The sequence below is a fragment of the Chenopodium album genome, chromosome 16 (genome assembly GCF_948465745.1).
Source record: "Chenopodium album chromosome 16, dcCheAlbu1.1, whole genome shotgun sequence".
Lineage (NCBI taxonomy): Eukaryota > Viridiplantae > Streptophyta > Magnoliopsida > Caryophyllales > Amaranthaceae > Chenopodium > Chenopodium album.
The window spans coordinates 34081772-34153860 of NC_137849.1; the positions used below are offsets into that span (position 1 = coordinate 34081772).

At 37.1% G+C, this 72089-nt stretch overlaps 2 protein-coding genes and 1 pseudogene across 2 annotated transcripts; 2 read left to right on the top strand and 1 right to left on the bottom strand.

Annotated features, from left to right (window-relative positions):
• The first annotated feature begins 24405 nt into the window (after positions 1 to 24405).
• Positions 24406 to 26249, top strand: LOC145585149 (3-ketoacyl-CoA synthase 4 pseudogene; annotated as a pseudogene).
• Positions 26250 to 49306: 23057 nt separating this feature from the next.
• On the bottom strand, positions 49307 to 51103 carry LOC145586400 (large ribosomal subunit protein P3-like). Its single transcript, XM_081643236.1, has 2 exons — positions 50815 to 51103; positions 49307 to 49679 (listed from the first exon to the last, which is right to left on the bottom strand). The coding sequence occupies exons 1-2, from the start codon at positions 51010 to 51012 to the stop codon at positions 49518 to 49520; spliced, it is 360 nt and encodes a 119-aa protein (XP_081499362.1). The 5' UTR covers positions 51013 to 51103; the 3' UTR covers positions 49307 to 49517.
• A 17217-nt stretch (positions 51104 to 68320) lies between these two features.
• Positions 68321 to 71937, top strand: LOC145585150 (uncharacterized). Its single transcript, XM_081641884.1, has 2 exons — positions 68321 to 71213; positions 71524 to 71937. Exons 1-2 carry the CDS (start codon positions 68348 to 68350, stop codon positions 71907 to 71909), a joined length of 3252 nt encoding a protein of 1083 aa, XP_081498010.1. The 5' UTR covers positions 68321 to 68347; the 3' UTR covers positions 71910 to 71937.
• The last annotated feature ends 152 nt before the right edge of the window (positions 71938 to 72089 follow it).

The window sequence follows — 72089 nt, forward strand, 5'->3', positions numbered from 1 at the left end:
TACGATTAGGGACAAGGAAAGTTGGGAGTCGCCAACAAGTTTTAAAGGAACTTGTAAACCGTTCACGGATCATTTAAGGCAACCACGATAAGGGACAACGAAAGCCAACAACGATTGACCCGTGAAGGTTACACCCCATTCATAATCCATGAGATTACTAACTCCATATGGTTCGGAACCACGAAAGGAGGATCGAGGATGATGGTACGAAGTGAGTCATGGAGTCACATTCGCCCGTATTGGCCTTTACTCGATTCTTATTGTGAAAAGTGATTCCTGCGATCTCAAAGGTATACAAACAAATATTCAATTTGCTCTAAACTATTATTATGTTAAATTGGTTGAATATTAATGCAACACATGATTATAAAATATTGTGATCACTTCAATTAACAACAAGATTAAAAAGGAACCTTAACCGGTTGTCCAAATCATCTTATTAGGTGTGATTTTCGATTACATATTCCCTTGAAACACTCAATATAGTGATAAAAAAATATAGTAAAAATTAACATTAATATTGGAAGCAATTCAACAATAAATTGTTAGTCAAATCAAATCATAATAAACCTAATCATGATACTAGCAACAAGAATAAAAATAAGAGTAATTAAGTGATTAATTACTCACTTTCCACGTTTCCTTGAATTGCTACATCATGAATAAAATGTTAGTAACTTCGATAAATATATAAATCAAATTGAAACCATTAAATTAAATAAAAAGTAGAGTTGATTTGGTCTAAACCCTCAGTTAATTCTACCTTTTCACACATTGGTTTGAGGACAGAACATCGGGTCAAGTATGGACTCCTTGGAGTGCTTAGGGAAGAAATGATGTAGTTAGGAATATAGGTTTAAGGCTTAGAGTATGGGAGAGAGATAAGAGAATGATTTTTGGTGTAGAAGAGAGGAAGAGAGAATGATTTTTGGTGCCCCGAACTGAGGAAATCAGGTTTGTATTTATGAGGAGAAGAGTAGGGGGATGCACGGAACCCTAGAAGAGATAAGAGATACTGAAAAAACTCTAATTGGGCACCATGACATGGTGTTGGGCACCGTGACACGATACGGGGCACCGTGTCATGGCATTGTCCACCATGGCGCGGCACAGAGCGTCGTGTCGCAGTGCACAATTCGGCCCAAAAAACGTCTAGATTCATAAAGCGCGTAAAGAAAACACGGAGAAGATAAGTGAAAGCACCGTATCATGATATGTGTAACGTGACACGACACTAGTCCACCGTGGCACGGTATAGCACATCGTGTCGCGGTGTACAGTTTGCCTAAAAATGCGTCCAGGTTCATAAGCGCGTAAGAAAAAACGCGGAATAGACACGAGAAAGCACCGTGTCGCGGTACGTATCGCGACACGGTGCAGAATACTATCTCACGGTACCAGGAACCGTGACACGTCAGCAATTGCCGCGACGTGGCAACTTAGTTGTTGCGTGGCAATTCCAGTTTTTTACGCGTTTTTAAAACTATAATAACTTTTGATTTGTAACTTGGAATAAAGGCATATAATATATCATTGAAAATTTTATCAAATCTACTTTCCAATTCATTTGTAATCAGATCAAAATCATTTGTAGATTTTAAGGTATGGCCGTTTCAGTGAAAGGGTGTTGGTTTTGGGCCAAGTTTAGTATTTTACTCATGTCTTCTTCTTTTTAAATCGGAATTGGGCTTATGATATATCTTTGAAAAGCTTATTTCAAGGCCTATCCAACCAAATAATAATTAGATCAAAATTGTAGGGCCACAAAATCAGTTTCTCTCGGTTTTGTGATGTGGACACGAAAAGTGGAAAGTAAGTTATGGTTTAGGGAAATGGGCTAAAAATTGGATTGGTTTATGAAATGTATTGGGAATGAATATGGATTTAAGCACTCCAAAGGTTAAATAATCTACCGACCAATAATGGCGGTGAAAGGTTGTTCATCATCAAGTTTGTTTTGGGGAGACATATTTAGGTGTCTACGGATTGGTATTCGATCCCCCGCTACAACAAATGGGACGGGATTGGAACCTATCCACCAAAAACTAAGCCCCGAATTCGGATAAGCTCAAAGGGCGAACTGGGTAGAACACAAAAATAAAAAGATAATAAAAAAATTAAAAAAAATCTATACTTTATAGTGTTCCTAAAAACATTTATGTGTCACGTAAATCAGTATTAACATTATGACATGTCATAATTTAGCTAGATTGCGTCAACGTCACCACTAGTATTACAACAATTATTACATGTCATTATTGATGAAGTTTTGAACACTGAATTTTGTGGATATAAAATCAAAATTCTTACCATCTTAGCAAATTTATTCTCCAAAATGTCCCCAAATTATCCCTAAATCAGTGTGATGTGGCATTAATTTAATTACTTTTACTAATATACGAAGTATATCTAATTTTTCTAAAATTTACTAATATACGAAGTATATCTATGGTCAAAGTAGTACGTTGACATGTGTCAAGTTAGATTGTGTCAATTATTCAGAAATAAAGAGAGTATCATATACCGAGTAAGATTTTAAGGTGTCTGATATGTGTTGTTGTACATAGACTAAGTATCAAAAGGCTTATTAAGAACAAGTTAACTTTCTCTCTCTAGGAATTTAGAAACCCCTGTTCTTAGCTTCCACCGCTTCCACCGCCCATTTTTATCTTATCCCCAGCTCGTCGGGGCTAGGAGTCGGGAGTGGAGCCCTCTTGGAGACTTGTTTACCCGAGGTAGTACATCGCCCGAGAAGATTCTTATTAGTTAGTAGAATGCCATTCCTTGGGAGTTCCACCAACGGCCTGCGACAGGTGCGGTTTTCTTAGCCGTCACCGGCGAGCCCATCCTTTCCATTAGTTTCCTTTCCTATTTTTGTTTCGTTTCTTGGTCTGCATTCATTTCAATTTGTTTAATAAAGAAGACAAGTAGATTGATTTCCCGTCAACTTCATCGGTTTTTTACAGTCGTCAATTGTGTTAGGTTCCAATTAACCAACGAAACAAGAAGCCAAGGCTATCCTTATTGCCCCGGTCGAAAGGAATTTCATTAGTTGTGCTCCCAGCGGAAAGGGTAAAGTTAAGGCTAGGGTTTCCCTCCCTTAATCCACAGTTTGATTTGGGTGAGGTGGTTCTTCTTGCGTTGGCCTTTGGCGGCTTTTCTCAGTGGTGGTTTAGAGCTCGACGGTGCGGTAATTTCTTGTAATCTTCTTTCAGTTTAGAGTAGCTTTGTGAGTTTTCATTTGTGTTTTTTTTAGGTGTTCTCTGTTTGCTTGGTTTGTTCTTGTTTAACTTAGGTAGCTTGCTCTTGTTGTTTGGGCTTTCTGCCTTTATTTAAGGAGTCTTTTGGTTTTGATGTTTTGGCTTGTGTTGGGGCTTCTTTTGGTAGTACCTCTTATGGAGGGTAAAGAAATGTTGTCTTTGGGGTCTTGTTGGGTAGTTTTTCTCTGGTTGTTAGAAGTTACAAGGTCAAGTTCAACCTTGCTTGTGGTGTTGGTGGTCCTGTTGAATGCTTTTGCGGGGTGTGAATATGGCTCTCTGGAAATTACAGGTGAGTGGGTCACTGAGTGTTTTAAAGAGGTTTCGTTTAATAGTAGTGTGGTCTTCCAGGGGGTAGGTTTATTTGTGCAGGGGTGCGCTTTCTGCATTTGGAGTTTGCCGGTGGTAGGTTTGTTGAGTGGAGAGGTTTGTTGGCTCGTCCTGTTGTTTCGTGGTTTTGGGATGATAAGAGTATTCAGTCAATTACTATCATCCCATTCACTAGTAGAAAATAGCAAATGAGCACCGGTTTAAAACCGGCTTTGTGCACCGGTTTTGAACCGATTTAGATTTGAGGGATGCCAAAAAGTAGGAGTTTTGGTACCGGTTCAGAACCGGTGGCAAAAAGGGGGTTTTAGCACCGGTTCTAGTTTAAAACCGGTGGCAAAAAAGGGGTTTTTGGCAACGGTTCTAGTCCAAAACTGGTGCCCTTTGTGGCCTAAAATAATAATGTTTCTTTTTTTTGGCTTTTTTCACTTGAATTTATCACCATACTGTTATATATATACATAATATACTTAAAACTCATAATTTTCATTAACAATCAGTAATTTTATACTTGCAATATATATATATATATATATATATATATATATATATATATACAATTGGATTTTTTTTTAAGGAAAGCACAACGTAAATTAATTAATCAAAATAGCATTCACTTGATACAAAAATGAGGGCTTCATGTGGCGCCTCCTCAATCCATACTCTAAGGCAATCAAAATTTTTACTAATCTGTGCTAGTTTATGAGCAGCCTGGTTACCCTTTCTACTAATGTGGGAAAACTTGATGCTGAGACAAGAGCTGGAAATTTCCAGAATAACAAGAGCACAATAGCAGAGCAACAGGAACATAGTAGCAGAATAGCAGAAGCAGCAGCAGGCATCAAAGACAATTCTACTTCAGAAATTCACCAAAACGATCATCACTATGGGTCTTCACCAATTATTCTCCCTGTTCAAAATAATAAACTATAAGCAATCATCAATAACTTTTGGTTCTCTATGAATAAAAAAATGACTAAAATTACCAATCCCCTAAAACAGAGGATTAATCACTTCCATATCTTCGTTAAAATCAAATAATCTATAAGCAAACAGTTTATTTCTAACTTTCATCTTTCGCTTTAGTTTTGTTTCACCTATTATTTCAAAGATAATTTTTTTTCCTGCTACAAACCAACAGTAACTAGCAATTCACAAAATTACTAAAACAATTGTACTTGTAAAAGTTTATTACATAAAAATAACCAAAAAGATGAATAAATAACAAGGTTTTAAGTTGATGATACACATCAAACACTTCATGAAGTGATTTTAAGCATAAAAAAAACATCAAAAGAGAATATAAAAATCATTACCCTGTCAGTCTATCACCCATAAGCTTGATTAATGTCGGGTTTGGGAAACAAATAAGCTGTCTGCGGAAAGTCAAATAGGCTAGAGATTTCACATGTAAGGTTAATAAACTTGGAGTAACAAAAACAGCTCTTTAAATGAAATTATGGTTAAGAGAGATTATTGCATAGCATTGCTTAAATGCTAATGTTCATACCCACTGGGAAAACAGAATCTCTGATGTTAAGAAGCCCTTTGGAAACTTGAATTTATATTCCTGCCATACTAGCTTGAGCTTCTTTACATACATTGTTGGTTCGAACATCTATGAGAACCTTAAATTAACAATGAAAAAAAAACCAAAATTGAAACTAAACCATATAAAGATAGATCATCAGCAAACGAGCAATCGAAACTCGAATCGCAATCAGAAATCACAATCAACATCAAAAGCATCATCCATCACTTCTCCAAGAACAAGTCCACCAATTTCTCCTCCTAACAGACCAGCTCCCAATCCCATTCCCATTCCACCACCCTCAATTAACACACTAAGAACAAAGAGCAACCAATTATCATACCAATCAATCCACCAACTCAATTCAAATTAATTTCACCCACTCTAAGAATTTAGAGTACCCACAAAAAAAAAAAAAAAAAAAAAAAAAAAAAAAAAAAAAAAAAAATCATCACATACATTAAATCATCACACCAAGTAAAACTCATCACATTAAATCATCACATAAATTTCCAATTTTGGCAACAAATTAAATAGAAAAATTAGATATAATAACCCTAACAAAGAGAAAAGAAACAAACCAGCGGGTTCATCAAATATAAAAAGCATGTCAGCAAAGTAACAATGTCATTAACACTCATGGCAACCTGAAGATATAGTGAGTAAGATGCTAATTGTAGACAGCAAAATGCATGACAAAAGATCAAAATTAAATGTTACCAAATCAATTCCTATAGTATCATGTATTCCAGTTTCAAATGCAAGCTTTAATTTGGTGCCAACACCATTTGTACCAGCAACAAGATATGATTTTCCTGCACAAGTATTAAAGTTTTAAAGAGGTTTAACACAGCTACAAACCAGTTACACAAGAAGAAAATACACATTGCAGATTTATTTTTATTTTTTTAGTAAAAAAGGTCTCTTTTTTAACATATTTTTCTACTTCGAAACACAACATAATTACGCACAATCCTTTAGAAAGATTACCAGCCTAGGTAGTAGAGGGGGGGATGTATGCAAGCAAGTATGCAACCTCATTGCTACAAAAGTAAAGAGGTTGTTTCAAATTAACTCTAAGTTCATATGCAATGACCCTCTACTAGTCATGTCAAACAAGAAGACAGGACATATCAATTTAGTAATACAATCCAAAATTCAAAGAATAGGGAATTTCATAATCCAGTTAGACAGTTATATTTTCCATCAAAATTCACATCTAAACCATTCATCCAGTTTCCTTACCCCGCAACAATTCTTTTGTTAGAGTAGTGGCAGGGCAAAATCAAGTTAACAGCCAAAAAACATATACTCCAATCAAATTGTAACTGAACTAGCCAAAATCGTCAAACTCCCTTTTACTCTTTTTCATATACAAAGAGACAAACTTGTGTAACAAAAGCAGCCTTGGACATCACACAGAATAAATGCACAAAGATTGTCTTTAAACTCAGACATCACAAGAATTACACAGCTGAAGCAGCTAAGTATGTACTCCGTACTACATACAAAAGCCTTAGATGTCTAAATAATCAGTAGCAGATAAAATGCGACAATTGGTTATTAACCAATGAAGTACTGAAGTCATATGTGGCTGGGTTTACTTTTCAGAACTTCAGTTATTTCAACAAATTGCTATACGAAACAACATTGGTTGTTGAAAATTTATACACACCTAATAAATTTATGCTTCCTAATTAAGGTATTGAAGATTTATCATCCTAATTGTAATAAAGTTGAATGCTTGCCAAATACAAAGAAATTGGCAAAACTAAAAGCTAATACTACTCCCCCTCTTCAATCAAGCATATTCAATCAAACTAGAAACAAAATATAATGAAATAATCAAGCATTATCCACTACCAAATGAGATTTAATTTGCATATTCAATCAATAGAAACCCAACACTAATCAAAAAATACCCGTACCACAATCAAGAAATCAATCATACTATACGCAAACAAATATATACCCAAAAAATCAAATTAAATGACAACCAATACAATATTCACAATACATCCACAAATCAAACTATTGAAATTTCAAGATTCAAGTATCAAATGAAATTAAACAGCAAATCTCGCAAATCATTGTTATGGAAAGAGAAAATCCTCCCACTTGAATACTAATATCATTCACCAATCACCATTGCTACTTGTTTCGGGGTTTTTTGGAATCCCTTGGGATACTGGTCACGCTTTGATCTGGCAACGAGACGCGGACACCTGCAAAACACGAATCTCCGGTTATCGGAGATTCGCCTCCAACGATCAAGTTAATGACCGGAAATGGAATAAATGTAGAGAGAGAAGTTGGAGCTCTTTGTGCTCTATTAAATGTTATGTCACAATCCCCCCTCCCATCAGCAATGATTGGGGTATTTATAGGGGTGAGGATTTGTGCTCTTTAGGGTAAGTGCCCTAGAATTTAGGGCCATTGATTGGCTACGCAATCAGCGAAGGACATGTGTCCTCTAGGGGCGTCGTTTTGCGGCATTCTAGTTGCTTTTGGGCCTCCTGATGTAAGGAGTCCTTTATGACATATTTGATTTCAAGTGCTCTCTTATTCAAAGTATGTGTCATCTTCCTACGGTGAAACGTGTCGCCCTTTTATTGGGCCACGTGTCATCACAGGATTAGACCACTTACTTGGGGTATTTTTTACCCTAAAAATTTTCCCCTCAGAGAGGGTGGCTCGTCCCAACTGGGCCGCCTCCTCTGACCTTCACTCGTTCGAGTACCTTGGGCGCATTGGAAGTATTTCATATTGTAACAAGAGCCGGACAGGAGCGTCCGTTCGCCTTATCGGGCTAAACGCCTGGTCGGAATGGCCTGTCGCTCTTTATGAGCTTGGCCGAATCGTTCGGATAGAGTGGGCCGAGCGGCCTGGAATTGGGTTGAATGCCTTGATTGCCTTGTCTTGGCTCTTTTAAGGAATATTGCCGAGTGATCGGTCGGTCATCAGCGGCCGAAGAGACTTTTTTCTGACATTTATCTGCATTGCACTTTCCAAGGAAGTGGTTCAACTTCCAAGGTACATGTAGAGAGTTATGGGTGTTTATGACGCTCGCTCACATTCCGTCATAAATAATAGGGCATTTACACGGGTTCCGTCAAACAGAAGAGTTTAACCATTTGACTTCTAGGTTAAATTCTTTGAATTTTAATCCTTTGGCATTCTTTAGGCGGGAACAATTTTAACCATTTTACCCCTCCAAATTTTGCCTATAAATAGCAAGGGTTTGACCTTCATTTTTTACTTTGGATTTTCTTGCCTTCTAGAGAGAAGTCAGAGCCTCTAGAGAGAGAAAGTTACTTCTTCCCGGATTCTTCGAGAGCTCCGCCACACATACGAGTTTTCCGTTTAAGACTTTGAGTTTTTCGGCCTTTCTTCATCCAAGAACTCCCAAGCACTCTTCAAGTTTTTCAACCTTCTACTCGGACGAAGGTAACTGAATACTCTTCCTTCTTTAATTTTCTTTTCATTTTTTGCTTAATTTTTTCAAACATCCTGGATCAACACTCGGCCTCGTCCGTTTCTCCTCATGAGGTCGTTTGTTCGCCTGGGACTAAGGAATCTAGAGTGGATGGGGACGAGTCCTCGTATTTATGGAGTGGGTCCATTTCTAGTGCGTACCAACTCATCCCCACCTATTCTTCTGTGTCCCTGTAGCCGAACATGGCGCGTACGAGGCAAACGCACGAACTTCATGCCGCCAGAAATCCTGACGGCACTCTTGTTCAACCTTTGGCCTCCTATGATCCGAACAACTCGGACGTGGGGACCAGCCCCTAAAACACAAACACAGACACCACCACTACTATTGATGGTCACCTCTTTTGAAGAGCGCTAGAATCAATTAGGCACCTCCACTTCTGGGAGGGGTCCGAGTGTATACCGCGCTTTATTTGCTAACTCGATCCTTGGAGCGGACGAGTTACCGACTTCTTTGCCTCGCTCTCCTCCTAGGACGGTCGCAGGTCGACCTGAACAAGATCAGCCCGAGCAGTCATTGCACCACCACCATATTGGCCGAAATCGGCCACAGACTTCGGTGGCTGCTCAGGCACAATACCAAAATCAGCCAGGCCCTTCTGCTGAGGCCGGGCGAACTCTTGCTCCCCCCTTCTCTCAAGCTCTCAGGTCAGCAAGACCTAGGGTTGGCATAGTAATTGCCGAACCCACCGACTTCCCCACCCCGTTCCATTTGGAAGTCACAGTTCTGGGGTTTGGGCAAAAGACAAGGGCAAGGCCCCTTTAGTGCCCGAGGAACCAGGAATGGCCGAGCTAAGGTAGGGCTCGGTCGAAGGAAGTTTCGCTGAGGCGGACGAGCTGGACAGGGTTTTATCTCAAGACTTTGGTTCAGCGAGGGACCCTTAACCTCAGCCGGCCGAACAACAGGCTAAAAATGTTGCCATCGAGGCAGAGGAAGAAGAGAATGACTTTAACAGCCCCTACAGCTGTATGATTGGGGACGTAGCCCTAGCGTACCTCAACGAACGGTATGAGGAATGGAGGGAATTCCTCATGCTAGGGGAAGACTTTTAGATAAGGCCTCCTCGAACCTCTAGGTCGGTTGCTGCCTCGGTCGACCCTAGGATCATCCGCCGAGGCTTCAATGTATATAGAGCAGCCCTTGAGGTTGGTCTCCGCTTCCCTCTTTACCCATTCTTCCAGGAGCTGCTGGATGAATATCAAATTGCCATGGTCCAGCTTGCCCCGAACACCTGGGCCAATATTTTTGGATACTTGGTGACCTGTCTAAGGATGGATTTCAGCCCTAACTTCCTAGTCTTTTATGTCATGCACAACATGGTGAAGTTGGACGCTTTCTCTCGACGGGTGGTTTGTCATGAGCACCCGACCAGAGTTCATGGTGTGCATGAACAAGCCGTCCAAGTGGCGCGACTGGAAGCAGAGGTTTTACCTCATAAAGACGGGGGACAAGGAGTTTAATAGAAAGATGAACAATTTCAACTCATCCCCCGTTCAGCTTGGACGAGGGGATCAGCGGCCGACTTGCCCCCCAATTCACCCGGACCATGTTGATCATCTTGACTATTTCAGGGTCAAGCAGGTATTTAGAGAGGGGCGCCGAGTGCCTGTTATTCCCAGGTGGATCCCTTGGTGAATTGGTTAAGGGATCCCCTGTTCATGTCCTCATTCGGCCTACTTCAAAACTTCCCTCCAGGTTGACTTTTGCATCATGCATCATTAACTATGCTTTTACTTAGAAAATTCTTCTAACTCTTTTTCTCTTGTTTGTAACAGAGCAAGCCATGTCTCAGCTTGATCCGGCTCAGAAGGGTGAAATGGACATGAACGAGTTCAACATGGAGCGCTACAAGCTCATGCGAGCTCAATATGAGGCGGCAAAGGGGATACGGTTGCTCTCTTTGCCTTGAGTTTTTACTTCTTTCTTTTTTTTTTTTTTTTGTGTCCGACTTGTTATACTTCAGTGGACTTCGTTTTTAACTTGAGTCGGTCGCTGCATGTTTTCCACTTCTGGCCGAGTGAATTTGGGTTGTAGGTCTCTTGCTACATTCCTACTCAAACGGCTAATATATTAGCTGAAACTTCACCCCTGGCCGAGTGAACTTGAATTGTATACTCTTTACAGCAATTCTGCTCGGCCAGGTTCTTTAAGTACTCATGCCGAGTAACTTTCTATTCATGCTTCTTTCCCTTGATGTTATTCGTGCGGTGGTTTCTAACTGAACCCTTTTTCTATCTTTTCAGTCAACTACCCCTAGACCTGCGAGGAAGCGGCCGGCGCCTGCTTCGAAGGATGATGAGTCGTCCAAGGCTCGCAAGGTTTCGGCATCCAGAACGCCGGCAGCCAGGGCAAGGTCGCGGGTTGCGTTGGCGCAACCTAAAGGAGAGCAACCCCAGCTGGTTCTTGGTGGGGACTCCAAGCCCTCGGAGCCACCTTCGTCCGAGGTGGCTCAAAATGAGCCCGTCCGCAAGGACGGAGGGGATGTGTCAACCCCGGACAACACGGCCGGCCAAGACTCAACTCCGCATGTTGAGTTTTTGGGAACTAAGCCTTCTGGTTCCCAAACTGAAGGGGAGCTGCCCTCTCTGCCTAAGGTGGCCGAGCAAACTTAGCTGACGCCTCCTCCTGAGGGGCGTCCGCGCTTTGCAAATCTCTCAGAAGGTACTTGTACCTCTTCGTCCTTTCCTTTCTAACTGTTTCTTTTCTTCAGAGTTCTAACTTGCTTTTATTTTGCAGAAACTTCTGAGGATTTGGAAGTTCGTCCCCCTGGATCCTCCTTAACTGGGGCCAAACGCAAGACTGTCCGGGATGCTATTCAAAAGGCCGTCCCGGCCGAGACTCAGGATAAATACCGGGGTATCCATGATGGGCACCTTGGTCCAATGATCAACAGCTACGTCGAGGTAGTCTTCTGGTTCTTTGGCCAATTTACTTAGCCAAATTTCTGTTATTTTATTTTCCTTTACTAATTTTTCCTGTTCGTCTGCAGCTTCTCCTTAGGCTCTTCGCCTTCCAAGACCGGCGTCCGAGGCAGAGACGCGAACTTGAGTCGGCCTAGGCGGATCTCCATAACTGCAGGATGAGAACACCGGTCTGCTGGCTATAGAGAGGGCTCGCCATCAGTCAGCGATGAATGCTCTGTCCGAGAAAACTGCAGGATGAGAACACCGGTCTGCTGGCTATAGAGAGGGCTCGCCATCAGTCGTCTAAAGAAGGAGGTAGAAGAGTTGAAAAATCAGCTAAGTGCTCCAAGGCCTATTCCTCCAGCTGACGTCGTCCGCATCGAACAGACGGCACTTACTCGCCTCAAAAACTGTTTTGAGGACGCCTTTGCCATGATGGTGGAACCAGACGAACTTGCTTATTATTATGAGGAGTTCACCAAAAGGCTAGACTTCCTCACCATGAAGGAAGAGTGCGAGGCTGTCGGTCTGCCCTTCTCTCCCTTTGTCGAAACTCCCGGCTACAGTGATAATGAAGCCGAGGGTGAGGATGAAGAGGCAGCTGAAGATGAGGCCCCCCCTTGATGATATTGCGGCCAATGCCAATAATGCGGCCAATGCTGATAATGGGGGTAATGATGCGGCCGAGTGAGGAGCCTCTTCTGCAGCTTGTTTTAAGCTTTTCATCTTTAATCTTTTTATTTTATTTCTGCTATTTCTGAATAATTTTTTATTTGCCACCTGTTTTGAGCGGTTGCTGTAAGGATTTTGCCGCCTTCTGAGCGGTTTTAATTTATGCCAATGTGCCGCCTTTTGAGCGGTGTTCTGCATTTTCGTACTTAGCAAAAAAAAAAATTTATATGCCTATTGCTTATTCGTACGAGTACTGAGGGTATGCCCCTTTATTCAGCGTTTGCCTAGTCCAAATTCCGAGTGGTTTGATTAACTTAGTAGATTTATACCTTGAAGGGTATGACTACTAGAAAGTTAATCAAATCATATATAATGATTGCCCTTGGACTAGGTGAACGCCGAATCAATTTTTAGAGTATACGGCCTTTGTTGGTATTTGGTTGAGTCGTCCGTTGAAGCTATCGCTCGAACAGACTCATGAAATTCCAAGTATGATCTCAACTTGTGAACTTCCATTCATTGGGCTCGGTTGCCTAGGGAAATCTTTGCCCTTAGCTGGGCAATTTATGCCTTAGGCAATTTTTATTTCCTTTTTGGTCTACTATTCGTCCTGATGGGGTCGAATGGTTAGACTGGCCCTTAGGCTTGTTGGCCGAGTGGCTAGTCAAATTGTGCCCATGCCACATTCAGCAGTCGGCATTTTATCAGAACGCAGCCGAGTGATTTAGTTAAGGATCCCCTTTCCTGACTTTTTAGTCGGCCAACACATGGTTGGTGGCCGAATATCTAGTGTTTGGATTTTCACTCGGTCGATGCTGATCATCGTTCATTTAGTGTGGCCGAGCCAGTTTGTTATGTTGGACTCTCATTAAAGTCCTACTAGGCCCACACTTCTTGCCCTTCTTTCGAAAGACCGAGTTGCCATGTTGAGGCAACATTGGTTTCTCTTTTCAGGCGGCCGACAGGCTTATTTTGTGGTGGCTGACCAGCATATCTATGAGCCACCATGTTTTCAATTTCATCCGGCATTTCCAGCTTACTATAATTATGATCATATAGACAATAAAATTAACAACAATGCTTGACTTTTCATTAATATTTGTCAAAATTTTACATTGTTGGTGGCCATTTGGCTTAATTACATCATTCGACCATGAAGGCTTAGTTAAACTACTTGGTCATAAAGACTGATGTAAAATTTGGCCGGTAAGCTTTAAACAAAATATTTTTTTCAGATTGTCCGTATTCCATGTTCGAGGAATAGGACGGCCATCCAAGGCTTCAAGACGATAGGTTCCATCTCTCACTTCTTTGGTAATCCGGTAGGGCCCTTCCCAATTTGGGGTCAATTTCCCATCTTCGTTAGCTCGGCCTACCGCTTCCATTTTCCTTAGAAATAGATCCCCCATCTTTAGCGGATGTTTAGACACTCGGCGGTTATATGCCCTTGTCATCCTCAAACAATAGATTTCGTGCCTGAGTGCCGCATTGCCCCTGGCTTCTGGAAGGAAGTCCAGAGCGGTCTTCATGGCCTCCCAATTGGTCGATTCATCATATAACATCACCCAAAGGGTAGGCTCGTACATTTCAATTAGGAGTACTGCTTCGGCACCATAGACCAAAAAGAATGGGGTCTCTCCTGTGGAACTTTTTGCTGTAGTTCGTATGGACCATAACACATTAACCAGCTCATCTGCCCACAGGCCGCCTGCTTTTTCAAGCTTGCGCTTGATGCCATTGGAGATTAACTTGTTATAGGCCTCAACTTGACCGTTGGCTTGTGGTCGGCCAACTAAGGCAAAGCAATGAGTGATGCTCTGGTCTCCCAACCATTCTTTGAGCTGGCACGTTTCGAATTGGGGTCCATTATCGAACACCATTGACTGGGGCACTCCATAGCGAGTAATTATATTTTTCCAAATGAAAGCTGACATGTCCGTCCTCAAACGGCCTCGGCTTCAACCCACTTTGTGAAGTAGTCGACTGTTACTAACACATACCGCCTTTGTCCTGACAGTGGCATATACAGACCCAAGATGTCCATGCCCCATTTTGAAAAGAGGAGCGGACTACTTATGGCCGACAGACTGTTGGCCGGGCGATGAATTAGGGTTGCAAACTTCTGGCATTTGTCACATTTCTTCACCATCAGCATGGCGTCTGCGTTTAAGCTCGGCCAGTAATATCCTAGGTGGGTGGCCTTCTCGGCTAAGGCTCATCCTCCAATATGCAAACCGCAATGTCCCTGTTGGAGGTCGTCTAGCACATCATGCCCCCTATCTGGGGTAATACATTTCAGGTAAGGTTTCACAAAGGCTTTTTTGAATAACTCCCCGTTCTTCATCTCGAACCAGGCCGCTCTCTTTTTCATCAACCAGCTCTCTTTCGGATCAGCCGGAAGCAATCCATGCCTCGGATAGGAAATAATTCCGTCCATCCAAGTTGAGCTTCTATCAATGGTCTGTACTGGCTCGGCATCAATACTCCTCTTTTCCTCCACTTCCCAAAACACCGATCTGGGAGTATCACATGATGCCGAGGATGCTAATTTGGAGAGGGCGTCCGCTTGATGATTGGACGAACGGGGTACTTACTGTAAAGTAAAATCCTCTAGGCTCTCGGCCTCTTCTTTAACCATTTTCAAATACTTCATCATAGCCGGCTCCCTAGCCTCATAGTCGCCATTCACTTGGCTGACAATTAGCTGGGAATCCGAGCTCATATCAATCTTTGTTGCTCCTGCCGCCTTACACATTCTAAGGACGGTCAGGAGAGCTTCATATTCAGCCTCGTTATTAGAGGCTTGGAATTGAAATCTCAGCGCATATTCAAACATCGCATTCGGTTGCTGTTGCACTTCCTTCCACATAGACCTTCCATATCTGATCCCCGGTTGGTTGTAAGTCCGACCTAGTCATTTCTGCCAAAAAATCAGCAAAGGCTTGCCCCTTGATCGCTTTTCTGGGTTCGAATGTGATGTCGAAACCCCTAAGATCCAAGGCCCACTTAAGCATTCGGCCACTGGCTTCCAAGGTTGCAAACGACTTCTTAAGCGGCTGATCAGTATAAACCACAATCAAGTAGGCTAAAAAATACGGTCGCAGCTTCTTGGATGCTATAAACAAGGCCAGACCAAACTTCTCGATGGGCGAGTACCTAAGCTCGACATTACGCAGCGCGTGGCTGATGAAATAGACTGGGATCTGATTGCCGTCCCTTTCAACAAGAAGGACGGCGCTTAAGGAGTGATCTGAAATAGCGAGATACATGTATAGCTTGTCATCTTTGAGTGGACTCACGAGCCAAGGCAATGTATGCAGATGGCTTTTCAGCTGTACGAAGGCTTCCTCGGCTTCTTCGGTCCACTCAAACATAGCTTTCTTGAGACCGAACGGCATAACTTTATAGCAGTACAGTCCCTGCTCGGTCACAAAAGCGGTTTTTTCTTGATCTTCCTCCCACAATGGGATCTGGTGGAATCTAGAGTATGCGTCCATAAAACTCATAAGGGCATTTCCGGCCGTAGAGTCGACCAGTCGATTAATTTTTAGCAAAGGGAAGCTATCCTTCGGACATGCCTTGTTGAGGTCGGTATAATCAACACACATTCTCCATGTTCCATTCGGCTTCTTAACAAGAACTACATTGGCTACCCAATCTAGGTAGTAACATTGCCGAATGAAGCCGGCGTCCAGCAGCTTTTGTACTTCAGCTGCGGCCGCCAGATTCCTCTTTTCCCCGTGATTTCGTTTCTTCTGACGGACGAGCTTAACAAGTGGATTAACAGATAACTTATGCACAGCCAGGTCTAGGCTAATACCCGGCATTTCACTTACTTCAAATGCAAACACATCTTTGAACTCTCTTAGCAGCTTAACTAGGTCGTCCCCAAGCAATCCTACAGCTGTAGTGCCTACCTTGACCGTCCGATTAGGCTGGTCAGGATCCAGCACTATATCCTAGTGATCCCCGGCCGGCTGGGGCCTTAACTCTTCTGGTCGGCCGACGGTCATTAATTGTTATGCTTGCTCTTTCTTGGCCGCCTTTCTCTCTTGGCTGACCTGGTACGCTTGGCGTGACCCTTCATTTGAGTTTGGTTCGGACGACTTTGCTCGACCACGGATAGTCGGCTTCACAGCCAATTGATTACACTCTTTTGCCATTTTCTGACTTCCCTGGATTGAGCCAATCTGCCCGTCCGATCTTTCAAACTTCATCAACAAAAGGTGAGGAACAATTACTGCCTTGGCTGCGGTTTGAGTAGGACGGCCGAGTATGACATTGTAGCCTGTTAGCTCTTTGACCACTAAGAAGCAGACCACCATGTCCCTTCCTGCCCCCTTCTGCCCCAACCGGACCGGCAAGTCAATCTGGCCGGCCAGGTGGATAACTGTCCCTCCAAATCCGACCAACAGGTGAGAGACGTCCTTCAGAGCATCTTCTGGGAATTTTAAATTTTTCAGACAGGAGAGGCTGATGATGTTAGACGAGTTGCCCGTATCAATCAGTATCCTCTTAACCTTCAAATTGGCTATCTTCAGAATAAATACCATTGGATCATTATGCAAGGCCTTGACCTCTCCTTGCTCAGCCTCACTCACTGTTACCTCTGGGAAAGGCTCGGCCTTAACTCCTACGGCGTGCATTACTTCTTTTCCCAAATTCCATGCAACCTACTTAATTCCCCTCATGGTTGGGCCGCTTGCAGCAAAGTTTCTTGATATGACAGCCACAAAACCAGAGTCCGTGCTGTTTCCATCTTTTCCTTCTCATTTTGCTTTTTCTTCTCAGACTTATTGTCTGTCCGAGTGTACGTGAACTTGGACTTCATCACGTACGAATTGAGCATGCCCTTCTCGGCCAACTTGTCTAGAAACCTCTTCAAATTGTTGCACTCGTGTGTATCATGCCCCACGTCCTTGTGGTAATGGCAATACTTGTTTTTGTTTCTGTACTGGACCGAGCCTCTCATCGGGGTGGGCTTCTCAAATTCAAAGTTATCTTTGATCTCCATCAAAATTGAATGAGAATCCTTGTTAAACTCATATTATGGTTCGTACGTCTTTGGCTTCTTTGACTTGGTTTCAAGGTCATCAGACACCCATACTTCCTTTCTCCTGTTCTTTCCCTCTTTCTTTTTCCCAACCGAGTCTTGCTGAGAAGATTGTTTCTTCTCAGCCCCATTGGCCGGTAATTCAGCTTTAGTGAGTGAACAGAAGTTTGCCGCCTCAATATAGGCTTCGGCTTCCCGCAGAACTCTTGCGTATGTCCGAACCTTTTTGCGTACCAAGTCAAATTTGAAACCATTATGCCTTAACCCCTCATAGAAATTCCGAATAGGCCATTTCATCCGGCAGATTATGAATTTGGGCTTTTTCTTGATTAAATCTCTGGACATACGAACGCAAACCTTCATTCTTGGCCTGAACAATTGTAGCCAAATTAAGGCTAGTCTTCCTTGGTGGGATGTTGTATGAAAAGTTTCCAACGAACAGCATGCTTAAAGTAAAACAGTTGATGCATCCGGCCGGCAGACTGTTGAACCAGTCTTGCGCCACACCCTTGAGGGTGGCCAGGAAGCATCTGCACCAGGTGGCATCATCCAAACATTGCAAGTACATAAGATTCCGATACAAAGTGACGTGCTCTTCCGGGTTGCCCATACCATCATAGGCACCCACAAGTACACTTTTCACCTTCGCAGGCTGAGGAGTGTTAAGGATCTCTTGAGAAAACGGAGGAAGCTTGTCTCCAAGGTTTAGCATGCGCATCTGCCATTCGATGGGCTGCAGCTGAGCAACTGGTCCGGCCAAGTATGCAGCTTGGTCGAACGGCTGACCAAACTGGCCATACTGTCCAAAGACAGCAGGGTTAATCGGCGAAAAGGTTTTAAAATTCTAGAGAGGTGGATATTGAAACGGTTGCACTGGAGCAATTGGGACTAGCGTTTGAGTTTGATAAGCTTGACTCCCACTGGTCCTGGTCGTGCTGGTACGCTTGGAGGAGGTATGGTTTGAGAGATCATCCGAAATTGAAGATGTAGAGGCTGTGTCCGAATAAGCTATTCGTTCACGTTGTTTGTGCCGAAGGTAATCCCTAGCATCCTTGTAACGCCGAGACGACTCAGTAATCTCTTTTTGAGGCTGTCTGGCCTGCCCCCCAGCCGACTACGTTTTGTCAAGGGGCTGAGTCATATCTGCCCTTGGCACCCTCGGCACACGCTCATGCTGGCGGTATGGGGTATTCCCAGCATCTTCAGCATTGGTCGCCTTGCTTTGGGTATTCTTTTGTTGGCCCTCTCCTGCTCTCCTGGGCGGCTGCCTAGAAGAAGATGGCCGCTTACCCTCCATTTCCTTTCGGAGCTTTTTCAAAGCAACTAAGAGCGAACCGGTAGTAACTGGACAGTCCTTTGCCTCTTGGAATGAAGCCGTCAAAGGGTCGCTAGAATGAAATGTTGTGACTATGTCCTCAACAAAGCCGTCCTCACCGGGGCGAGGGCCGACACCTAGTGTCTGGCCATCCATTGCCATAACGGACGAGTATCCCCACAGACGGGGCCAAATGTTTCGGGGTTTTTTGGATTACCTTGGGAGACTGGTCACGCTATGATCTGGCAACGGGACGTGGACACCTGCAAAACACAAATCTCCGGTTATCGGAGATTTGCCTCCGACGATCAAGTTAGTGACCGAAAACGGAATAAATGTAGAGAGAGAAAGTAAAGAAAAGTTGGAGCTCTTTGTGCTCTATTAAATGTTATGTCACAATCCCCCCTCCCATCAGCAATGATTGGGGTATTTATAGGGGTGGGGATTTGTGCCCTTTAGGGTAAGTGACCTAGAATTTAGGGCCATTGATTAGCTACGCAATCAGCGAAGGACATGTGTCCTCTGGGGGCGCCGTTTTGCGGCATTCTAGTTGCTTTAGGGCCTCCTAATGTAAGGAGGCCTTTATGACATATTTGATTTCAAGTGCTCACTTATTCAAAGTACGTGTCATCTTCCTACGGTGACACGTGTCGCCCTTTTAGTGGGCCACGTGTCATCACGGGATTGGACCACATACTTGGGGTATTTTTTACCCTAAACACTACTTAGAAGATACATACACCACATCAAAATCTAGCTAACTCAATGCAAAATGAAAAACAAAATCATAACTACACACCCATCAAAATAAAATCAAAGGGTCATAATTCTATATTACTAAGAAGTGGAATAACCTATAATTTGAGCAAAAACTAAATTATGTGATTCATAACACGATTTAGATATTCAAGGTCGCGGCAGAACAGGGCAAGGAATGAAGATTTTGATTCACAGAAAAAATAGATAAAAAATCAACCAAATGAACACATTAATCAATACCCACAGTCAATATAACACATTCAATTTAGCTTAATCAATCGATGTTTACGAAGCCAATTTCAACAATTAAATAACCTAATCGTCGAAACAAATTACAGTCAATATAAAGTTGACCATTGGCAGCCCCCACCGCCACCACGCCTAACCAGCTAACCCGCCTTAACCCACCACATGAACCACCTAAACCCACCACATCCACCACCTTAACCCACCACATCCACCACCTTAACCCACCTTAACCCAAACACACAACCTTAACCCACCCTAAACCGAACCCACACACCAGACTGACCACATTAACCCACCCTAAACCGAACCCACACACCAGACCGACCACCTTAACCCACCCTAACCCAAACCCACACACCAGACCGACCACCTTAACCCACCCAAACCCGAACCCACCTTAACCAACCTAACCCGAACCCACCTAAAACCACCCAACTAACCCAGATTATCACCTAAACCCACCTAATCCGTACCCAAACACCTTAAATCACCCAAATAACCCATATCTATCACCCATCTTATTAGAAACCCAGAAACCCTAGATCTTGATTGATAGAATCAAAACATATAACACCAATAAAATTAGGGGAAAACAAGAAAATTCAAAATTGATTAATCAAAAGTGCATGATTAAAAGGAAATAATAGAATATACTTGGTTTATGGGGTTCACCATCTTCAAATTTGGAGAATAGAATCATCGTCAAATTCGTCAAAGGAAGAGGAAGTGGAAGAGCAAGGAGAAGACGCCATTAATGAGCAGAAATGGAGGTTAGTGAAGGTAATAAAAATGGTGGAGAGAGAGAAGAGAGTAGTGGTCTGATCTGGGATTTTTTTTACGCCATTAAGGAGAGAGGAGAGAGAGAGGCCGAGATGGAAAGAGAAAGAAAGAAGAGGGGAAAGAGGGAGAAATAAGAGGGGCGGGGATTCTTTTTAACAGTTAATTCCCACCGGTTCAAACCGGTGCCATTTCCCTAATTTGGCACCGGTTTGGTTTGAACCGGTGTCATTTCTATTATAATAAAACCCGCCTAATTTTTTTCCCACCGGTTTTTAAGAACCGGTGCCAATAACTCGGTGCGCATTTGTGTTTTTCTACTAGTGATTGTTGATGTTGGTGGTGGCATCGTCAGCCATGGTTGTTAATCCAAATCTTGAAGGAGGCTCCCCGTCTTTAAAGTTTGGGGTAAGCAAAGTCCTCCAATGTCCTGCTCTCATTGTTGGAAGAGTTGCAAGCAGAGAACTTGCATTGTCGTGCAAGGTTTCTCAGGGTAGAGTCATAAGAAAAAATGACTCTTTTGGTAGTTTTCCCAGACTCCTAGGAGGTAGTTGCACTTTGTCATCCCTGGGAGTGGAATGGTGTCAATGTTCGGGTTTCCTACAACAGGGTGCAGTCTTTCGGTCGGTGTTGGTCTCAACAACTTTATTGCTCTTGTGTTACTGCAAGCTTCATGTCTCTCTTGGTCCATCTCTAATTTCTCGATTCAATTGGCAATTCCTGGTCCACGATGAAGTTTTGGTGGGTTTCTTTTGGTTTTCCTGACTCCGAAGTCAATGGTGTTATGCAATTGGTGGTCTTTATCACGACCCCATATCTTGGTCCTCAGCAAAGTTACACAGGGTTGCTAGTTTGCTGTTAGTGTGTTTAGTTTGGTGTGTTTGCTTGTTTTGCCTTTTACTTATGAAATTCTCACTGTAAAAAGAAATATATATATATATATATATATATATATATATATATATATATATATATATATATATATATATATATATATATATATATATATATATATATATATATTAAGATGTTAGTCAACGAGGGTCAACGATAAATCACCATAATTATTGAGGTGCGCATTTGAAATTAAGAACCGCCTCATTTGCAATATGAATGGTGGCAATTGGCAAATATATATGGGTGGATGTATTTGAATAGGGCCGAATGAATATATATTTGATTTTGAAATGGTAACTTCGTAGTTAGTGTCTTCCAGATTGGTATGGTGCATATATGGGTATTACTAGGGTTTGTATCCACCATTTGTACATTATATTATTGTTAGAAAATAATGGGCATATAGAGATCGAATTTAGTTGGAAATGGTCAAATGGGTATGGCAATGCCATAACAATCCCCACTTTTAATAAGTGCTTCAGCATATATACATGACAACATTACTTTTAACACATGGAATTCATGGTATGAAGCTTTTGTAGTTGCTCACTAAGGTATAGATTTGGTGCAACACAAAGACGTATAGTTTTCTGGTATATGAGACATTTAATTACTCCGTATATATTAGTTGTGGAGTATATACTTGTATCTCGTATTACTTAATAACTTGATTCATTACAATTTACTAGTTCATTTTTGGTATTTAGGTTTTCTAATTTACTTGTTTCATTTTCTCTTTAAGAAATTGTTTATCGTTGGTTTTTCTTAATCTAAGTTGCATTGGGTCTCGCACTCACCATTTGATCCATATTTTTCTTCGCTACTGTTTCTGTTTCACATGCATGAAATCTTGTGCAAAAAGAAACGGGTAATACGAGTATAAATTAGGATGAGGAAATCATTTAGTATGCTGAGCAAAAATGAATTGATTATTGATGATAAAGTACTGAAAATTATCAGCCTAACCTTTTAGATGAATTAGTCACACACATAACTTTTATCAGTGTGTTTCGTATTATATTGCATGCACTTTTTTTTTTTTTTGAAAACACACAATGGGTGCCTTATATTGATAACTTATCCATCAAAACATAAGGAGAAACCTCACAAGCTAGCTAGGGACAATCGTTCTCCCATACTTATTCAAAATCGTAAAGAGAGAAAGTAGTTGACCAATGATCCGGATAGGCGTGGGATCTCCTTGGACATTGCAACAATAAACGAGCTAAATTTTGGGCAACAACATTCCCATCTGGTTTCACATTATGGCATCATCATAATTAAAATAAACACAAGAAGACAATATATCATCTAAAATTACATCAAGATCGGTGAAGTAAACCGAGGCTTTTGATAACTAGGTGATGAGGACTTGGCAATCTGCTTTCAAAATAATGCTAGCAAGACAAAGCGTTTGGCTAGCCTGATCGCCATAGCATCATATTTGCTCTCTGCCACGATCAGGGGCCAATGAGCTCTAGCGCGACGAGTAGCAGCGAACAACACCTCACCCTGTCTTTCGCATTGACTCTGGTCCCACCCACCCATCTACATTCAACAAGCCATCACAATTAAGTTCTATAGTTTACTTAGATGGAGCAATCCATTTCTTCGAGCTTCTACAGGTACCTTTTTTTATTAATCTATAGATCCTGTGCGCATAGATACAATGTTAAATATAGGTCTGGGCCGCACTCGCAAACCAAGAGAGAGTCCACTTTACAAGTCTAAAGGAGGTTCCATCTCAAAACCATATGGCTATAGGCCATGGGGAGTAGCCCCTTAGCCTTATAAAGTGATTAACTCTCTCTTCTTCAACCAATGTGGGACACTTACATGAAGTGTTACTTGAGAGGTCTATTCTTCAACGTACAACAATCAGTAGCAAGTCGATACACGCGGTCTATGATCACTAGGTGGTAGGTATCTTTGCTATTGAACACCATGTCATTCATCTTAGTCCACAAATTCCATAACAAAATAGCGCCCCTACTAATTTTTTCTTATCCAGTTTGCCCTAGGATTCTATTAATTCCAAGGACATACCAGAAGGCCAAAGAGACATTTACTTTTCGTGCAATCATATTCCACCTATAAATCACGAACAAAAGAATAGTAAAAAAAAAAAAAGCATGTTGCAACGATTCTGGACAACCCGTGCACCAAGGCTAGTCTGAACACTTGGTCATGTGCCTGAATTTGAGATAGGCACACATAGGTAAAGTTCCAGTAAAGATGCACTACAAGAAGTGACAGACTTTCGGTGTAACTTCTAGATTCTAGATATCAACCCAGATATCAACCCATGCTTTATGGAGAAGATCAAGGTTACATGACTTCCCTAGCATATATGCGGTTTTTACAGAATAGTAGCCACCCATGGAGAAAGCCCACGCAGCAGAGTCAAGGCCGATTTTTGAGCTCAAGGGAATAACTAGGATGCTGCGAACATCAACTTCATTAAATACGTGTTTAATTCTTTGCACCTTCCAATCCCGTAACTCATGATCGATCAAATTGCTCACAAGTGACACTTCATCACTTATTTAAAAACAGATGGAATAAATATAATTACCTTATGTCCTTAAGCCCTAACCGGCTAATTTCGTCCACTATAGGGCTAATTATAGTAAGATTCTAGCTCTAGTTATCTACTAGAAAAGTAACCACAAGGTCCACAATCACTCACTCAACTTAATTCATACAAGTATTTCTTTTTATGTAAATTTCCAAAAAATGAGAACAACTTCATAAAACGACAAATAAGCATATATTTATGACAACAATTTATCTTTATCATCAATAAAATAATGGCGTAAATAAAATTTAAAATTAAGTAAACCCTTCTCTCAAAGCAAAATTAAATTACTTAAATGTTTCCAAATATACTGTTAAAAGGTTGAACCCATTTGATTTCATGTACATAGAAAATTAAAGATTTGCACCAAAAATAGCGAAAAGGTCGGCACATATAGATACGCACTGAAGCCAGCCATTAATCGCCGTACATATTTTTCCAACTGTAAAAAAACCGAATAATCAAGACATAGTTATTGCACGTCTACCCAACCTCTTTGCATGCTTCTCAATTTACACACTCAATTTATATAAATTCTCTACAAATTCTTCCATTTTTTTCACTCATACTATATTTTCTCATATCAAATAATATAGGAAACAAAAAAAAAAAATGAAGATACTATCCTTGACATACACTCAAATATTTCTTCAAGCCTCATTTTTAGCTCTAATGTTGTTATCCTACATTCCTCCATTCTCTATTTTTTCCGTGTTTTTTCCTTTAATTTTATTCTACGCTATTTACTACTTTTTTTTCAAGCCGTACCCCATCCTCCTCCTCGATTATTCTTGTTACAAACCTCCCGCGGAACGGAAGTGTACTTTTGATGTAGCCGAGTATTTTGTGAAAAAAACTAATTGTTTTTCTGATAAGAGTTTTGAGTTTATGCGTTCTATTTACATGAAGTCGGGTTTAGGAGAGGAGACTTATGGCCCTCCTTTTATGTTTCAAGGGCTTAATAAGGGGACCTTAGACTCTGCATTGTTAGAGGCTAAGGAGGGTATGTTCTCGACCGTCGATATACTTTTATCGACGACCGGGATTGATCCTTGTAAGGATATTGATATTGTTATTGTTACTTGTGGTAGTTTTTCACCCGACCCTTCTTTGGCCTCGTTATTGGTCAATCATTATAATATGGGCCCCACTGTAAAAGCATACAATCTTAGTGGGATGGGGTGCGGGAGTGGGATTCTCTCTATCGATATGGCTGCCCATATTTTAAGAGGCACGGGGCGAAATGTCAAAAATGCCCTTGTCGTAATCACGGAAAATATTGGTCTTAATTGGTATTATGGAGAGGATAGGTCAATGTTGGTGACTAATTGCATCTTTCGAGTTGGCTGCGCGGCGGCAATCGTGACAAACGACCCAAATCGCCGCCGCCACGCCAAGTTCCTACTCGATCACTCGCTTCGGACCCACCACGGGGCGGATGATAGCTCCTACAAGGCAGCATTCCAAGAGGAAGACTCAAAGGGCAATACGGGAGTTTCACTTACCAAAGACTTAATTCGAGTAGCGGGTCAAAACTTACGGGCCCACTTAACCACCCTTGCACCAAGAGTCCTCCCAGTAAGTCAACTCGTTCAGTACGTGAAATCGGTGGCACTCTCGGTGTTGACTCAAGGCGAGTCAAAACCGATAGTGCCCGACTTCACAACAGCATTTGATCACATTTGCATCCACACGGGTGGCAAGGCGGTAATTGAGCAAGTAGGGAAGGTATTAAAGCTACCCGACGTGGTGACCGAACCGGCGAGGATGACCCTCCACCGGTTCGGGAACACGTCGAGTAGCCTAGTGTTTTACGAGTTGGCTTACTTTGAGGCTAAGAAAAGGATCAAAAGAGGGGATAAAGTATGGATGATTGCATTTGGGACAGGATTTAAAGTTGGAAGTTTGGTATGGAAGGCGTTAAAAGATTCAAATTATGATCACAACAATCCTTGGTACGATTGTATCGATAGGTACCCACTTAAGTCATGGTAAATGGGGTAGTAATTATAATTATAAATATAATTATAATTATAATTAAACACGATCAAAGACATGACATTGTGTCAATTTGTTATTAGTTTAATTTTACAATTAAAGTCGGGGTTACATTATAGTGTAAGTTTGGGTTCATATATAGTAATATAATACGTAGGTTGTTTAATACCGTAAGCTGAAACATAGATACTTTTGTGCATGGGTCATGGTTCAATTTAATTATTAAGTGTAAATTTAAAATTTATATATTTACCCAATCTAGAGACATTTTTATTAAGGAAGCCTACCTACTAGCAACTATTCAACTAATGCTAGGAAAAACGGGTTCCTAATCTTTATTACAGATATTATTAAATCGTTGTAATAGTTGCTTCTTGTACTAATAATAACGTGAATTGAATTTTGATTTGTTATTATAAATGTAATTAAATTTTTATAATTTGAGATGCCAATGAATATTTTAATCAATGCATTTGAATGCTTGAAGTCAAAGTCCAAGCTAGCTCAACTTTCTAAAAAACACATAAAAAGTTCAAGTTAGATCAGCTCCTGGAAAGTAAAAGTTCTACTCGTACTAGTAAATTGGTAAGTTCTTTTTTCCAAAATCACTAGGTATGTCAAAGTTCAAGGCAATGAATGAGGCTAACCTACATGTTAGCTGAAAAATACTCTGTATATGGTTTAAGTTACAGAGTAATAAATTGTAATTCTTCCGTCTCCTAATATAGTTTTCGTTTGTGCAATACACAATAGTTCATGTCTATAAATATAATTTATGTTTAAAAAAAAATTTCCAATTATATATATTTTTTTTAATCAAATTACCCTATTTTTTTTTTCTTTATTATGTATGCCCTTGTGTATTTTTCATCCTTGAGACCTTGAAATCAATAATATGTCGGATCTGCCTATATTTACTTTTTATTCCTTAAAAAAAAGTTGCCAAGCAAATAACTACTGTACTCTCAGTACGAGTAAATACATGATACTCTGTAATTTATACGGAATATTTATTAATGTCTTGTTTTTAAACACTCGGTAATACGGAGTAATTTTTTTTTTTTTTTTTTTTTTTTTTTTTTTTTTTGTCCTAGAGTAGTAGTTTTGAAGTTAATGTTGATGGGAGTATTAAAAAAGCTTAATTTTAAATTAATGTTGTACTACGTCTACGGAGTACTACAATATATTATGAGATGACGAGAGTGACCTCTATAAATCAAATGGAGCTACTAACAAACTTGAATTAGATATAAAACTGCTTAAGCTGATGGTTATATTTTATACTCTATCACGCTCCCTTACACTATACCCTGCGCTTAATATTTCACTTTAAAATAATGATTGAATAAGATTCGACCCCGTGATCTTTGTGTTACGGTGACTCTTGGTATCATAACTCAACTAAAAATTTAATCTGGTGATTGAGGTCCACGAATATGTTTTATATTTTATCATTTAGAATAATAATATGTGGAGTATCATTTATTACATATGGCCTATTGCATGGAAAATAATTTCGTTCATTACGTATGGGCATATGGCCAATCACCTACATGAGTCACATCTATAATCTTGATCGAGTCACATCTATAATCTTCTCACGTGGGTGAAAATGTGGAGTTTATAGCTTAGAAGCAACTATTTAATGCGACTCGTTAAAAGAACTTTCCTTATCTCAGTTCACACCTTAAATGAGTCTTCTTATTCTTGTTCTTTGTAAAATATTATAATACGAGTTTGCAACTCATTAAAAGATCACAATTTTCCTTATCTTTACCTTAAATGAGTCTCCTCCTTTTTTTTTTTTCAAAACATGGTAATACAAACATGACACGGCCAACAAGTGGCGACCGGCCGGGGACGGTGGTGATGGGAATCTAGCAATCTACCAATAATTTAAGGAGCCTAGGGTCCTTCACTCTTTTAAGAAATCTGAGGGTGATTTGAATAACAGCTAGAAATAAATATGGTTGATACCTTCCTCAACGGTCTTGGTGATTGTCAAGTAGAGGGATATAGTAGGTGTGAGAGTGGATATTGTTCAACTTAAATGACACTTATCAATTCTCACAACAATCACAACTCACAAGTACTTAACAGCTTCTTTCAATTAATATTTGACATTTAGTGCCCACGGACCCATTGTCACGCATATGGCATTATGGCCTATGGAATAGCCTTATAGGTGTAGCTATTACTCTATTCGGAGAAAAATACTTCCTCCATTTCAAATTAGATGACACGATTTGATTTTGGGCATGCACTATACACATAACTTGCTTTGATTTCGTTTTGTGATTTCGCTTTGAGAAAAAGTAGTATTTTTTTAAAAATTCTTTTTTTTTTTCCTAATATGTAATCAAGGATATTTACATTAGGAAGTAAGCATTGGCAAACATTCCTAGATGTTTTTCTCAAAGTTATTAAATTATTTATAACTACATTTCAAAAATTATTTATAATATAGGATTTTTGTGAAAAATTACCTTTTAAACTTCGGATTTTGCGAAAAACTACCCTAAAAACGAAATGTCGTAATTAACTACCTTATAAATTATAAAATGTTGTAATTGACTACCTCCCACTGGAATAACATTGACTTTTATTTCTCGATTTTGACCATGTCACGTGAGGGTCACGTGACCCTTTAAAGACTTAAATCCCCCCCTTTCCACCAAATTTTCCCGCTTTACACCAACTCTTTTCCTCAACAATACGATTAATCATATTTTATATTGCTTATTTGCAATCCCTTTGATAATTATATGGGCTGCATTGGTGTAAAGCGGGAAAATTTGGGGGGAAAGGGGGGAATTAAGTCATTAAAGGGTCACGTGACCCTCACGTGACATGGTCAACGTCGGGAAATAAAAGTCAAATGCGTCATTTCGGTGGAAGGTAGTCAATTACAAGATTTTATACTTTATAAGGTAGTAAATTACAATATTTTGTTTTTAGGGTAGTTTTTCGCAAAATCTAGAGTTTAAAAGGTAGTTTTTCAAAAAAAAAAAAAAATTCCTATACTATACTTAGTCCATAAAAGTTAGCATTTTATTTTTTTGCAAATGTAATCTAAACCCCTCAATATCGACTATGAATTTTTTAAAGGCTAATTATTTGACTTTATTATAAATTAATTGATTCGTACATATTACACGTTTATCTTCATGATCAACAAAATCTGTATAAATTCACGCATTTAAGTATGCGTAATTTTGTAACTTTATCTATAAAACAAATTAACATTGTTATTCTTGTAGAACGACGTCAATGCATTGGAGGATCCTGAATTCAAATAGCTTCAACTATTGGAAATATCAGAAGTTTCAATCGAAAAAATTCAAGCTCTGGAAGGCAACTAAAATGGAGGAGCACATCACGCCTGTGATACTTCTGTTTTCCTACCTTATAAAAAGTACAAGATTACTCTTATGAATAGTGTGATGTCAATTTTACCCTTCAAAATGTGTATTTGCATATGTAGCTTCATTAATATGTATAAGTTTTTTTTAAAGAATTGTGTGTAGACAATAAGAAAACCAATTAAACATGTTTATCGATCCCAACCGTATAAAAAGTACAAGATTACTCTTATGAATAGTATGATGTCAATTTTACCCTTCAAAATAAGTATTTACATATATACCCTCATTAATATTTACAAGCTTTTTTTAATGAATTGTGTGTGGACTATAAGTATACCATTTAAAAATGTTTATATAGTTATTTGCCCTTATAATAATAATTATCTCTTAAAAAAAAAAAAAAAAAAAAAAAAAAAAAAAAAAAAAAAACTCTTAAGAATAGTGTGTGGACATTTATACCCCTTGATATATTTGCTTATATATATTCTCTCATTATGCTCCCAATAACTAAATTTGTGTGTAAGGCCAAATCGAAAGGGATTCCGAATATTACTAGCTATGGCGTGCCCATCGTGTGCGTTAACTCCCCTATCAAGCATAGACTTGCTAAAATCAAATTATTCTAGTTGCTTTAAAAATTTTGATGTACTACTCACACCAACAAGGTGCACCTATCTTTTAGGTAGCTCATATGCTAAGATAATTCTCAATTAAGCGTGCTAAGCTGGTAGCAGTCTTAGGATGGGTGACAACCTAGGAAGTTTTTCCATGATATATGCATGAGTAAGGACAAAATGCGCTGGAAGAACTTGTGTTGCTTTGTGAAGAGTTGAAATAGTTGTTGGTCCAATATGTGCATCATTTCATGAAAAATAGGCCCCACCCTGATTTGGGGTTGGGGTGCTACAACGCCTACCCTTTGTGGTTGACCATACCTTTTAACTCCCCCCTTTTCTTAGGGTTTTCGTTGGAACCGGCAAAGATGGTGGTGGACATGTCAGTGGAGGCGAAGAAGGTAAAGGTTTCAGTGTCGTCGAAACTGCAGTGTCGGTGGAAGGTGGGTGAAGATGAAGAAAATGAAAGAGGGGGAAAGCTCGATCGAGCGCCTTCAATGAAGTTAACACAAGATAGTGGTACGATGAAAAGTGGGTACGGTGGGAAATCAGGGGATCGGGGAAGGAAGATGAGTGATTACCAACCTTCCATTACTGCACTTACCCTTACCTATATAGGATAAAACAAATTAATATAATATTTCATCACTTAATACAATTCCCAATGCTTCATATTTACAAAAATGCCATTAGACAAAGTTATTTTGTTTATCATAAAGATAAATTAGGGCACGCTCCTCCTTTGGTTATTTTTTAAATTATTTGAATCCTTCTATCAAAAATACACAATTTAGGGATTTTTTAAATTATTTGAATCCTTCTATAAAAAATACTCCATTGGGGGGGGGGGGGGGTTGGGGGGTTTGCTTTATTACTTCATTTGTTTTAAAATAAACTCTTTAATTTTAATTTTAAGTTAGTGGCTTATACTTAAGATAAAATATAGTCATATGAGTATTTGTTAAAATCATCTCAATGTATATTTTTCAAATATTAACTTTTAATTATTTTTACTTACCAACATGGCAACAACTAAATATTATTAATTAAAAATTTGTATTAGCTTACATGCCAAATTAAAATAGAGCATTTACATTAAAAGAAAGGGAGTACATGATTGGTATATGCGTGCGAAATTATATCATATGGAACGCTGTATTATGGTAAGGCTCTTTTTGGTTCATTTGATTTAGTATGAAATTAATTTATTTTATTTGAAATTATTTTATTTGAATGTATTTTGTCTGAATTTATTTATTTGAATATATTTTGAACTTGATTTGTTTTAACTTTTTTATTTTATTGTATTTCAACTTATTTTATTTCAATATTTGAACGTATTTTATTTTATTTTACTTTATATAATATGAACTTATTTTATTTTATTTGAAAGAATTTGAACTTATTTTTTACTAAAATAAGTAAAATAAGATGACACAAACAAACAATTATTTGACAAAATATATAAGGATACAAAAAAAATTATTATTACATGCATAATTTGTAGTTTAGGCTAATTAAATTATATCATGTGGTATTAGGGTAAATTAAATTTGGTGAATATTACTCCCTCTATTTTGTAATAATCGCAACAGTTTGACTGACACACGTGCTAGTGCATGTACAATTTTGACCATTAATATTTTCTACTACCTATACTATAAAAAAGAATATGAAAATTAATATAAGAAAAATAATAAAAGAAATATTCATAAATATTTTACATGACAACATATGTTTTTCTTGTACCAATATTTGAAAATATTTACATGGCAAAGGTTGAGGTTTTTCTTTCTCCCATCTTTCTCCTTCTTCTAGCTACTTCATTGTCCACAACTTGACTTACTAGTTACTCTAACTACCTTTTTTTATTTCCTTCTTTAATCTTGCTCTTAGGTCATAAACTTCACCTAAAATTCTGTCTCATATACAATTACTACCATTGATCCTTTTTATTCTTCATGTTTTGAATTTTAGAATCTCTCGTGTACATCTTTGACCACTAATACATTCAATAAGATAATAGTAAAAAATTTAGAAAATATATTTTAATCGAATTTAATAATATGGTAATGATATATGCAGCCCTTAGGCCTAAGGGCTGCATATAAGCATTTAATATATTCCTTTTTTTAGTATTAAGTTGGAAATTTATCGACAATTCACGAATAAATCGGTGTAATAAACGTATATTTATTGTCTATTCTTTCTACTTTTAGCCTCTTATATGCAGCTAAAGATGGGCATGGGTCGTGCCGGCACATGGGCGGCATGGGCCCGACACAATTCCGGCACGGCGGCCCACTTGTGGGCCGTGGGTCGTGCCGTGAACAAAAAAATTGAAAATCAGCACAGGCACGGCGGGCGGCACGGTGGTCGGCCTGTGGGTCAGCACGCCGGCATGGCCCACCAGCCCGGCACGTGGCACGGCACGGCATGGCCCACCAATTATTGTACGATTTTTAATTATCATTAATTTTTTGTATTATCGATTTATCGTACCGACTATCGACACATAATAAAATAAGTTATTCATCAATTTTTTGTGTTATCGGCTTATTGCAAATTTTTTTAATTATATGCATTATTGTTTTTTGCTAAATTAATAAAATTATTTATATAAACTTAAACATAAATTATTTATATAAACTTAATTAAATTAAGGTTGTTCAAAAAAAAATATATTAACATTAACATAAACATAAATTAATAAAATTATTTATATAAACTTAAGTTGTTAAAAAAAAATTATATATCGATTTTTTTAAATATACATATATATTTTTTTTTAAAAAAAAAAATTCGAGTTGGCCAGCAGCCTGGCACGGCACAGCTCGTCAGGCACGTGGGCCGTGCCGTGCCGTGGGCTGGGGTGTGCCAAAACTTGGCACGGCACGAACCCTACCCAAGCACGGCCCGTCACGACACGATGCCCATCTTTATATGCAGCCCTAAAATCTGCATATAGCATTACCCTTAATAATATCCTATATAATATGAATTTTTCGTTATGGTAGTAAGTTTATATGGTCAAAAAATTTTAGATGTGACCATAAAATAATGTTGAAATATAAGAATTAAAAAAGGAATATAGAGAATATACAAAGTATACTAATTCAGCAATTTGTATAATTAATAAAGTTTGCTCTGTAATTTGAACTACAAAAATTAAATACTTCGTACTGCTTATTGAAAACATGATTTGTCTTTTATTACCTAATTTTATTGCTATTAATTGTACTCGTATTAAGCAATAGTAATTATACATTTATACTCCCTAATGTCTACAACAATTATTCCCGGGGCATGACAAAGGGTCACATATGTTAAGAGAATCATGAGTAACGTGATTGCTCGAGGTCAACTTGTAGTTGACATTACCTACTAGTCACCGTTGTAGGTGGTCTCAACTTCTCAAGGTTTAAATACATTAAAATCAAATTTCACACATAAGGCCATAACCAATAAAAATTAAGTAAACAAAAAGTAGTACACAACTCTTTTATATTGTTTTCCCTAGTTTATTTTATATTTTTTTAATTAGTAAATGAAATTTCAATTGTTACATATTCTCGTTAAAAAAGAATGCATATAAGTATATTTATGCAAGTTTGGGGCAAGGATCAGGCGGGTCTTGGTGGAGGATTCGGTGGGTGAGAAGGCAAGGAAAGGTGGGGATTTGATAGGTATGGATACCTGAGTGGGAGAGAGGACATTGATGTTTTCATAGTGTGGCCGCGAGGCTTGAGATGGATGAGGATTGAAAAATGAAGCCTTGGGGATGGAATTTCCAACATCCGCCCCACCGAATCCCACCCATTATATTAATAACTCTACTAGTGATCTAATAACTTAGAAAAATGATAAATGATAAATATAGTTATAAGATCTTAAAAGCAATTTCAATGGTTGCAGTTAGTTAGCTCACTTGCAATTTTAAATAGTCCCTAACTACTAGCTTGATCATTGGATATTTGGAACTAGATATGCAATTAGGTTGGCCAAACCAATTAGCTTTGCCAAAAGAAAATGCTAATAAAAGTAAATTACTCGCTCCGTTCCACAATGATATTCTTGTTTGGAATATTTGACTTTTAAAATATAAGAGAAAAAATCTTCCAAATTTCTCTCAATAAACAAAAATAGTCATGTGGGATGTAATTTGATTCGTCTAGGTGACTAGATTATTAATATCTAACTTTTATATTTTTTGCTAGTGTGAGATTAAAGCTATTTGCGGTCAAAGACGGATAAAAACTTGCATCAATTTACGTAAACAATAACATCATTTTGAAACGGAGGAAGTAGTACTCCCTCCGTTTTTTTTTTAAGTGACACACTTTCCTTAAACGGCCATTTTTTTTTTCAAGTGACACACTTCCTCTTTTAGAAATTCCTTACATTTTAATAACATATTTTCACCCCACTATCTCTTACTTTATCATTTCTCACTCCTTTCATGGTCTCCACTTCCTCTCACATTCTTTTACTTTATCATTTCTCACTCCTCCAACCTACCCCACTAACATCTTATTTTATTAAAATCAATAAAATCTCCTAAAACTACGTGCCGGTCAAACTGTGTCACTTAAAAAAAATGGAGGGAGTAATTAAGATGAAAACAATAAATTAATATTTAAACACTAAGGGTTTGTTTGACATCATTGTGGTTTTCTATTTTTTTGTTTTTTTATTTTTCAAAATCATATGATATATGTCATGTAATGAATTAAAGTTAGTCAAACTTATTAAGATCATGATAATTTTAAAAACTGACAACTGAAAAGTGAAAACACCTTTTTTCTTGTTTCCAGTTTTTGGATTTTTGTTTTAAAAAAAAAAAAAAAAAAAAAAAAAAAAAAAAAAAAAAAAAAAAAAAACCATGTCAAGCCCTAAGTTAATAGCTAATGATTGGGACTCAAATAAAAGCTTATATGGCATAACAAGCTAATTATTTAACAATTAGCTATTGAGGGGAGGGGTGTATATATATATTGAGGGGAGGGGTGCATATATATAAGATGGAAAAAAAAAACAATAATAACTTAATATTAATTACACCAATACACGTGTTTTTTTGTCATTAGTTGCCAAATGTATATTGTACGGAGTAACATTATAAGAAATAAACGTTTTTAGTGCTTACATGCAACTCTCGTAGTGATTGTATATATTGCATTAGCCTTAATAAATTTGCAAATTTTTAAGATTAAGAAAAGGTTTGGATTTGGATGTTTGCATTTAAGACTGGATTTAATCTTAAAATTTTGGTAGAGCACGGCATTTAATTTAATTAAAATCTCCATGATCCTTGGAATGAGAGTATATATATATGTCTGTGTATTTTAAGACATGGTCCTTGGAATAATTGTATTTTATCTTTGTATGCTTTGAATTTGATGCTTATCATTCAAGCTAAATCTTTTTCTAATTAAACATGAATATTTGTTACACATCTTTTTCTTTGAAAGATACACATCCTTAGTTTTCTATACTTACAACACATCTTTTTGGCATTGTTAGTTGAGACGAACACTACAAGAGGGGGGTGAATTGTATGTGAGTTCCTAATGACTACTTTTGCGGGATATAAAACTGAATGTAAAGGAACTTGCAATGCACACAAGGTTTTACGAGGAAACCTTCCAGGGCCCAACTGGAAGTAAAACCTCGACCCTCTTAGGGATTTCCAAAACCAAATCAATCTACTATAATAGGGCAAACACACAAGTTACAACCTATTATACTCAGACCTTTACTCACAAGTTCCAGACTGAACTTGCTACACAATAGGACCCTATCCTACCCAACCTAAGTCCCTGACTTAGATTCACTCATACTCCCTGAGTACTTTCTCACTCAGCTTTAACCTAGAAGCCTACGACACTGTATGCAAACACTACAAGAAAAATCACTTTTCGTAGCGATTATTTCGTAGCGATTGTTCATTCGCTACAATATGCAAGTATGTTTGTCAAATAATTAAGGATATCGTATCATTTTTACAATCGCCATGGTTTTCCCATATAAAATCGATACGGAAAGCATAATAATACATATCCACACTATTTTTACACATTTATATAATTTTGAGAAATCGTATCATTTACAATCGCCACTAAATCCTAAAAATCGATACGAAAAGCCTTTTCAACACTAGATATATAAATATTGTTTGACAAAGAATACATAAAATATGTCATAGATTATTGGTGAAACATTTAATATATGAGTTTGAGGTTGCATGTTCGAATCTTGTAAAGATCATACGCATGTTTTTATTTTTTTGAAGAAAATGGGTTGAACATTTATAGCGATTGTAATCGCTACAATAATCACCACGATTAGATGTAGTTTTTCGTATCGATTATTGAGGCCAACCCCAGCGATATTGAAAACCACTACTAAAGGCTAAGGCAACGGGGGATATTGTATCGAATGACCATTCGTTGGGAAAGCTTTTTGTTACAATTACAATCGATACTAAAGGTTAAAATAATCGCTACGAAAAGGTTATTTTCTTGTAGTGAAAGATAAATCACACACACACACCCAAGTACCCAACCAATACAAACTATTGACCTTTAGTATATGAGAGGTAAGCTACACATGAAACCCGAAACTAATATGACAAAGTTATGAACTTGGCAAACTTACACAATTAAGCACACTTCGATTTCTTCATGTATAAACTCACAGAAAATAATGAAATGAGATTTCTACTATTTATACAAGACTTACTTATATAGAAAGTAGGGTTCTCAAAAGATAAATATATTAATATACCAAAATCCCAAAACACGGTTTTATGTAAATCATTTTGGAAGAAAATCTTTTTAGAAAACTTATCAAAGATAAATCACCAAAAGAATAATATCTTTTGATAATCTGTTTTTAAGAAATAAATCGTTTTAGAAAATCTTTTCTTGAAACTTATCTTTTATAAACTTTCCTATTTTTAAAGCTTGCCAAGCTCATTTGTCACGTTTCTCTAATAAGTCTCACGCGTAACCCTAACAATCATATTTACAGCAAATCTAAAAGATAAAAACTTAACAAAACTAATTTTCTTCGAAAATATTCTGTAAACTAGAATGATTGGGCTTCACGCAGTCCAGGATTAAGTTCCTGCTGTCACTTGTACTCCAGTTTTAAACTGGAACTTCGCAGGCCAAGTTCCAATAGAACTTGTTGTATTCAACGCAGATCAAGCCAATACTTCAACTTGCTATCTTCAAGTTCCTGTTAAGGAACTTAGATAGTTCTTGTTAGAGAACTCTTCTTCTATCTTGTTTAACCTTTCCTTGGAATCCCTTCATGTCTTCTTAGATTAGGTTACTCTTCCACTTCCAAAGTCTATTTCACCTATTCTAATTACAACACTTATAAAAACCTTTATTAGATGAAGTTTTCTTAGTTTGAGTTCATCATTATCAAAACCTTTAAGCTTCAACAGGCATACTATTTGAGAAAGTGATTAGACTAAGGGTCTGTTCACATTTACTAAACTGAACAGCTAAACTAAACTGAATATTTTATGAGAGAAGAAATTAGGAAATGAACTGAATTGAAAAGATTGGAGCTGAACTGAACTGAACTAAAATTAAGCTGAAGTGAACAGGTCCTAAGTAAAAGTACGAATTGATAAGTTATATAATTTAAACCATAGTAAATTATCATTTTTTTCTCATCGGTGGTAAGATTTTGTCAATTAATGTTTATGTTTACCTAGTCTGATATATCCCTTAAAGTGCGCGCCAAAGTGGTGTGTTGTAAGTAAATAAAAACGAAGGAATTTTATGTCAGTATTACCTTTTTTTTTCCCCTGAAATAATCCGCCATTACATAATTAGCTCAATATGGTAAATGAAAATACGAAGTAAGACAAATAAGGTAATTTCCTTAATCCTGAAATGAATATAAAAATTGCATAATTAAAAAAATACAAATTAATAGAAACCTAATAAAATTTGAATTAACTATAGAAAATGAAGGGAATATTATAATTATCCCTTTGTTTCAAAATGAATGCATTGCAATGCTGGACATTGCGCTGAGTTTTGAGAGAGCTTATTTGTATAATCTATATTATATAATAAAATCAATATACGTTTTGTATACAAAAACAATATGGAGTACTCATATTTTTCAATTGGTTAGCTATACATTATATAAGTGCAACATTCTATATTATTCTCCTTTCTATTACCCATTTTTCCATGTTTAAGTATGATTTAATAAGTAATGTTAAGAGGGTAGGAAACACAGTTCCTCATTTAACTATTCGCTCTTATTCCCTTAATGAGGAGGAGGTTGTAATGTTTGAAACCTTATTGCAAAGTTTCATCACTTTAGCTAAGACAAATATAATAATAAGGAAATTTTGAAAAAAAACCACCTTTTATAAGCATTTTTTTGCAATAAACCACCTTATAATTTTTTATTTTTGCAAAAACACACCTTAATCAAATTTTTTTTTGCAAAACCATACCTTTATGCCAAAAAATGGAGTCAAACCCTATTTTCCGGCGTTGACTACCCCAACCCCACCCATGAAACCTCCCCCTCCCCAGCCCAATTGACGAAATAACCCCCTCCGTCGCTCCACCCACGAAACCGCCTCCCCCCTCATCCCCACCAACGAAATCAAACTCCCTTCTTTCCACCACCTCGCGTAATCTAGAATTAGGGTGGTTCGAGTGTTAATTTAGGGTTGGAAGAGTGCGGCTAGGGGTGCCGGCACTGACAGTGGAGGGGAGAAGGGTGGCTAGGGCTATAGAGGAGGGTTTAGGGTGGTCAACATTGTTAAAGGGGTGTGTTTAGGGTGGTCAACGCCGTTAAAGGGGTGTGTTTAGAGTGGTCAATGCCGTGAAAGGGTGATTTTGTGGGTGGAGTTGGAGAGGGAGGTGGTTTCGTGGGTGGGGATGGGGAGAGAGGTGGTTTCGGGGGTGGATTGGGGTAGTCAACGCCGGAAAATGGGGTCAAACCTCATTTTCCGGCATAAAGGTATTGATTTGCAAAAAAAATTTTGATTAAGGTGTGTCATTGCAAAAAAAAAAAATTTATAAGGTGGTTTCTCGCAAAAAATTGCTTATAAAAGGTAGATTTTTGCAAAATTATCTAATAATAAAGTGTTCCCCCAGCCCTCCCGCACTTTCTCTAATAAAAATAAATAATATATTGGGAAATTCTCTTTATAACACGTACTATACTTTTTTAATTTTCTCGGCGGTGAATTGTGAAAAATCTTATTATCCTTGGTAAACATGAATTATTGATTACCAAATATATAGCTACTTCAGTATAAACTCAATAACCATGGTTAATTTCTTTTATTTTTTAATAATTAAATTATTTATAAAAAAAAACAAAACAAAAAAAACCAACCTCTTTCTACCCAGATCACCACTGCAACCCAGAACCCCAAACATCCAAACCACCTCCCAAAACCCCAACCACCCAAACCACTACCCAGACCACCACCGTAACCCAGAACCCCAAACATCCAAACCACCGCCTAGTCCACCACCGCAACCAGAATCCCAAACACCCAAATTAATCCACCACTCACGGCCTTCCATCTCTCTCCTCTGACTGCACACTCTCCTCCCACCGCCGGTGATCCCCTCCTCTCTCTCGCCCTCTAACGAGTACTCTTCCCACCGCCGGTGATCCCCTGTTTATCGGCAAAAAAGCCTCCTTCAAACCCTAAAATCGAACAAAATCAACCCTAAAACCGAGCGAAATCAAACCTAGCAAAATCAAACCCTTAAATCGAGTGAAATAAAACCCTAAAGCTTCGAAAATTGAAGAAACCCATGATTTTTTACCTTCATCCCTAAACCCTAATTATCTGATTTCGTTTAGGGAGGAGAGAGTGTGATTTTGAGGAGGGGGGTTTCGGGGCTAAAAGTGTTGATTTCGGGGAAGGAGCTGGTGGTTAGGGGGGAGGAGATGCACGCAAGGGGAGGCCGGCGCACCGGTGAAAGAGGGCTGGGAGGTCAATGCGTCAGCGTAGGTGGGGGCGGGGGAGAAGTGGCTGACTGTTTGGGGAATATGTGATTTCTTTTTTTAAAAAATATTTCTAAAATAAATGTAAAAAAAAGTAACTATAAACTAGCTATAGTTAAATATTTAGTTAAAATTTATCATTAATGTTATAGATGATTTAATTTAAAAATTCAAATAATAAGATTTTTCGCAATTCACCAATAAGAAAATTAAAAAGTATAGTGTTACCAAAGAGAATTTCCCTAATATATTTCATTTATTTTCTTTTATGTAAAACACTCTTAAAGTAGAAATATCACAAAAGTTATAACACAACTTAAATTGAAAACTTTTTCTTACAAGATTAGTAGATTACCATTACTACCCTTAATTAAACCAACTATACCCCATTCCATAATCATAACTTCAACCACACTCCTCCTAAACCCCTCAAAATACATGTTAATTAACCTGATATGTGTGTGTGACAAGGAATATATAAGTCACTAGGTTAACACCCGTGCGATGCACGAATTTAAACAAATACATTTGTAAATTAATTTAATTCATAACTTAATGCATAAGTTAAGTAATTTCTAAAATATTTCTCAAACATATATTTCCCTTTTTTTTATAGTTATAGCATACATTTTATTACGGTGTATAAGAGAAGTTGACCTCATATGATATAATACACTTATAATGTGGTTAAGAGGTTATTAGGAGTATAATCAAGTGGTTCATGAGTTTTAAACAAAGATAATAGTACAATTTTCATCTTAAAAACCTTCCTCTTATAGTGTGTTGCAAATATTGTGACATTTCCACTTTAGAGAAAAGTTGTAACTATTAAAAAATGGAGGAAGCTTTTTTTTTTTTTTTTTACATCAGCATAATCCTAAATTAATCATAAACTACATTACACATTAGAACATTAGGGGTAGAACCATATAACAACTTTCGATTCGAAAGCCATATGATTTCGGTGGGATAGGACGCTTTCCTTTTTGAGCCATTCATCCTGCAAAACAAAGAGTTAATAAAAACAGAGGAAGTTAAACTTCTTAGAGAATGACTTTTCCTTCTAGCTTTGGAATGACGAGAGGAAACCAATAACATCAAATTCTGAGAAGAGGAATTGTTGGGGCTTGCAGCAAAATTCAATGGGGAGCAGACTGGAGCAACTGGAAGGAGCACCGACGTACTTTCACACGATGACACTTGATCAACCATACCTATGGTCGAGTCTTCTTGTGCCAAATTTGGAGTTGTTTCACACCTATCATGCCCCTTCATAGGGGGGTGACTAGTCTCCATTGGTGTAAAAACTTCTTGAGTTTCAACACAATCCATCTTCTTTGGAGGATCGAGTACTCAGATGCTAATAAAATCCTTCTTGGAAGAGCAATAGTAGTGTAGTGTTCATCCCTTAGAAATCGCTCAATACATTGTTGGAGTGAGATTCAAATAGGAATCAATACGTTTTCGGTTACAAAACCGATAACTTGACCCTGTAAGATTTGGGTTTTTCATTTCTGAAGTTGACTTCAGATCAGAATTGTTATCAATAATGCTGGGCCTTCGATCTTGATCGATAGGGTTAACTTTACCCTCCTCCAAATTCAAAGATTTGCCAGTAACATCCTTATCCTTTTAGGTGACATCTTTCACACCAATACACCTACGAACACAACCATCTGCACCACCATCTCTTTCCTTTCTTTTCCCTTTTTTCCCTAACTTCCACTTTTCTTCTTCTTTCCCGATTCAAGAGTTGTGTTGGCAACTATTCCTAAAGAAGAGAGGATTGTCATCACCCCCAAAGCATCAGCACAGCAAGCATTCCAGCAAAGCACTAGCAAACTGAGGATCAACAAGCAGTGATCTTCGATAATTTTTCTAAGAAAGTTATCACGCAAAACCGAGGATCAACAAGCAGTGATCTTCGATAACTTTCCAAAGAAGGTTATCACGCCAAATAGGAGATTGCCACAAGCAGAGTGATCTTCAACGACGTTCCCTAACATGTGGAGGGTTGTCACAAACAACTGAGGATGACTACAAGCAGAGTCACCTTCGACGACGGAAGTTGTCATAAAAGCGGAAGATGGCTACAAGCAAAGTTATCTTCGACTATGTTCCCTGGCTTGCAGAACATGGTCATAAAACGGCAGAAGATCGCTACAAGCAGAGCAATCTTTGATGGTGTTCCCTAAGATGTGGAAGAATGTCACAGCAGAAATTGAAGGCAGCTACAAGCGGAGCAGTCTTCAGGCGATGTCCCCTAGCTTGAGGAAGGTCGTCACAAACAGCATGCAAAAACGGTTACCCCAGAGACGTGTACTCGACGGTGCAAGATATGCGTTTCTAACTCTTTTATCTGTTTGACTAACGCTAGTTTGTAGGTATCGGCGTTACAAGAATGATTTAGGATCGCAGAACGCTCTGAATCATTCTCCGTCCCAATCGCTACTTTGACTTTTGTTTTCGAAACTTACGTTTCAAAAAAGTCAGTCAAAGTGGGGGCTTTTGTAAACACTTGATTGTGTCTCCCCAAAAACCAAACCCAGTGATGAATATCTTTCACATCATTAATTATCGAACAAAGTGAAAGTGTGGAAAGTCTTGTGATGCGGTTGTTTTAATAAAAATAACTCTTCTTTCTGTTTTCAAAAATGTACTTTATTAATGAAAATGTCCTATCCAATTTAGTTTGGTGCATAATAAGGTTTAATAATGGTGTAGTTGGATTGGGCTCGAAAAGAGCTTGCCAACGACATATTATAAGCCCAATTCCGATGAATAATGAGGAAATTATGGCTAAAATACTAAATTGGGCCTGAAATGGTTTTATGGTCCAATGATCTAGTGGAGGGCCCATTAATTAATATCCTAAATTTATTATGATTGATTTTAATCTTCTAGAATAATCTAGAGGGTTATTTTGAGTTCTAATGAGATAATTATATCTTTTATGAAAATAAAGAATTTTATTTGGACTAAAACAAGTGTTTTTAAAGAAATTAAATCTGATTTTCAAAGATAAGTACGGACGTTGTTAATCAAATTTAATAAGATTAAGGATTCCATACAGGTTTTTAGAAAACACGTGAATCAACGCGAAACGACAAGGCTAGCGCGCAACGACAAGCCTGTCGCATAGCGACAGGGGCAGTTTTACTCCTAATAGGCTTCGGTCTTTTTCTGATTGTTTCCGGGCTATTTTTCTCTATAAATAGGGTCGTATTTCCCCATTTTTATTCATAAACATTCATTTACAATCATCAGCAATCAATATTCTATTCTTTTCTCTCTCAAGCTAATAGTTTTTCTTTCTCCCTCTTTCTAAACCTTCCCTTTTACAAATAAAATACCGCATTCACGAGTTCTAGACACACCTAGCCAAGTTCGAAGTTGCCTTCGCCCTAGACTGATCGGGCTAGGATAGGTCGTTAAGCTACTACCCCAAATCAAATTAATTATTTATAACCTAAACTACCCTAATACAAGTATAGGGGTAAGTAAAGGGTCGAACCACTAAGGAAGCTCACTCGTCCAACATCAATATCACTAATGCAAGAGTCAAATGGGGAAAATTTTTGTTGGTTTTTGGATAAAAAGCACTAAGACTACAAACAAACAAATATAAAGAAGATTAAAATCAAGAGAGAACAACGCTAGGGATACGGAGGTGTCAAACATGATAAGAAAAAGGGGAATAATGATAGTTATCATGAAGAACATGCCAAAGAACACAAGATCCTACCTAAACAATCCATTCTCATGCAATAGTCTAGGCAAATCAATGAAAGATGTCTATGCTAACTAGGATCATTCTCATGCATCCTATTAGACACAAGCAAATCAAGAGAATAAAGAAGCACAATCCATAAAACTCCATTTTAACAACTCATTCTCATGCAATCATTAAAATAGAGGTGATCTTAATCTAGTTCAAATCATTTTCATGCATTTAAACTAGAAGGCAATCAAATTTAGTGCAACAATAATCTCAAGCCATTAAAAATCATGTCTTTCATCAATTTAAGGCATGTATTCAATCCAACCATCATCATTCATCCAACATTCAACACATATTTTCCACCCCCTTCCTCTAGCTAAAAGATTAGCCTAGAGAAAGGAGATTAAACATAATAACAATACTAGAAACAAACTCAAGAAACTCAAAACAAAACATGATTAAAAACAATGAAAACAATAATAACTAGATGTACTAAAAAGATTAACAAAAATAAGCAACAATAAAGCAAATAAATAAAGCTAAAGGAAAGGATTAGAGATTACTAGAGAGAGGATTAATGAAAGATGAAAGCTTGAAGGAATTGCTTGATTGAAAATTAAACTTGACCAAAATTGATTACTTGGAAGAAAATTGAGCAATAATCTACTTTATCTCTCTAAAAATTATCTAATCTAATCTAACCCTAAGAGAGAGAAGCTCTCCTAAACTAACTAAGAAGATAGCATAATAGATCCCCCCGTACAAAACAAGCCCCGCAATAAATAAAGAATCGCGCAAAAACGCAGAATAGGACCCGCTGTGCGCCTGCACAAGGATCTGTGCGCCCGCGCATGGTAGTTGTGCGCCCGCGCGTGCGCCCTCGCAGCGGTCTGTGCGCCCTCGCAGCGGCCTGCACTCCCTCGCAGCACCCTGCGCGCCCGCGCAATGTAGCTGCGCGCCTGCGCATTTGTGGGTTGCGCGGCTTGTGCTTGGGTGTGTGCGCCCCTGTTGCTGGCTGCGCGCCCGCGCACTGTAGCTGCGCGCCCGCGTGGTGTGGATGTGTGCCCGCGCACATGTCGCGCACAGGCCGCGCAAAACTTTCTGCCTCGATTATGCAATTTCGCCAGTTTTGCGCGGGTTCTCACAGGGCTGCGCGCCCTTGCACCTTGCTTTCTTCGATTCTTCTCTCATGCTTCCTTGGCTTCTTCTTTGCAATCCAAGACTTCAAATACCTAAGCACAAACACCAAGGGAAGCAATAAGGTATAGGGAACGGTGCAAACACGCAATGAAGGCAAGCATTCAAGAATATACGCGATTTCATTTAAAACACATCGAGACATGTATGCATGCATTATTTGAACAAAACAACTCCAAAACACCATAAGACAAGCTAAAACAAGGCATAAACACTATCCTACATCAAATTATTGGATAAAAGACGAGAATAATAAAATAATAGAAATAAAGGATAAAAATGGTGAAATTATTGGAAAATAAGTTGGAATACGACTCAATAAACACCCTAAAAGTGACATAAAAGTCACTTATCATAGACGTGAAAGGTTGATAATTTCTGAGGGTTTGGTCCCAAATCCCTATTTCAATTATTTAAATTAATTGTTTGATTTAGTATTTTCCTTGAAGTTACTAACGTGTGTATTTTGTTATTAGAAAGAGATACGAGGCAACAAAGTAAGTTGTTTTAATTGCTCTATTTCTTTAGAAATCATGTTCCGTTGATTATTTTAATTTCTAGTATCATGTTAGGATGTTATTTATTGCTTTCTAGTATCATGCTTAGGTTGCTTCCTGTTTTCTTCTATCATGTTAGTATCATGTTAGGGATGAAGCTTTGATCTTTATTGCTTAGTGACATGCTAGAATTTGTTATTAATCTCGTTAGTATCATGCCTAGGATCTTGCTAATATTATTGTTCTTTAAGAATATTATTATGATGATGATGATTTGTTATATTTATATTATTGTTGCTTGATATTTATTGTTATTGCTTGATCACGCCCTCTCTTGCAGGATTAAAGGGAATTTGTACTTGTAATCACGCTTAATAAGATAATTAATAATCTTGTTTAGGCTAATGTGATTATAATTCAAGTGATCGCCAATAATAGTTTTGTTTGTGCATTAATATTCAACCAACATAGAATAAACAGGTTTAGGATTAATACATTGATTGTATGTTAGTCAGAAAGCGCACATGAATATGAAAAGAATAAAGTAAAGGCCTATTTTTAGGGCAGGTCAATCTCTTTTAGGTTGGATTTGTACCTTCATCCCTAAATATCCAGTCATGGTTCCAGACCACTATGTAGTAGCGATCTCATGGATCGTGAAGGGGTGTAACCTTCATCCTGTGAATGGTTTACAAGTTCCTAAAACTTGTTGGCGACTCTTTTGCTCTAGCTTCCTCCCCTTTGGACGCTACCATACTTAAGTGTATGATCACAGTGGGGCTCAAGTGTGGGATGCTTGAAATATTCCCTACAGGTTCCTACAGGTGTCTGTACCTTGCATCGTACAAACGTTTTGTGGAACGAACATACTATACATACATAAAGAACATACATTTGTAGTGAAAAGAACATACTATTAAAATGTAATTAACATATATCTAAAGTAAAAGGAACATATTTGCACTCAAAAAGAGTGAAAAGAACATACTACTTATTGTGTATTGTTCTTTGAATTTTGTCTTTAAATTATGATCGGAATATATAAATAATGTACATTATATAATAGGTAAAATTGCCACCATTAATCCCAACTTTGCCATGTCCGCCAATTTTAATCCCAACTTTCGTTTATTCCCTATCACTCTCAACTTTATACCATATTAATTTTTATCACCCCCATATGACTTGAAACCGATTGAAGAGGTAAACCTTGCTAACTTGTGATTACTTATACACATGTCACAACCTGATTGGTTAAAAAGTAAAAAATTAAAAAAAAAAAACCAAAACCAAAACCACCCAATGACAGCCCACACCCACCCATGGCCGACCAACACCGTTCCCCCGGAGCACCGACCACCGCCCAGACCCCCTTTCTTGTCTGGTGTCGGCGCCACAGCCACCACCCACCCTCCCCTGCTCCTTCACTCTCCACGGCCACAACCACACCAAAGCAGCAGCCCCATCATCTCTCTTCTCTCGCGCACCAAAATCGAGGAGAGGAAAGGAAAGGGGGAGAAATTCGACGTGGAAAGGGGCGGAATTCAACGGGGAAGAGATGGGTAGGCGGAATCCGGCGGACAAGGGCAAAAACGGCCGGGGAACTGGGAAAGGGAGAAGGTCGGTGGTTGGGATTAGCAGTGTATGCTGCCTAGCCGAAACGGCATGGGCTTTCTCCCTACCGGTGACAACAAGGGCTGCCACCTGCCGAAAACGACAGGGGTGCCGCATGCCGGAGGTGACTGGGCTGCCACCTGCTGGTGGTTAAGGGTTGGGGTTTTTATTTTAATTTTTTATCTTTTGTTATTTTTTAATATTTTTTAATTTTATTTTTTTAACGGCTATTTCACCAAATGCCACTGAGTACTTACAAAATTCACCAAATATCATCAAAGTTTTCAAAATTCACCAAATGCCACTGACAAACAATACAATGACACCTCGTGCCACTTATAGCATATGGACGTTAGTTTTCCGTTAATGCAATTCTTATTTCACCAAATGCTATTACTTTGGAAAATTATTTCACCAAATGCCATTACTTTTTAAAATTAATACACAATAATTACTTATTTTAATGAATAAAAATAATACTTTTTTTCGATTTTCGTGACGAATATTGTTCGAGTAAGGTTTTGGGGGTCATTTTCACCCTTTATGGATACAAATTAAACTCGAAATTGGCAAAAAAAAAATGTAAATACCTTGTTTTGCATTTTTTTCCGAAAAAAAAATTATGATATCGACATACAAAACGGGGCATATATGTTATTTTTTAGTCAATTACGAGCTTAATTTGTTCCCATAAAGAATCAAAATGACCCCCAAAACCCTACCCAATCAATTTTGATGGTTAAAAATAACATGCTAATCGAAATATTTTTCAACACACAAAACGGAGTATTTACGTTATTTTTTTGTCGATTTTGAGCTTAATTTGTATCCATAAAGGGTCAAAATGACCCCTAAAACCTTACCCGATCAATTTTGATGGTTAAAAATGACGACACGCTAATCGAAATATTTTTAATACACAAAACGGAGCATTTACATTATTTTTTTGTCTATTCCGAGCTTAATTTGTATCCATAAAGGGTCAAAATGACCCCCAAAACTATACCCGGGCAATTTTTGCCACGAAAACAAAGAAAAAAATATTATTTTTATTAATTAAAATAAATAATTAAAATGAACCAATCATATTATGACACGTGTCAAGATTTAATCTTAATGACTAATGGAGTTAACGATCGTTAGTCATTAATGACATTTGGTGAATTTTTTAAAAGTTCGATGGCATTTGGTGAATTTTAAAAACATTGATGACATTTGGTGAATTTTTTAAGTACTCATTGGCATTTGGTGAAATAGCCGTTATTTTAATTGTTTTTAATCTTGTTTAGACCTATCACGTGTGGACACATGTCTAGGTAACCTATTACATCAAGTTAGATGACCGGTTGTGGGTGATAAAAATTAATAGGGTATAAGTTGGGAGTGATAGGGAATAAACGAAAGTTGGGATTAATATTGACGGACAAGACAAAGTTGGGATTAATGGTGGCAATTTTCTTATATAATATTATCATGTTCTTTATTAATTAATATTACAAATGTTCTTTAGATATTTAAAAAAAAAAAAAAAATCGAATGTTCTTTACAAAACATATTTTTTGTCTACACCAAACAAGGTAAAGACTGGATAGGTTGTGGTGGTAGGCCATGTGGCAACGTAGTATTTTTCTTAACAGTTGATGCTTCGATTATATTGAAAAAACTTTTTCTGCTGTTACAATGGTGCGACAGCAATGACGTTAAATGATGAGGCAAGTAATTAGATTGATTACGTGTTGTCGATATGTTCACATAACAGAATTACAAACCAAGTACAAGTGAAAAAAAAAAAAAAAGTAAGGGCTCATTTGACATTGTTGTAGTTTTCTGTTTTTTGGTTTTTTGTTTATTAAAAGTATATGATATATGTCAAATAATGAATAAAAAATTACTTAAACTTGTTAAAATCATAATAATTTTGAAAACTGACAACAGAAAAGTGGAAACACCTTTTTCTTGTTTCCTGTTTTTGGTTTTTAGTTTCATAAAAACAGGAAACTGGAAACCAAAAATGGTACCAAACAAGCTCTAAATAAATAAAAAAATTTATTACTCTGTATCATAATTGGAGAGTCATGGGACACATAGCGAGAGATCATGCATGGCCTTGGAGAGTTGGAGCTTTAGTAATATACTAAGTGCATAGATTACTCCAACAAACACTTGAACCTAGAAGTAAACTCTAAACTTTAACAGAAGTAATTCACTTGCAAATCCCTCACTGCTACACTAAATTAGTTCAATGAGGTGATAACATAGCAAAGTCAAAATAATCCTAATTGCAAGATCCCTACGGTTCTCAAATGCAATCCTAAAATCAATCACCGTCTTATCATAATAATCATAGGTAAAAGAAACCCTACACGGTTAGAACGAAGAATTATTAATGAAACATGACTCTTTTTTTTTTTTTTTGAAGGCAATTAATGAAACATGACCTTAGTTACTAAGTAGTAGTACAATGGCAAGGTCAAAGACATAAATATGGCATGTTATCATCAAAAGAATTAGACAATACAATTAAAAGACATGGCAAGAATTGTAAAACCAATTCCAAACAAAACTCTCAGCAAATGGGTTCATCTAGTATACTGATTACTGAACATCTAAACAAAATTCTAGTACTTAGGAACACCTCATAACATATTGACATGCCAAAAAAGAGATGTTTCATGTAATTAACACTCTAGTCAAAGAGTGAGAAACCCATATCCTCATCCTCACTTTCCTCCTTCTCTGGCTTCTTCTCTTCCTTAGGTGCCTCTGCGGCAGCTGCTCCACCTGAGGGAGCTGCCGCAGCTGCTCCTCCACCGACCACTGCGGCAGCAACAGCTCCACCAATGATCACCTGGACCAAATCAAAAAAGAATCGAGTTATGTCAGACAACAGCCAGAGCTGAATCACAACTCTAAAACAAGAGTAACACAAGATACATTAGGGGTCACATCATGTTGTTCAGTAATCTCATTTTCTAACGTTGATTACAAACTCAATTACAATACATTATTTAGCTATGATACTAAGACTTTAATCATCCATTTTCAACACCAAACTATGGAACGATTAATTTCATTATGGACCAAAAACATGTAATAAATTTTCATAAATTGGACGAGCAAAACACAAATCACTATAAACACTTTCATATGCCAATGCATATGCCGATATGCGTACAACTTCAATAACGATACACAGGGCAACTCCTATAAACTTATCACAATGAATGATCAGGTTGATCATTAGACTAGCTAGCGATCAAAGAAGACACTCCTTGACTAATCATATTCGGATCGAACTGTACAGGGTCTTCAAGAAAATTAAATTCGGGTCATATAGCATCTCCATCGATTAAGACATGATCAAGTCATTATCAGATTAATATATGATCATTAGACTAGCTAGCGATCAAACAAGACACTCCTTAACTAATCATGTTCGTTCGGATCGAACCGTACAGGGTCTTTAGGACAATTAAACTCGGGTCATATAGCATCTCCGTCGATTAAGACATGATCAAATCATTATCAGATCAATTTATGATCAAATCATTATCAGATCAATTTATGATCGTTAAAATTTATACTTCAAATTTTACGTTCCCTAAATTATACTCCGTATTTCGGATTAGTTTTCGTTACCTGAGTTCAATTGGTTCAAATTCAGATCAGATTCATTCATACCAAAGTCAATTCAAGTCACTACGAGTTCACATCATAATCAAACTTCGGATCAGATTCTAATCAGGTTCGAATCAACCCAATTACCCAAATTCAAATTCAAAATCAAATTCAAAGTCAAATCTAATTCAATTTCACAAATCAAACAAAAAAAATAATAACTACGAATTTATATAAATTCAGACTCCAATTCTCCAACCAATAACAAAAGAAAAAATCCAATCATAAACAATCAACTCATAAACAATTATTCAAAACCCTAAATTAAATCACAAAATCTAAGAAACTACGAGAATCCGACAAACCTGAGCGACAGCAGAGGAAGGAGTGATGTAATTGAAAGAGGATTGAACAGCGCCGGAATCGCCGGAACTAAGGGCGGTTTGAACGAGCTTCCTTTGAAGATCGAAGGTGGAATCGGCGGCGGCTTCAAGGTCGCCGGAGTGTTGCTTGGCGGACCAACCATCGCCGGATTTCTTGCAAACGAAAGTGTATACTCCCATTCTCTTGATTGATTTGCGAAGATAATTTAGGAGAGAGAAAAGTGAGATGGAAGTACGATTGGATTTTGAATTACGGCTTTCGAGGAAGGAGGAAAAAGATTGTATGAGTAGAGTTTTATATGTAGTGGAACAAAACCCTAGATTTGTTGATTTTTACGGAGTAATTAATTGACTTTTAACTTTTTTTTACGGAGTTTATTATTATTATTATTTTTTTTTTTTTTTTTGGGTGTGTGTTTAAGATGTAAGGGCTTTGAAGTTTAGCCCAATTTAGTTTTACGTTTCATTGATATGTATACATCAACGAACATGGTCCATTAAATGTGGAGTCAAAATTGAGGCAAAAAGAGGTCGATGGATATAAACAAGATTTCAAGGTACAATTTTGCACCCTCTAGTGGTTGAAGCCATGAGCCCATGAGGTGGGCTTGCTTGATTCATCGAACTTTAAAGCATGTGGTGTAGTCCAGATTAAATTGTCTCTCACACTCTGTTTGGTAGCTGATAATTAATTGTTGTAGTGAAAATGAATTTTAAGTGTAATGTAGTTCAGAAACATATAATTTCCGTAAAATGTCATTTCATCCCAAGATTGTGTTTCCTTGGCATTAGGTGGAAATGGTAAGTATTAAGATAATTACACAATTCAAAGGTCATCCTGAGTAATCATGAGAATAGACAAAAATTTACTAGTGAAATTTACATACAAATTTAGTTTTATTACATTTTTTATAATTTGGTTACTAAACAAGTTGTGACTTAATTAGCTCTATGACCTTTGTTATGTTAGAGGAGGGATCTTGTGGGTTCCTAATGGCCTCAATTGCTTTTGAGCAATCTGATTTGAACATTGCATTTTTTAACTCTTGAAGGATTGTTCAAATCTCATACAGGATTGCATAACACACTTCTTGTTGGGGATTTAAGCGAATTTTCTTGTGGTTCCCTATACTTCCAGCGATTCTTAATTTTTCAGTTTTTCAAGCTATTGCAACTCTTTATTAACCTTTTTTCCTTATTTCCTTTTTCCACGTTGCATCCTATTACATACGAAGTATCACAAAAGCAATAATCAATGTAGAACTTGTGAACAATGTGAAAAACAAAGTGTTTAAACAATCAAAAATAGATATATTGATTAGTATCATAAATATTTACTCTAAATTAGAGAAATAATTTACAAGCTTGAAATGTAATTGTTGATACCAAAATTTTGTTTAATTTTAAGTGTTAAATACATGTAAATAAGGAGAAAATAAGTACACCATGCAAAATTACTAATAAAGTAAAACCACATATAAGATTCTGTTATTTGGAGTTACTCAACCCCTACACAATGTCCATGTAACAGAATATAAGTAAACCCTATGAAATAAAAATAGCGGAAGGTTGACGACATCAACATTGCTTTCATCTATATTGGTAGACAACTAGTCTCCCCAATTCCAAATTTGCTGTTGAATAACCTTTTACCGCCAATTGGCCAGGTTGTGCATTTGAATTAAGAATTGTTTAAACTCCTAGACCATTTTTAAATTAATCCACCTACTCCAATCCATTCTTAGCCCAACACATTCATTCAAACCCTTGTCCTAGTCCAAAACCTACAAATTATAGCCCAATTTTCTCTTTCCGTGACCACAGTCTAAAATCAAGCAAAAATGAATTTTGTGACCCATAAATTTTATTCAAATTAGATTTAGTTGAATAGGTCTTGAAATAAGCTTTCCAAGGATATGCACTTGAACGCCCATATCTTAAAATCGATAAAAGATTTTAACCTAACTCCAACAGAGTTGGAAAGTAAACTTAAGATCTTTCTAATGATATATTATATGCTTTATTCAAAGTTACAGATAGAAAGTTATGGAAGTTTTAAAATGCATAAAATCTGTCAAATGTGTAGCGTCATGGTACATTGGATTTTCCCGCAGTACACATATTTTGCATGACACCTCTTTTTCCGCCTTTTAGCCTATAAATTTGACCCTAATTCTAGATTTTCACAGAGAGGATAGCAGAAACACTACAATTTGAGCCTTTGGTCATCATTATACCTATTCTAATCATCGTTTTCAAGCAATTTAATATCCGTTTGCAATACTTGGAGTTCTACTCATCAACCTAGGAGTAAAAAAGGTTTAATATATGAGAGTTTGGGAAAATCTAAACTTTATTTATTTTAATTTAATTATTTCATTTCAATTTATATTTTTTTATTGAAGTTATTAACAATTTATTCATGATGTAGCAATTTAAAGGAGCGTGCGCAATGTAAGTAATTGATTTAATTAATTGATTAACTTATTTATTCTGCTAGTATCATGTTTAGGTTTATTATTATGATTTGGATCCTTTGACTAATTAATATTATGATGTTGCTTTCAATATTTATGCCGTACTTTTTATCACCCTTTTAATGTTTAATTAAGAATATGTTATTAAAAATCACACCAAATAAGATAATTTAATTTGGACAATCGGTTTAGGTTCCCTTTATTCTTGTGGACTTAATAAGTTATCACAATATTTAGGATTTTATGTGCATTAAATATTCAACCAACTTAGTAATACTAGTTTGGGGCAAATTGAACTTTATTTGTATGCCTTTTGAATCGCGAAGAAAACATTTCCTAATACAAATCGAGTAGAGGCCAATGTAGGCAAAGTTGACTTATATCACTTAACTTCATACCACCATCCCCAATCCTTCATTTGTGGTTCGTAACCATGTGGATTTATTAATCTCATAGATTATGAATGGTGTGTAACCTTCATAGATCAAATCATTGTTGCCTTTCGGTTTGTACCCTTTTCGTGGTTGCCTTTACTGATCCATGAACGACTTATAAGTTACTTAAAAAAAACTTGTTGGCGGCTCCCTACTTTTTGTCCATAATCCTATAATGTCAAATTTCACTTTCTATGATTGCCAAGCATAGTCAAAACATACTTAAGTATGTGCGATTCAATTGATGCCTACAATACTCTTTCAAATCTTTGAGTTAATTCTATTGTAAATCCAAGTCCATTTTTCAGTGTAGTTGATATTTGTTTCTGACGAGAAACACTAAGCAACACGAGCTTTAAACCTTAACAAGACCAAGAATACACAAGCACAAGCTTACGTAAAACTTTACAAAATTCCAAATCAGTCTACCATACTTTTTCATTAAACATCATTACGTATTTATAAGCTAAAAAATTTAACCTAAAAGTCGTCTATAACAAACTAGGACAAATATCCTTCAAAAAAAAAAAAAAAATCCCCTAATACAACGAAAATCGAAAAACTAATCCTAACTTGTAAAGATTAAGTTTTTCTAATATGGTCTTTATGCTGATCTATAATCTAGTAACCGAATTATACTGATAATTATATCTTAATTAATATCGGCCACCTAACTAACAAAAATAAAAAAAAATAGTAAAATAATATTACTAACGATAGAAAGTTCCAAAATAGGTAAGATTTTTCACAATCAATACACGTCATTATGTAGTAATTGAAGATTGAGAAAGAAAAGGAGATCATCAACAATGAAGAATAGAGAAAAGGAGTAGGGAAACAATATTTAAGAGAAAGAAATAAGAAATATCAACTATATAAGAGGTAGAAAAACCATACGGAAGAGAGAGAGAAAAAAAAAAGAGCAAACTTTAAAGTTATGAATGATAAATATAAAAATGAAGAGAGAGGGAGAAGTAGTTGAGATCAGAGTTAAAAGAAAGAGGAAATGCCAGAAAAAGTGCTTCAGTTGCAAATGTTCATGATTCTTATATGTAGGCTAGTCACATTATATAGTCAGTCATATGAAAGAATTTGTGAGAGATCGTCTTATCAAATTGAAATTTCCTACTATTCAACCCAATAACTAGCTCTAATCAGCAAACAAAAACTTCCTAGAAGTTGAAGGAACATTTTTTGGTGTATTGCTATAGGTACATATAAGTAGCTTGCTTAGGTTGGTATATTGTGGCTTATGTTATAAGAGGAATTACTAATTCAAGTTTGTCATATATTGACTAGTATAAAACAGGGAAAAATTGTAACTAAAAAAAGTAGGATATCAAAATATTAAAAATGGAAAAAAAATGTGACGTGGATTCCACATACTTTGAGTCAAATTGTCATTACAGAGAAAAAAGTGATGAGGACCATACTCTAATTATATAATTGGAAGTTTGTTATAGAATACAATTGGAATTTTTGTAAAGTATTACTGAGATTCTATTTAGTACCACTATATTACAAGTACACACTGTTATATAATACTGAACACATCTATATTAAAATAAGTTAAACGTTTTGAGTTTTTGCACTATTAATCTAACCTGACAATCTTGACCCAGGCCCAATGACCAAACCAAATGACTCGACCCCATGACCCGAAATCAACCCAAAAACATCGACTTGAAGTTTACCCAAAGCCCGAAATCTACCCGACCCGAAAATAGAGTTGACTCGAACTGTTTAACCCGATACCCAAAATGTCCTAAACTAAAATTACGTTATAACTAAACTAAAATTTTTGGAGCAAAAAAATGACTCAAATTGTTCATCTCCAATAATAGCCCAGCTCATAAGGCGAATTGATAGTTCTTATTATAGCAATAATACAATATAAAATAATAGATTTGAGGTTGATCCACAAATGGAACAACCCTAACATGACCCGACTTGATTTTGATCAGACCTGAATATGACCCAAACATACACTCAAAAATGGTATGACCTGAACATACCCGACTTGAAATTAATTCGTCTCGAACTTGACCTGTTACTCGATCCGAGTCATACTCGAAACCCAAATTAACCCGACCTAACCTGACCTATACCCGGCCCTAGAGGTATCGATTCAGATAACCGGATGGATTTTAGGTTGATCCGTGAAGGGTCGAGTCTGTTTGGGTCGGGCTATTCGGTTCAAATTACCCTTTTAACTCGTCTCGGTTCGGATCGGGTCACTTCCTATTTAAGTCAAATTCGGGTCAAGATTTGTCGAGTCTAGAGGTTAACTTTAGACCGGTTCATATTCAGTTCGAATAAATTTGGACCGGGTTCAATACGGAATTGACCAAGTTAATTTCGGGTCGGATAACTTTGGATCGGATTGGTTTTGATTAAGTTGTTTTGATTCTGTTAAGTTCGGTTTGCTTACTAAGGTTGAATTATTCATTATTCGGTCAATTCTAATTCAAATACTATATGTGTTTGGCCCAATTTTTGTTGGAATGATCAAATTTAATATTCAAATAAGTACATATATAAAACTGGAGTAATTGTCGATTTTTTTTTTATTTTTTTATTTTATCTTGTTATTTGGTCGACATCAAGTTATTCATGTGTCATTTTTTCATATCGTGTCATTAATATTATAAGTTTAAGGAAAAATCGAAAAGAATAATCCCACTTTTGACATTTCGGCTCAAAACAATCCCATATTTGACTAATTTGGAAATAATCCCATCTTTTAACACTATCTTCTCAAAACAAGCCATTTAAACTTAAATCTATTGATCAGGTAATTTTTTTTTAATATATTTTTTTATTCTCTCTTCACACCTCACCATCTTCTACCATGGCTGACTCACCATCACCACCACCTACCCTCCATGATCACCACCACATCGCAACCTCACTTGCCCCCACCCCACCAGACCTCCATGGCTCCATCCCGATATTCCCAATCCATCGAACCACCAAACCTCCACTGAACCAAATTGACCCAGTGACTCCCACTAAATAAAGCCAAATCGAAAACCCAACCCATATCCCTTACATAGGCAAGCAACAACCACCTCCACCTTCATCCCTACCTGAAACCTCATCCCTTCCCACCTAATTCCCACGTCGTCGATCAAAACCTCACCCCACTAAACCCTGGCGCATCGGCCTGTAAACTCCCACCCTAGTTCGAAACCCACTGCATCTAACTAAACCCCAACCATATTGAAACACTTGCGCACAGAGGTACATGACTAGAACCAGTTAAATATGGATTATGCTGCCCTACAGTTCGACTCCGACTCGGCGTTTTCATCCTTCAGTGACTGATCCATTCACCGATTTTATCTTCTGATTTTGAATTTTTTGTCTCCAAATCGAGTTTCACTTTGATTACTTGTTATTTGATATGAATTTAGGGTGTTTTTGAACCTTGATTACTTGATAGATTGGTGTTTTGGTTCACTTTTACTCTATCTTTATGCAACTTTTGTATATCCTATGCTTCACAGGTTGTTAGTGTTTTTATTGAGATTATAGGTCTAAAAATGACCAATTGAAGCTTATGGATGATAAACTGAGGTTAAAAACAAGAAGATGATGAAAAGAAGCCAAGCAAAAGAACCAAGGCAATAGAAAGAGAGAACTATAGTGGCGCGGCCTCTCCAAAGAGTGGTGCGGCCTCTCCTCAGGAGCGGCCTCTCCAGGTCAGTAGAGAGGCTTCTTCACCTCGCTGCTGAAGCTATTGCCTCCCTTGGAAGATTCAAGGAATTTTGTGAGGAGAGGCCTCTCCACTTGGCGCGCCCTCTCCACCTTGATGCTGAACTTCCTGTCTCTCTTGGCAGATTTGAAAGAACAAATGCGGATAGGCCTCTCCAACATAGGGGAGCGGCCTCTCGACATAGGGAGAGGCCTCTCCACCTTTTTTGAGAGCCCTCTCCACCTTGCTACTGAGCATTCTACCTTAACCTTTCCCAATTTGGAGAGGCCTCTTCAAGCCATGGAGCAGCCTCTCCAGTCCCATGGAGCAGTCTCTCCAGGCCTTGGAGAGGTCGCGCCCTATAGGTCCTGCGACTTTTCTTTTACGGAGTTTACTATGCAATTGGGGGATATAAATAGTTTTTTGGGGTTCTTTTGTGCAGTTATTCAATTTCCTAGGGTCCTTTCTCTTAGTTTGTAGTTTAGAACATCAAAAACTCTCAAATCATTGCTTAGTTCTTACTCCCTCCGTTTTTAAATACTTGCTCCACTTTCCTTTCCTGACCGTTTTTAAATACTTGCTCCATTTCCTTATTTGAAAAGCTTTTACAATATTTAATTAATTTCTCTCACCAAGTGGACCCAATAATATTAATTTCATATTCTCTCTCCTTCATTTCTCTCCACTACTTTTGGTTTTTTATAATTTTTTTATTCTTCTATCAACCCCACTACCTTTATATTTTATTACTTTCTCCAATTTCTTCTAAAATTCAGCGCATGGAGAAATGGAACAAGTATTTAAAAACGAAGGGTGTAGTTCTTCATCTTAGAAATTTGAATTCAATCATTGTAGAAGACAAGTTCCACCATTGTTATTCAAGTTTGAAGCTTCTAGTAATTATTTCTCACTCTTTTCTTCTATCTTCTCTACTTTAATTGTTAATTAGTTGCTTAATTCTTGTATGCTTAGATTGTTAATTAGTTTAATTCTTAGTTTAAACTTGTTCATGAATTTCTTGAAATCTTTAATTGCTTTAATTTCTAAGGTTTGGGTAAAACCCTCAATGTAGTCACAAAGAATTTGTTGCATGTATTAATTTGGTAATTCTTGGGTGTTAATTAGTAGAGCTTAAGTGGTTTTATTGTTAGTTCTTGCATTTGGCCAATGTTAGGACTATTTATCCAAGTTTTCTCAACGAAGGATCGAGAGATGAACTTGAGTTAGCTCCCTTATGCTTAATTGACTTGAAATGCCATGAGAATAATAATTTCCAGTCAAGGGAATGTTTATGTCATCGTGATTATGCTTTAACACTTGCTTTATACTTTTTAACCACGAGAGTACGTATTCATAAATCAAGTAAGCCCTCTAGCTTGAGAGAGTAGTTGAGCGCTTTAGATGACTTCCCCTATATTACCCCCTTATTTTACCTTGATTGTTGCATGGTAATTATGATTTGTGATGAAGTTGAGTGGTATAACCCGAGCCCTAGAATCCTCTAAATATTATAATTCTCCTCTTAGCTTTAGTTGAATTAAACTAGTAGAAGTTACTTAAAACCAAACCAATTTCGACTTCATTTAGCTTATTTAAACGATAGTATCTCGTTGGTTGATTCAACGCCTCTCTTGGGTTCGACCTTTTCTTACCCTTGCTATTAGTTAGTGAGACCAAGATAGGATTTATCTTTGGTAGGCTCGACGACGACCTATCAACTTTCTCTAAAGCTTCGATCCTCTTATTAAGGTCATCAATGGAGGTGGTAGGTTAACTTCTCAAAAGAAAGACCAGGCTCGTTGAGATAAGAGGTGTCGCCATTGACGCCATTAGAGAGAGCTTCGTTGTCCGCATTTTCTATTCATCGAGGAATGTGGGGGGGGGGGGGGGGGAGGGGATGCTCCGGAAGCCGCCAGCGGGGGGAGGTTGATGTTCAGGTGGGGATCGAATCGAGGAGGGGAATTTTTAATTTTTTTTTTTTAAAAATATTGTTTTTAATTTTGTTTTTTAAACTAATTAAAAAAAGGACCAATTAAGATGTGACATGTGGCATGTTACCCTTTCAACCGGTTACTGTAGGGAATATTTCAAGCATCCCCCACTATGATCATGCATTTAAGCATGGTGGCGTCCAAAGGGATGGAAGTTAAAGTAAAAGAGTCGCCAACTGAAAGGAATGGTGTCCTTCGAACAAATGTATTATTCCGATAGAGGGTTCGGAATTATTAGAAAGCTAATTATTCAGTGAGGTCAAGTGATCGGAATGCTTGGGTGGAGGCCACTTCCGCTCAGTAATATTAATGTATAATTAATATTACAACTTAATCTTGACTGAACCCTTCGGGTCACACCCAAGAAACCAACGAACCGATGCGATGAATTAATTCGGAAGAAATTAATGAGCCGCTCGAGTATTATGAACAAAGGCATCGGATTCTGAGCTTAGAGCGTCGGAACCGAAAAGTCGAGCCAAAATTTAGGAATTAGCGAGACGGGAAAATGCTTCAAGTAACAAGTAAAAACCCTAGCCGCGCGAAAGACTAGGGAATCGTGCCAATAGAAGTGCGCCACGTGGCAGCACACGTGGCAGCCACCATGGTGACGGCGTGCCAAGGTGGCGACGTGCCACGTTGGCAGCCACCAAGTGGCAACGCGCCACGTGGCAGCGCGCCACGTGGCAGCGTGCCACGTGGGCAACTTTTAGGAACTCGTAAACTGTCCACGAGGTGAAGGTTACACCCCTTCACGATCACAAAGATCGCTAACTCCATAGTGGTCCTGAACCATGACTGGATATTCGGGGATGATGGTACAAGTCCAACCTAAAAGAGATTGAACCTACCCTAAATAGGCCTTTACTTTGTTCTTCTCATATTCATGTGCGGTTTTCGATCAACATACAATCAATATATTAATCCTAAACCTGTTTAATCTATGTTGGTTGATTATTAATGCACAAATAAATCTATTATTGGTGATCACTTGAATTAAAATCATATTAGCCTAATTCAAATTATTAATTATCTCATTAAGCGTGATTTCAAGTACAAATTCCCTTTAAACCTGCAAGAGGGGGCGTGATCAAGCAATAACAATAATATCAAGCAACATAATAATATTGAAACAACAAATCATCATCATAATAATCTCATCAAAGCATAATAATGTTAGCAAGATCCTAGGCATGATATTAACATGATTAATAACAAATCCTAGCATGTCACTAAACAATAAAAATCAAAGCTTTAATCCTAACATGATACTAGAAGGTAATAAAATATCCTAACATGATACTAGGAATTAACAAAATATAAACATGCTTTCTAAAAGAATAGAGTAATTGAATTACTCACTTTGTTGCCTCGTATCTCTTTCTATCAAAACAAAACACACGTTAGTAACTTCAATGAAAATATTAAATCAAACAATAATAGCAATAATAATTGAAATTAGATTTGGGACCAAACCCTCAGAACTATCAACCTTTCACGTCGAGGTCTAAAGCAACTTCGAGCTTGGTTATGTGTGTCTAAGACTCGTGATGAACGTATGGTGTATTTTAAAAAGGCTAGGCTTAGAAATCAAGAGAGAAAGAAAGAATAAGCTTTCGCTTAGATAGAGAAATAAAATAGATGATTGTTGAGGATTGAAAACGGGGAAAATTGACTCTATTTATAGAGAAAAATCGACCGTAAACGATAGAAAAGAGTCAGAATTTGACTCGGAGTAAAACCAACTCCATTACGGCGCGATAGCTCTATCGCATGGCGGCAGGCCTATCGTGGCGCGATAGTAGCTGTACGATAAACTTTCCATACGGTGTCCTTCTTCCAATGGATTTGGGTTACCTAGAGTCCGTACTATCTTTTATTAAAACCGGATTTAATCCTTTTAAAACACTTGTTTTATTCCAAATAGAATTCTTTATCTTTTCAAAATGAATAATAATTATAATTACTAATCCTAATCCTAATCCTAATCCCTTTAGAACTCAAAATAACCTTCTAGATGATTCTAGAGGATTAAGATAAATCTTAATGACTTCAGGAATACAATTATAATTAATGGACCCTCCACATGATCATCAGGCCGCCCATAAAACTCATTTAGGACCCAATTTAGTATTTTGGCCATAACTCGGAATTGGGCTTATAATATATCGTTGGAAAGCTCTTTTCAAACTCCATCCAAGTTCATAATTATTGGACCCATATTATGGACCAAACTAAATGGTATTGGACATTTTTCATAAATAGGTTACGAAATGAATGGAAATGAATTATTTTATTAAAACATTTTAGAAAACAAAAGAACTCACGAGACTCTTCAACATTTCTCCTCGTTCGACATTCAATGACGTGAAAAGTACTCATCACTGGGTTTGGTTTTTTGGAAGAGACAATCAGGTGTCTACAGTTACCAATTTGACAAACGAGTTAAGGGACTGTTTTGAGAAGATGGAGTATAAAGGTGGGATTACTATGAGATTATTCAAAGGTGGGATTGTTTTGAGCAGAAATGTAAAAGGTGGGATTATTTTTTTCCATTTTTCCCAAAATAAATAAATAAATAAATAATAGGTGGTTTTAAAATTATGGTTGGTTTGAAATCATGTTAAGTCAAAATCTTGGTGGAATTAATATCGGGCTGGGTTAATATCGGTTGGGATCAAAAACAGATTGGATTGAATCGGGTATTTGTCGATTTACTTTCAGTTCGGATTGAATTCAGGTCTGGACCGGTTCGGTGTAAGTTCAAATATGGTTAAATTGATTTTCTGGTTGAGTACAAGTCGGGTTAAATCGGTGTGGGGTTAAGTTCAAATCGGTTCAAATTCGGATTCGGGTTGAGTTCAGTTCGTTTACAGATTGGGTTTAGATCTTCAAATCAAATTAGGTCGAGTTCGGGTTTAGAAGGTTTTTTTGGGTCGGTTCATTTGGACACCTCTACCCAACCCGAATATTAGCTGGCTCAACCTGAAATTGACCCGACCCGTACTTGACCCAAAAGACCTGTTTGCCCGGTCTTGGGCTACTTGTTGGAATTGTTTCAATGAATAGTTTATTAAATTCAACTGTTATAATTTTAATTATTGATAATTAAAGATGATTTGTTAAAGTTTTTCATTGGTATACGTGTACAAGGGAAAAAAGGTTTCCCTTATTTTAAATACGACGGGAGTGGTTTTATTTGACGATCTAATGATACTACCATAAATACAATGTACATTTGCACATATTGACCATATATGTGAATTACCTATATACCCCTGTTATGTATGAGAATATACATAACGGATATCCCTTTGGAACACTTATTTTATGGAGTATTCTTTGTGTAATCTATCAACTATTACTAAAACAGAGTATGCTGACGTCACAACTACTTATATGTCACTCTCTCTATAAAAAAAATTCCCACCTAAATCCAAGGATGATGTTACTTTTTTTTGTTTTTGTTTTTGTGGAGCTATCATATTTAACATTTTTGAAATTTAAATATTGGAAGCTTCTACATTACAACTAAAACAACCTATTAATTTATCTTAGAAAATTGAAATAATTTTAAATATCATACTAATTAATGACCTCAGACATTGAAAATATGTATTAGGTGACATTAAACCGATACTATATCATAATTTTGATGAAAATCCAAAAATTTTAAGTTACTTTTATTTATACAAGATGCATAATTCTGATCTAGATTTTATATAAATCTTGCATCGTACGGCTTCTAACCTATTTAAATGTCTAATAAAATATGGCATACCAAATGTATTCTACTATAAGATTCCTTTAGTGGCACAAAAACCTTCATGCTGCCTGCTCCAATACTTTGGAAATTTCGAAGAATATGATGTGTTATGGGAAGTAATTACTCATTTAAGTACAAACAACTCAATCCACCTTGGTAATAAATTTAATCCCTAAAATCTACCCTAATCCAATATACTACATCCGTTTCGTATTAGTAGCAACTTTGGAATATTTTATATCTCACAAATAATACCCCAAAGTTGCAACTAATAAGAAACGGAGATAGTATACAACTATCCAAGCATACAACTCGGATATAACTATATACGCATTAAATACTTTTTTTTTATAAAAATTTCCGAGTATATAATTTAGAGAATTAGGCCCCTTTTTTTTGTGGGATTTTGCTAACGAGCGTCCCGAGGTGTTAGATAAAGAGTATTATATTGGTTGAAATATTATTAAGTTAGGAATGCATGACAAAATCACGCGTCATTCGGTGTAATTAATGTTAATTTTATTTTAATATTTGCACTTTAATTCTCTTATCTAAAGCCCCAAGGACGCTCATTAGCTTTTGCCTTTTTTGTGAGTAAAGATTCAATTGTTTATACTGTTATTGAAAGTTTGTGAAAAAATCACGAGTTGATCATGTAATTCTTAATATTTCCCCTTAAATCTTTAAAAAGTACTCCATAAAATAAAATAAAATTGAATGAGTGTTTCTTGTTTACGTATGGAGTGGCTAACTTACAAGATGAAGAGTCAAAACTCAAAAGCTACAGTAGCTAAAACAAAAATGGGTTAGCCTTAGCTTAATTAGTTGAGTAAGTAAAACCTCAGTCCACAAATCGTAAAATGTGCCATCATATATTACTTTAAATTAAATTACCATATTCTCTCTCCTCACGTTACTCTTGCACTCAATTTCTCTTTGCTCTTCTCCCAAAACCAACCCACCACTTTCTCCTCGGTAATTTAATTATCTCTTCCTCTCTTTTCCTTGCTTTTTTTTACCACGTTGTCTCGGTGGAAATCGGGGTTAATTCTACTTTTTACCGCTTAATTTACCATCAATGCTATTCTAAACTCTTTCATTTCTGCAATTAGGTAATGTCATGAAGCTACTTCAATTAGGTCAGTAAAATTGAATGATTTCTCTCAAAATGGCTTAAAAGATAAAATAATTCTCTTTTTACGTCAATTTTAAAACTAATTTCTATCATATTGTTCACGTAGAATTGGTGGTAGCTTTGTTATTTTTTTAAATTCTAATTCAGTGAACAATTGCTTGTATAGAACTGCTATCACCATTTACCATTAGTGGTTCTTCACTAAACCAAAATTATATAAAAAAAAAAAAAAATAATAACAAAGCTACCACCAATCCTACGTTGACAGTGGGAATTAGTTTAAAACCGACACAAATAGGAAATTATATTATCTTTAAGCAATTTTAAGAGAAATCATTCCAATAAAATATTTCGTCACTACTATTTAATTAAATTATTTTGGCTTTTTATATCACACACAAACTATATTTTGACCAACTTTTGTGATTTATTCTTATGTTAAAATATAGTCATGGACAGAGTATCATATTGTAATTTCTTAGGGTCTGTTCACATTTACTGAATTGAACTGAACTGATTGGAGCTGGACTGAACTGAGCTGAGCTGAAATGAATATTTTATGAGAGAAGGAAATTAAGAGCTGAACTGAATTGATTGGAGCTGAACTGAAATTAAGCTGAAATGAACACTCCCTTAGTGTACAATTTTATATTATTATTTTCTTATTTGTTGAATCTATACGTTAGCAAATATGATGAAAGAAATGTTGGTATTTAAAAAAGAATAGAGGATTATAATCCTCTATTCTTGTGAGTTGCATTATAATTACAAGTAGTCATGATCGAACCCTTCACCTAAAGGTTATAAAATAAATTCCTACTAACCACACCAAATTGAATTTGAGGTGTCAATTTGAGTGTTCGAATTGGATCTGATGAGTTCGGTTCGGGTTGGGTTGAGATTAATTTTTAAAGTTAAGTAATGTTAAATTATTATGAACACGTGAGTCAAAATTTAAATCGGATAATTTTTTTTGAATCAGTTTTGGATCGAGTCTGGTCAAGTGTGCGCTTGACACCTCTAAATTAAACTTGATATTCATAGCTAATAGTTCCTCCGTTTTTTTAATAGGTGCAACAGTTTGACTTTTACACTATTCATGTGTTTCACTTTGATTAGCTTTGAAGATCTATACATAAATAAAAATATAGTCACGTGAGATCTTGTTAGATTCGGCTCAATTTGTACAATTTTAATATCTAAAATTTATAATTTTTACATATTTGTAATCAAAGATATTAACGATTCAAAACATGCATCGGCAAGCGTGAAAAGAGAAGTGTTAAAAGTATAAAAAAAAAAAGAGGAAGTATGAGTTCCCGAGTCCAATTATATTTACCACTAAACGACAAGGTCACAAGGGGCTTAATTAACCCATGAATTATACAAGCCACATAAGGTTTAACAAGGGTTTTATGACTTTTATCTAGTTTCACGCCTTCTAAATTAAAAAAACTCTGACACATACACATAATTAATTTAATAAAAAATAATCATATTTAATAGGCACAAAAAGGTTGGAATTATGTTACTCCCATACGAAGGAAAAAGACAATTAATGGCTTGCTTGCTCTAATCTTTTAAAGTTTACCTTTCACACTCTCCTAAGTTGCCCTCTTAAGTCTTGTATTTGTCATTAATTTCACTCTTTTTATTCCCAAGGTACCCTCGTGTTATCTATGACCCGGACCCTGAATACCTTGATTGTACCCGATTTGTTTGTCCATTTTATTTGCTACACTCATTTGGAATTTCGTTAATCAAGGATTATTACCCCCACGAATCTAATAAGTGTTGTTTAGCATAGTAACAAAAGTTGTTTTTATTGTTGTCTATTTCGTGTGGAGGGAATAGATTACATGCTCGATATTTATGCGAATTACTGTAATAATTATTTAAAATCATATAAGTTTATATATTGTATTAAATAGTTCGTAAATTATATTACTCCGTAGTAGATACATATAAATGATAATTAAATCTTGGACATGCTCTTCTCTTGTTCCAATGAATCTCTATGCATTCAATTTATAGTCTCAATTCTCAAACATTGTTGAATTGTAATTCTGTTTGTTTAGGAGTTTGCAGAATTGATCTTAATGTTCTAACCACATGCATGAAAAGTATTGATGAAAGTATCTCTTCGAAGTTTACTACTCGTATGATTTACAATGTAAAAGCTCTTGTATTTTTCCAAATCAAATATTTCCTCCGTTCTTTTTTATTTAACCTGTTTCACTTATCACGATTATTAACGCTGAACTTTAGCCATTTATAATTCAATTCTTCATAAGTAAAAATAATAAAACTTAGATATTATGATAGTACTAATTGTAACGATTCTAACAAGATCTCATATGAATATATTTTTCCTTGCAAACACTTCATAAAAGATAGTCAAATGAAAGGTAGTGAAAAGTGTAAAAGTCAAAGCAGATCAAGTAAAAAAGAACGGAGAAAGTATGTTATATGACACCATCAAGATGAAATAGTACAAAAATGATTAAATCATTCTTACCATTATTGTGAATTTTGAGTGTGTTGATTTTGTATAATTTCAAACACACTTACTTATTTTACCATTGTCATTGGGTCTAATAGGTAAACACTAATCTAAATTGGACATCTAACTACTACAACATAAAGATAGTTGTGCGTCATGTCATGTTAAATCCACGTACCTTAAGCTTAACCCACCATCTACATACTGTGTTTAAATTTTCAAAAGAGCAACCCAAGCATAAGATAAGCTCATGTTCCACTATAGTGTCGTGCTATGACAACCTATAGGCATTCTAGGCCAACCTAGCACACACAATATTGTTCCATTCCATGCTATTTTCATTTAAGTGTGGTGCAATGGACCAACTCAACCCAATGCCATTTTTGTATCAATATAATGTTGTCAACATTACATTTAGAACAATAGTTGGTTTATCTTGTACGAAGTATTTACTTATCATATTCATTAAATTACTCAAAGTAAATTGAACTTTGAGTAACTTTTGTAAACTTAAGTCTTAACTTATTACTATGTATTAAACTCAATTTCTTCAAATCCATTGTTCTTAATGAAAATAAAGTTGAATACAGGATAACAGGAGTAGCATATTTATGGCATAAATATGACAAATTGGTACCAAAACAACCATAAAAACCCCAACCCAAATCTTGCAACCCCCCGTAATAAAGACGAGTTTGCAAGAGTGGATAAAAGCGTATCTTACACTCTGACAAGAAGGGCAGTTTTGTCCTGTTCCCCAAATTTTCCTAAACCAAAAAAAATTAAACTACTAATTACAGTTTATTAACTACTAATAATATAAAGGGTCATTAAGAACAAACAAAAACCCAAAAAAGCAATACTCTTGTGGCGCCGATATCACGGCACTTGAATAACATTTTTATATTCAAACCATCCAATTTTAAAAATATCCTCCTCATTTTCTCCCTTATTTTTGGCTCCCAATAAAACTATACTGTAGTATACTCTTAAACTATGCCTTGAGCATACAACCTTGTGACTCCCTAGCCACCCTACCTTCTCTATTACCAAACACTCCCTTTTTTTTTTTTTTTTTTTTTTTTATCTCTCTCCTCCCTTCAAGAATCCAACAACTCCACACCAAACTCCGGCGGCACCGTTTCCGGTAAGAAACCTTTCCTTCGTCTTTTCTTGTAATAGTTGATGAACAGTATCATTGTAAAGTTTAGAAAAAATAAGTTTAGCAGAAGTAAGTTTGACCCTTTTTTTAGTTTTGATATTGGTAAGTAGAGTGAAGTGTTAGTTAGAAGTAGCATTTGCACATGCACTTACCTCAACTACACAACATTTGTGTAAAATTTAAGCATGAAAGAGATAAACTTTGTCTCCTCCATATCTAATCACCACCATTGACCATCATCGTCATCACCACCACCGCCGTCGCAACCACCACTTAAAACCTCTAATTCCTACCCCCACCATTTCATTCCATTAAAGAAAAAAAAAAAAACAAGAACGAACAACAATTAAATGAAGACATCCAAACATTTAACATTATTATTAATATTATTTCATAATATTATGATGATTTCTATGATTTGGGTAGTCTCAGTTTCAAGTTTATCATCAGATGGAAAAGCATTACTTTCTCTGTTATCATCAGCAGACCCTGTTTCAAAATCATCATCTTCAGTATTATCAACATGGAATCCTTCCTCTGAAACTCCATGTTCATGGGAAGGCATTACATGTTCACCCCAACAAACTGTCATTTCTCTTTCACTTCCAAATATTTTCCTTAATCTTTCATCTCTTCCTTCTCAACTTTCTTCACTTTCATCATTACAACTTTTGAACCTTTCCACTACCAACATATCAGGATTCATTCCACCGTCTTTCGGCCTATTCGGTCACCTCCGTCTCCTCGACCTCTCTGAGAATAACCTCTCAGGGGAGATTCCTAAAGAGCTTGGGAAACTCTCTAATTTGCAATATCTGTACTTGAATGCTAACAGGCTTTCTGGCAGAATACCGCCTTCGCTTTCGAACCTTACCTCTTTGGAAGTACTTTGTCTACAAGATAATCTTTTAAATGGGTCAATACCTTCTCAGTTGGATTCATTAGTGTCTCTTCAGCAGTTTCGGCTTGGGGGTAACCCGTATTTGACAGGGGAGATTCCTCATCAGTTGGGTTTACTTAGTAATCTGACTACATTTGGGGTTGCTGCTACTGGTTTATCAGGTTTTTTGCCGTCTGCATTTGGGAATCTTGTTAAGTTGGAGACACTTGCAGTGTATGACACCGAGATTTCAGGGTCGATTCCTCCTGAATTCGGTTCGTGTTCTCAGCTTACAAATTTGTACTTGCATATGAATAAGATGACGGGTGAGATTCCTCCTCAGTTGGGAAGGCTTAGAAAGCTGACTAGCTTACTTCTGTGGGGGAATTCTCTGACGGGCAGTATACCAGCTGAGATATCCAACTGTTCGGCGTTGGTTGTGCTTGATTTATCGGCTAATAATCTGTCAGGGGAGATTCCTGGTGAATTGGGGAAGCTGGTGCTGTTACAGCAGCTTCATCTGTCTGATAATGCACTCACAGGTTCTATTCCCTCGGAGTTGAGCAACTGTACTAGTCTGACTACTCTGCAGTTGGATAAGAATCAACTGTCAGGCTCGATTCCTCCACAGATAGGTGATCTGAAGTACTTGCAGAGCTTCTTCCTGTGGGGGAACTCGGTGTCAGGGACTATTCCTGCTGAGTTTGGGAATTGCAGTGAACTTTACACGCTTGATCTTTCAAGGAATAAGCTCACTGGTTTGATTCCAGAGGAAATTTTTAGGCTAAAGAAGCTCAGCAAGCTTATGTTGCTTGGGAATTCATTGACAGGTGGCTTGTCTCGAGGTGTTGCGAATTGTCATTCTTTGGTGAGATTGAGGCTTGGAGAAAACCAGCTGTCTGGACAGATTCCGAAAGAGATAGGACAGTTGCAGAATCTTGTATTTCTTGACTTATACATGAATCGTTTTTCAGGTGGTATTCCTCATGAGATAGGTAATATTACTGTGCTCGAGCTGCTTGATTTGCACAATAATCATCTGACAGGAGAGATCCCGGCAGAGTTGGGAGAGCTAGTAAATCTCGAGCAGCTTGATCTAAGTCGAAACAGCTTTACCGGGCAAATTCCTCAGAGTTTTCGGAATTTCAGCTACCTGGATAAACTCATCCTTAACAAAAATTTGTTATCAGGGCAAATTCCGAAATCCATCAGAAACTTGCAGAAGCTTACACTACTTGACTTGAGCTTCAATAACTTCTCAGGAGCAATCCCACCTGAAATTGGCTATTTGACAAGCTTATCCATCAGCTTGGACTTGAGTCATAATTCTTTAAGTGGTGAAATTCCTGAGCCAATATCTAGTTTGACACAACTGCAGTCTCTTGATCTTTCTCACAACATGCTTTCGGGTAAAATCGCTATTCTTGGTTTACTGACAAGCCTCACTTCCTTGAATATCTCCTGCAACAACTTTGCAGGTCCAATTCCTGTCACCCCATTTTTCAAAACCTTAAGTCCAAATTCCTTCTTTGAGAACAATAACCTCTGCCAATCCCTTGACGGCTCCACATGTTCTTCGAGCTTCTTCAGGAAAACCGGGCTAAAATCTGCCAAGACAGTAGCTCTGATATTTGTGATCCTTGCATCAGTTACAATTGCACTTGCAATTTCTTGGATAGTTGTTATGCGAAACCGCAGGTACATAGTTGAAAAATCAGGTGCAAACTGTGCTGCTGCAGCAGGTTCAGATGATTTCTCCTATCCTTGGACTTTCATTCCTTTCCAAAAGTTCGGATTCACAATCGACAACATACTAGACTGCTTGAAAGACGAAAACATCATTGGAAAAGGGTGTTCAGGTGTTGTTTATAAGGCAGACATGCCCTCAGGAGAGCTGATTGCTGTCAAAAAATTGTGGAAAACAAAGAAAGAAGATGAAGTAATTGATTCTTTCACTGCAGAGATACAGATTCTTGGTCACATTCGACATCGAAACATTGTAAAGCTCTTAGGTTATTGCTCAAACAGAAGTATAAAGCTACTGCTTTACAATTTTGTACCAAATGGGAATTTGCAGCAGTTGTTACAGAACAACAGGAACTTGGACTGGGAAACAAGGTACAAAATTGCTGTTGGATCAGCTCAAGGTCTTGCCTATCTTCATCATGATTGCGTGCCTTCGATTATCCACAGAGATGTCAAGTGCAATAACATACTTCTTGATGCAAAGCATGAAGCTTACCTCGCTGATTTCGGGTTGGCTAAGCTCATGCATTCTGCTACTTATCATCATGCCATTTCCAAAGTTGCTGGATCTTATGGATATATTGCTCCAGGCAAGTTTTTTTCATCTTAAATTACTGATAATTCTCTAATTATTTAACAGGAAATGCATAGAATTATGTAACTATATAATGTTTGTTTATAGAATTATCTGTTACATGTGTTTTATTTTCAATGTTTCGATTGATGAAGCAAACCTTGTTGTCAAAATTATTTGAAGTCGTGATTAAAGGCCACGGATTCTGTGGTGTAGACACTGAGGAAAAGATTTACAACATTATTATTCATAATACTGTCATAATTTTACTACTGAGTTTTAGCATGTTTTAACAGTTAGTCTGACAATCTGTACATATGTTGCAGAGTATGGTTACACAATGAACATAACAGAAAAGAGTGATGTTTATAGTTACGGAGTAGTCCTTCTGGAAATCCTAAGTGGACGCAATGCAATCGAAAACCAGCTGATGGGAGACGGACAACACATAGTTGAATGGGTGAAGAAGAAAATGGGAAGCTTTGAACCAGCAGTATCAGTATTAGACTCGAAACTGCAGGGACTACCTGACCAAATGGTGCAAGAGATGCTTCAGACTCTTGGGATAGCCATGTTCTGTGTGAACTCGGCACCATCAGAGAGGCCAACCATGAAGGAAGTAGTGGCCTTGCTCATGGAGGTGAAAACAACTCCTGAAGAATTAGGAAAAACTTCTCAACCTCTAATAAAACAGCCTTCAACTCAGAGCTAATTTTTTTTTCTTTGTTAAATCTCTTTGTAGTCTTTTTTCTTTAAATTCCTTATTGTAGTCATTTTAGAAAAATGTGGTCATAAGTTACCATTTCATGTTATTTACCACATTGGCCAAGATAAGAAAACCTTGGTTATGATTGTACAGCTTTGTAGGAACTATCAATGTGTTCAATTCCTT

What these genes read in the sequence shown, in the direction of transcription:
- LOC145586400 (XM_081643236.1), bottom strand. Translation starts at nt 51,012, where the DNA reads ATGGGAGTATACACTTTCGTTTGCAAGAAATCCGGCGATGGTTGGTCC. An exon ending in CTTCCTCTGCTGTCGCTCAG is followed by an intron (nt 49,680 to 50,814) that starts GTTTGTCGGATT and finishes GATTTGGTCCAG; the next exon opens with GTGATCATTGGTGGAGCTGT.
- LOC145585150 (XM_081641884.1), top strand. Translation starts at nt 68,348, where the DNA reads ATGAAGACATCCAAACATTTAACATTATTATTAATATTATTTCATAAT. An exon ending in TTATGGATATATTGCTCCAG is followed by an intron (nt 71,214 to 71,523) that starts GCAAGTTTTTTT and finishes CATATGTTGCAG; the next exon opens with AGTATGGTTACACAATGAAC.